General features: G+C 48.6%; 1 protein-coding gene across 1 annotated transcript; it reads left to right on the forward strand.

Moving 5' to 3' along the window:
* Positions 1 to 15,197: 15,197 nt before the first annotated feature.
* Positions 15,198 to 43,057, forward strand: MCUR1 (mitochondrial calcium uniporter regulator 1). The gene is made up of 9 exons (XM_055127612.1): positions 15,198 to 15,535; positions 21,952 to 22,071; positions 28,816 to 28,919; positions 29,858 to 29,959; positions 32,055 to 32,096; positions 32,872 to 32,943; positions 39,269 to 39,322; positions 40,321 to 40,435; positions 42,442 to 43,057. The coding sequence occupies exons 1-9, from the start codon at positions 15,208 to 15,210 to the stop codon at positions 42,495 to 42,497; spliced, it is 993 nt and encodes a 330-aa protein (XP_054983587.1). The 5' UTR covers positions 15,198 to 15,207; the 3' UTR covers positions 42,498 to 43,057.
* The last annotated feature ends 28,191 nt before the right edge of the window (positions 43,058 to 71,248 follow it).

A 71,248-nucleotide genomic window follows, 5' to 3' on the forward strand; every position in this document is an offset into this window, starting at 1 on the left:
ATAACCCAAAAAATGTGATCAGGGATACCTCAATGCAGGTTGATAGTCACTACTACGAAAGACAACCTGAGCCTCGGATGAGCTTCTGTAGTGGCCAGTGGTCAGTGTTGGAGCTGAACTGCAGGGCCACACCCCAGTGGGGTGTGGAGCTAGAGAGGTGATTGTGGCATGGAAAACAATCCCCGCACTTCAGTGTCAGAAGTGTTGAGAGTTTAATAATTCAGAAAGGAGAGAGTCTTTTCTTGGAGAGTTCATAGAGCACTTTATTAAATAATAGGGATGAATTACAGGCCAGCACTGTCCAATAGAAAAGAGCTAAAATGTGAACCTTTTACATTTCACTTTGCTAGTGGGTATGTTTTAACAGTAAAAAGAAATGCATGGAATTAATTTCAAAAATATACTTGGGGGGGTGGAAAAATAATACAGTGGGTACTCCCTTTCCTTAAGCAGTACGGACTCAGGTTCAATCCCCAACATCCCATACGGTCCCTTGAGCACCACCAGGAGTAACTCCTGAGTGCAGAGCCAGGAGAAATCCCTGAGAATCTCCTGGTGTGGCCAAAACACAAACAAAAAACAACAACAAAATATCCATGTACACTTTTACTTAAGATATGCAAAATTATCATTCTGATAATTAGTAGTGTTTAAAAATGCACAAAGAGGCCAGAGAGACAGCTCTGGGCTCTGAGAAGCTTATTTGACTTCTGGCACCTACAGCTCTGAATGGTCTCTGGAGAGCCACAGGAAGGGCGACCCCTGAAGTAAACAGTCCCCAACTACCACTGGGTATGGTCTCAAAAGCCAATCGATCTATTCATCAATAAATAAGTAAAATTTTTAATGCATGATGTGCTTTATTTTTTTTCTTGTGCACTGTCTTCAAAGTCCTCATGTGTTTTATGTTTCCAATTCATTTTAGTTAGTTTAGTCAATGCACATATAAAGTGCTCAATACACTGCTTTGAGTTTTTAAAAAAATTAACAATTGTTCATGGCAGTTCATGTATCTTGGTGCCTCCCTTTTTACAACTTTGCAACTTCTCTCTATTATAATATATATGTATATATATATATGTTTTATATATAGCACAGCGAGTAGGGCGTTTGCCTTGCACGCGGCCAACCCGGGTTCAATTCCCAGCATCCCATATGGTCCCCTGAGCACCGCCAGGAGTAATTCCTGAGTATAGAGCCAGGAGTAACTCCTGTGCATCACCAGGTGTGACCCAAAAAGAAAAAAAAAAATTAAACCACTAAAAAGTTTCTGTAACATGATATATGTGGACATGATGTTTTCCCTTTTTGTAAATAACCACTCAAATATCTTAATATATGTACCTTTGATTAATAGTAATATACTATATTATACATAATGCCATATATCATACAGTATATACAATACATAAAATTTTATACAATATATACATAACATACAAGGCTATATATAATGTATATAATGTATATATTATATAAAATACAATAATACAATAATAGATTATGTGTCATATTATATATAAGTTATTCATAACAAATCGAGATGTGGTGGACAATACCCACTTCATCACTGTTTGTGATAGTTTTGGGGCCACATTTAGAGCAGGGCTCACTCCTGGCTCTACTCTCAGGGATCACTCCTGGCAAGGCTCAGGGACTATACACAATGCCAGGGAGTGAACCTGGGTAGACCGTGTGCAAGGCAAGCACCCAACCATTGTACTAAATCTCCAGCACCTCCTTTTCACTTTCGAATGAGCTGTATACCCAGAGTCACTTTTTTTTTCTGTTGTCTTTTTGCTGTGCCAGAGAATGAACCCAGAGCCTCATATATATACATACACACTCATATATATATACACACACATATATATACACACATATATGTATATATATATATATGCAAGGTATGAGCTCTACCACTGAACTGACTCTGTGAGAAGTTTACCTTTTTCTGAACCTTCAAACGACAGTCATTTTCAGCATGCTCCAGTGGCATTATTGATCTTTCGGTCCGTAAGGTGTAATAAAGTATCATCTTAATCTTTCACTTTTCTATGACCCCAATTGTTTTTTATTACTTTTGGTGCTGGGTGTTGAACCCAGAGCTTCTCCCATGCCGGGCAGATGCTGTTACACTGAGCCATAACACTAACCCCCGTTATCATCGTCTCTCCCATCACCATAAATTCATGTAACTATTTCCCTCCAATTACTTTTTCTCTCCCTCTCCTTTTGGAGCCCAGTATTTCTATTCTGATGCCTTAGCAGCTAACCTCTCCCTACCAGTGTCAGAACGTTAGGCCACAGAAAGTAACTGACACAAAAATCCACATATCCCTGCTATAAGTTAGAGGCAGAGACAAAGAGATTGGACCTCCAAATAAGAGGTTTGTGGATAGATTATCCCCATCCACGCATGGTGAGCCACCTCCCTTCAATATTATCAAGATTGGGGGAAAGCTGTATGGGCTATTAAAATTAATTTTACTGTGAGGGAAAAAAAATTAAGAAACAAAGATATAGAACCCAGGATCAAAGAAAACAAGCCAGAGAGGGAAAACATCTTTATCATGATTTCTCTATAAAATAATTAAATAAAAATATTGATTCTATAAAATAAAAATTCTAAAACAGGAGTCAGTGTGACAGTATACCAGGTAGGGTGCTTGACTTGGATGCAACTGACCCAGGTTCCATCCAGACGCCCCACATAGTACCCTGAGCCCCACCAGGAATGATCCCCAAGTGCAGAGCCAGGAGTAAGCCCTGTGCTCAGCCAAGTGAGACCCTCCCCACCAAAAAAGGCCTAAAAAGAAGATGAAAGCCTGAGAAATAGTACCGGGGTAAGGCTTTTGATCCCCAAGCACCACGAGGGGTGATCCAGGAGCACAGAGCTAGGGGTAGTCCGTGAGCACAGCCAGATTTGACCCAAACCCTTCCCGCCACTGCCAAAAAAAAAAAAAATGGATGATGATGTATTTCAGTGGTAGAGTTCTTGCCATACATATATGAAGTTCTGAGTTCAATCTCCGGCACCACAAAATAAATAATAAAATGCAAGATGATTTTCTCATGTGATATGTTCTCTGAAATACCAGTGCCACTAGCAGTTGTATGGAATTAACATTAAGGCAACTTAAAGGAAAATATGAAACATAAAGTTACACTATGGAAAGACAGATCGACCATTTGAACTAAACACATCAAAGGCAGAAAGACTATCACAAGGATCTTTTGTCTATCACAACTATCTTTTGTCTGAAACGTGTCTTTGCAAGCAATCTCTTGTGCCACAAGCAATTCCGAACTACCACACAGTTGGTGTAACCAACTCAAGAGAGTAATCAACAGCTAAGACCAAAACTAAAAGGATATATAAGCCCCACGGCCAGCAATCATGCCTTTCACTCTCCACTCCCAGGTCAGGAGAGATCACTGAGCACAAAGCCTGGAGTAAGATCCAAGCACCACCCAGTGCAGCCCCAAAACAAACAAAAGAATGTCATTAAGACTACATAAACATATGTAAGCAGGAGAGACTGCTGCCCAAGTCTCCTGTCACTAGATTCCAAAAAGACCAAGAAGATAAACTAAGAATGCAGAGGTGGGGGTTAAGAGGGAGGGGTATTGGAGGCTGGGGAGTGGGAGGTGGGTACACAAGTGATGGGTGTATTGTTGGAATTATAATATGCATGAGGAACTATTACTCATAGTACTGTAAACTACGGAGTCTCAGTGAACAACTTTTTAAATAAACAAATAAATTTTATTTATTTACTTATTTTTTGCAGAGGCATCCCTAGGACATACTCTGACACCCAGGGAAGCTCAGAACCTTAAACTCTGCTCTAGTAATACCTCCTGGGCCCCAGAAAAACATTTTTTTTATTGTGTTGGGAAGTGCCAAATACCATGAAAAGTCTTGTGCTTCTGCCAACATCCGAGAGAGATGGTCTCTGCTTGGGAGCATGAGAAGGATTTGAGCTAAAATGCTTGGGAAATAAAGAGACTAATTAATTCTCTTATTAAATACTTCATCTCAGAGAGCATACATCTACGGATTCTTGTCTAACCCAGTAGTGTCTCCCAGTAGACCAAACATTCAAGTTATCTCTTCTCTTTGCATAGAATTCATTTGTTTGGGAAATTTAAAAAGTAGAGCATTGTTCACAACTGCTGCACATGGTTCAAAGCAGTGTTTTTGCAGTACTGAACCAGGCAAGTGCAGACATATGCTTATGTATGTGTATATATATATATATATATATGTACATATATATGTGTATATATATATGTACATGTATATATATGTACATATAAGATACAACACGTGAAACTGATTCTAGGTCTTCACATTGGCAGAAATGTGAACATTAAATCCTAAAACTTGGATTGGAATGACATGTGAAAGCACTTGCCTTGCATACAATACAGCTGACCCAAGTTTGATCCCTGGTACCTTATATGATCCCCTGAGCACCGCCTAGAGTGATCCCTGAGCTCAGAGCCAGGAATAGCCCTAGGCACTGCTGGGTGTGACCCAAACAAACAAACAAACAAAAAACAAAACTGTAAATAGTAGCACTGTAGCACTGTCTCCATTGTGAGACTTGTTGTTACTGTGTTGGGCATATGGAATACGCCACAGGTAGCTTGCCAGGCTCTGCTGGGCGGGCGGATACTCTCGGTAGCTTGCCGGGCTCTCCGAGAGGGACAGAGGAATCGAACCCGGGTCGGCCACGTGCAAGGCAAACGCCCTACCCTCTGTGCTATGCTCCAGCCCATAATAAATAAATAAATAAATGTCCCAGATTGCAAGCATGGGCTGGAGTGATGGCACAGCAGGTAGGGCGTTTTTGCCTTGCTCGTGGCCAGCCCAGGTTCGATTCCTCTGTCTCTCTCAGAGAGCCCAGCAAGCTACCGAGAGTATCCGCCCGCCTGGCAAAGCCTGGCAAGCTACCCATGGCGTATTCGATATGCCAAAAACAGTAACAACAAGTCTCACATTGGAGACATTATTGGTGCCCGCTCGAGCAAATCGATGAGCAATGGGATGACAGTGCTATTGCAAGCATGAGGCCAGGAGCTTGATCCCTAGTGCTGTCCACAGGCTCCAACTAAAATTCTGGCAGTTCTGCTGCCAGTGATCCCTTGAGCCACAAGCAATGTCCAACTACAACACAGTCAGGTGTATCCAACTAATGGGTGCAATCCCCAGCTAAAAGGATAAAACTAAAAGGATATGTAAGTTTCACAGTCAGCAATGATCCCTCCCACCCTCCACTCCCAGGTCAGGAGTGGTCTCTGAGCACAAAGCCAGGAATAAGACCGGAGTGTTGCCCCCAAATAAATGAAAGAATGACCTTCCGGCTCTATTAGCATATATGATACATTTAAATGATAATTTGAAGAGGAAGAATGCACCCACATGTGTTGAGGCTCTGTTTCTGGCTCTGTGCTCAGGACTGACCCTGAGTGCTGAGGGAACCCTAGAAGGGACCAAGGATTGAACCAGGTCAGCTGTGTGCAAGGCCAACCCCCTCCTATGTCTCTGACCACTAAAATGGCAACTTTAGCTTTGATTTATACTTCTATTTTGTTAATCATAATTATTTTGTCCTTGAGTAGAGGAATTTCAATATTCTAGGACAATATAAAATACTAAAATGATTCAAGTTAAAGCTTCTCAAATTTACTTTGATTTTGATGTGAATTGTTCAACTTTTGTTTAGTCTGAGCACAATTTGTTTTTAATCCTTTAGGCTAGTCTCTCAGGAAAATATTATGTAAAAATTCTTCATCATATCAACATGATTAGCATAATTTTGCTAGAAAAGAGAGAAAATTTAATTTCATAGAGCAAATAAAAATATAAGAGCAAGGAAAGTCTTTAGTTTAGTGCTCATCTAAATATCGCTGGCCCGTGAACAGAACACTTAGATGTGCCTAATGATAATTACATTCATTGACTTTAATGCTTTGCCAGATTTGAGTCATTTAAAAATCATATAAGGCCATAAAAAAATCAAGGCACTTACCCTTCCTCTCTATTTTGTCTGTAAGTATATGAAAAAATATTTTTCAAGTAAGGACAGAAAAGTTGTTTTTCTTAGGTTCATTGACTGGAGTGCCATAAAGGAGACTGAAGAAAACAGATTTATAAGAGAAAAACAAACAGAAGTTTATTCATATGTACGTGACACATACTCAGGGGAGAACTCAAGTGAGCAATGCAAAGGCGTAGCTAGAACGCAGGTTCTTGGAGTTTTTATTGAAGAACTATCATTTAGTATAGAAGCAACAAGATGAAAGGAAAGTTTGAATTTCTAGGGGTAGCCAGCCATGGAAAGCACATACACCAAATTACCAAAAGGCAGTAAAGGAGGGACTGATGTCAGGGGAGATGGGTCTGAACTGGGTTTGTTGGTTCTGCTGATGCTATCTCTGGGTCCTGGAGGTTCTCCTCTGGTTCTAGCCTCTTGGGTGTGAAGTTGGCCCCAAGAAATGAGGAAAATGATGGATTGGAGAGATAGTACAGCGAGTGCTGGACACAGAGTGGGGCAGGAGCGACTGCATCATGTCTGGTTCCTGCTTCACGTTTTGTTTTACTTAAACCTTTTTGTTTTTCTAAAAACGCGCTTCTCCCCACCCTGGCCATCTGCAAGGAAGGACAACTGGGCTGAAAACTCGGCCTTGGCAAATAGTTTCATAACCGCTACCCACTGTCTATAGAAGCCACCCAGACACAAGCAGGGTGGGTCGCTGCCAGAACATTCTGGAAACATGTCTAGATCACCTATCTGTAACTGCTTGTTTGTACTATTTGAAAGTATGTTTTCTTCTGAATTATGAAACTTGCCTTTTCAGTTATGTTTTTGTTAAAATTCATAAGTGCAGGCTTATGATATAAGCACCGACTATAAAATGTGTAGCTTTTCCCTTGTTCGGGGTCTTGCTTGGGACTCCGTTCTTAGAAGCTTGACCCCAGCTAGCTGGCTTAATAAACTCTGCTTGTGTATTACATTACTGGCTGAACTCTTTGTGTGGGTTTGGAGAGAGGGAAATTATCGACACGAGATCTTCTGACGTCCCGTGGAATCCAGTCGGTAACAGCTCTAATCCAGCGGTCGTCTCTGAATCGTATTACATGACCGGCCCATCTGATTTTTGATGCCTTGGCAAACAAGACAGCATCCCTGATTTTTGACCGTCGACGGAGGTCAGAACTCCAGATTCCTTCTCTCACTTGAGTGAGACATGATATTCCCAGCATAGCTCTTTCGATTCCTCTTTGGGATACCCGAATAGCATTCTCATCCTGTTTGCATAGGGCCCAGGTCTCCGAGGCATACGTTAGTGCAGGAAGAATGGTGGAATCGAAAAGATGTGCTCGGAGTCAGAGATCCTTTGTCCTCTTAACCACTTCTTCAATGCTCTTGAAGGCTTTACAGATTCATGTCCTGCTTATAAGCTAATGGGGAGAGAGTGGGCAACTTCATTGCTATCTTCTTAATTGTCTTCAGCTCAAAATATTCCTTCCACCAAAGCAGCCTATTCTGTCATCGCTGTTCCTGCTGGGCCTGGTGACCAGAGAGTCACGGTGAGCATTACAGATGAGAGGCATGCTTGGCAAGGAATAAGACACCTGCAAGACAGCATCGGGTCTTTCCCTCCAAAGAGTAAGACACACACAACGCTGCTCTTTGTTCGGGTTTTCACAACCTTTCTTGGACGATGCATCACAACTGGGAATGTGACCCAGGCCTGGGAACGCCTACCTTATCATGCGGATACCTCCGGCAGCTTCCTGACAGTTATTGTTGCTGAGTTGATATAAGTTTTCATCCGTTGGTGTTACTGATGAGAACAGAAATATGCTGAGACATTGGCGTGGGGGTGGAGGTGGGGGTGGGGGTGGGGGTGAGGGGGCCACAGGGGCTTGTGTCCCCATTACAGTTGCCCGACAGTCTTGGGCTTGTATCTCTGGCTTCCTGCACCTGGGTCTGTAGCTGGGCACAAAGAACCCCCTAGACAGTTTTTTTTTCCTGTTTCCTTTTTAAATTTTATTCTTTTTTTATTTTTATTGAATCACGGTGATATAGACCCTTACAGAGATGTTCATGATTAGGTTTCACTTTTATATAGTGTTCCAACACCCATCCCTCCTCCAGTGTACATTTCCCAGTGCCAATGTCCCCAGTTTTCCTCCTGCCACCTCCTTCACTTCCCCTCCCCAGCCAGCCTCTATGCAGGCACTTCTCTCTCTCTCTCTCTCTCTCTCTCTCTCTCTCTCTCTCTCTCTCTCTCTCTCTCTCTCTCTCTCTTTCTCTCTCTCTCTCTATCTCTTTCTCTCTCTCTCTCTGCATCATTATTTGCAACACAGATACTGAAAGGTTCTCATATGTATCCCTTTTCCTACTTTTAACACTCAGTTCTTGTCCAGTGTGATCATTTCCAATTATTATTGTCATTGTCATACTGGCTACACAGTGTTATTTTGTAAATGCACCACCACTTAGCAAAAAAAAAAAAATGGAGGTGAAGCACTCCAATAGTCATCACAAGGAATGAGGATAGACTGCGTTTTATTTAATTGTCTCTAAGTTGACTTGAAACTCATAAATATTTGGATATACGGGGCTGTAGAGATAGTTCAGGGGTTAAGGTGCTTGCTTTGCAAGCAACACACCCTGGTTCAAGTCCCTGGCATCTTGTATGGTCCCCTGGGTACCACCGGGGATCACACCTAAGCACAGAGCCAGGAGTAGTCCCTGAGCACAGCCAGGTGTAGCCTCAACTTTCCCACATAGATATTTGGATATATGGGTATTGGGTCTCTGTTTGTCCTCATGTTCTGTGATCCCTACAAATGTCAGAAGTAATATGATTGCTTAGAAGAACAAGGGACAGAGCTAGTATAGAAAAAAAAATCTAAGTCTTCCCAAGGAAGAAAAGTTTGAGAAAGTGAATACAAAAGAATAAAAAATTTAAAAGGGCTGAAATCATTCAAAAGACTAGACAAAGGATCCAGTACATGCAGAGTAGTTGCTGCGGTCAAATTCAGAAGAAAAAAAAATAGTATCCAAAAATATAGGAAAGGATGATTAAAACAATGACAACAAAAGAGAATCTGTATACTGAAGACAAGTTCTTGAAAGCTAAGGAGAATCATACAGAATGAACACATAAGGAGGAGATACTGTTTAATGTCTTAGATGGTAAAATCCACTTTTGGTGTCTTAAGTGGCAAAATCCATTTTTGGGGTGCAGAGAAAAAATAAATCTGCTGAGGTTTAAGGCAGTAGTGAGATTGTCAGCTATGAAGACCTCTGCAGAACCTGTCCACTTCTACTCCAGCCCCAAAGGTCTCAGCATGAGAAGCCCAGAGGCACAAGGAGAAACTGGAGAGGGGGTGGGGGGAGGGGTGAAGGACCCAGCCTCAAAGAGACCATCTCTATGACAGATGCTAAGTCTTTGTTCTGGTATTTCCTCTCACCTTGCATCTGCCGCAGAGACAACCATCCCAAGCTCAAAAGTTCAAGTATGCATTTACCATTTGGATGGGAATGATACAAAATTACTATGTGCCAGCTGAAGCAAATACTTTGTTACTTTAGTATGTTGCTTTAATGTCGCTGTTTTTCCCCCTATGGAGAATAGCTCAACAGTTGAAATGTTATATAAATTGGGACCTCATTGGTTGGGGGGAGGGAGCTAGGGGGCACAATTAACTGGAATATGCTCCATTAGGTTTTTTTTTCCTTTATTTATGGTGCTGGGGATCAAACCAAGGATTCTGTGTTCTGTGAGGGCGCCACGGCCCAGTGCTAACTGGGATTGCCTTCATGCTGGGCTGCTTTACTCCAGCCTGATTCTCATCTCGACTCTGAATAACCTCCTCTTCTGCTAAACTTGCAGTGACTCATTTCACAGCAGAAATCATTTCAGTTTCTGTCTGACATCACCTTGATGAGGTCCAGTGGTAATTAGGCCGTCTCCCTCCCGACATGCTTTCAGTGAGTGTCAGGTATGGTTGGAGGCATCTTTCATTTCCACACTCAAGGCTGTTCTCAAATGCCGTGATGACTGGAGACCTGCCACAGTCCTTCAGATGAGAAGCCCAGCAGAGAGGAGAAGGATCCCACCACTTGTTAGATACCAGCCCAACAGTGGGCCCACCATTATCTGCCTTGCTAAAAAGATGGAGGCAAACATTGGCCCAATGTTTTTATTCTCTCTGCTCCAGCATAACAGGACATGGCCATGAAACCAAGTCTCCAGGCCGAGACCCCTCACTGTCATGGCACTGTGTCTTCCTCAGGACATGCCTACTGTGGGTTCACATACTCGCAAGGGTGGGTGTTGGTGTGTTTTGCATATTCCATCTCCACCAAGCCTCAGCCTTCCTTTGAGGGTGATTGCACAAAACAGGCTCAGAGTTAGGGCTAAGTCACCAGCACGGTCCATTCTTTACTTTGGGGCCAGCACTCGTCCCATCCCAACTGACTGCATGCCCAGAAGGAATTCCATGGAGAGTTCCACGGTGGGAGATGCCCGGGGGAACACCCTTCTTTGCCCTTCAGACCTACCTAGCCCTATGGCTGAGTTTCCCATTTCTGAAGACTTCTTCCTAGGTCAATCCCAGTCTACAATTTGTTTTGGAACCAAAGAATGCAGAGAAGTTGTAGGTAGCCCACAAAGTCAAAAATATTTACTATCTGATTTTAAATTGGTTTTTTTGTTGTTGTTGTTGTTGGCTCTTTCTTCTCTCTCACTTTATCTCTTATCGCAAAAAGAAACAGAAAACAATTGTCACCGCCTGGTTTAGATCACTTTCATCAAATGCAAAGTTGATGCTAGAAAAGCCACACCCAGTGGATTCCAGAACTTACTCTTGGCTCTATGCTCAGGCCTCACTTGTGAAGGGGCTTGGGGGAGTATATGCAGTGCCAGAGATCAAACATGTAGATCAGCCTCATGCAAATCAAATGCCCCACCTGCTATACTATCTCTCCAGATTCTCTCCCTTCATTCTTAACATTCCAAGTGTCCTTTTAGTATGTCTCCTACCTATTTCCCTTTTACCTAGTTGAATCTCCTTGAGCAGTTATTTTTTTCAGTGTCAGGGATCAAACCCAGGGTCTCACACATGCAAGGCAAGCACTCTACTAGCGAACTACATCCCCAGTCCTTTGCAATTCTTTTAAATCAAGTCTAGCAGGTATGTCTGCCTAGACATAGAGCCAAGAGTAGTCCCTGAGCACCAGAGGGTGTGCCCAACGCGCTCCTCCCACCCAAGTCTAAGTTTTTCTTGTACTGAGACTGTCATTGTTCAACTTTATTCCCAAATAAATTTTAGCTGGGTATAGAATTATTGGTTGACAGTACAGTCTAGAAAGATCCCAGAGGGGATTCAGATAGCAAATTCGACATCCATTAGTTCAGCAGCTCCTTGAAATTTCATCCATCTGTCACTTTTGCCACAGTCCTCAATATCTGTTCTATGATTTCTCTCTAGGTCTCATAGCCTCACTGAGTTGGGGCAACAGGAGGAATATTCTCAAGCTATCTTACCCAGAGCCAGAACCCTTTCCTCATCCTTTGCAACTCTTTCACTGAAGAGAGGAGCTAATCTGATGGGTACTGGTAAATGGGCCATTATGTTAGAGGTGACAGTCATGTCCCAGGTCCTTGTTCACCCTTTGCTTTTTGGGTCACACCTGGCGACGCTCAAGAGTTACTTCTGGCTTTGCACTCAGGAATTACTCCTGGCGGTGATCAGGGGACCATATGGGATGCTGGGAATCGAACCCGGGTTGGCCGAGTTCAAGGCAAAGGCCCTACCTGCTGGGCTATCGCTCCAACTGCCCCCCCCAACCTCTTGTTCACCCTTTGACCTGCCTGCATTGGGATAATAAATCTTGCCCTTTTCTATTTGCCCGGCAATGCACCTGAGAGCAGGCCCACAGCCTCTTCCAGAGTCAGCTCTGGGGGTATGAGGGAACCCCAAGATCTCACAGATGCTGGGTTTCAGAGGCACGCTCTATGAATCAACTCAGTTCACAGATGGATCCTGCATCTTGAAGTAGAAGGAGAGCAGGGGGTCCCTGCTGTGGCCAGTCCAATCTTTGTCAGAAAGACCAGAACTCAAGGGATTTGAGAATTCAAGCATCAGCCTCCCACTAATGCCCTCGTAAGAAGATATTTTTATTTTGGTCATTAGACTCCAGTATCTAGGCTTTCTGTCCATTAGATGCCTGTATTAGTCAGGATAAGAGATAAGAATCTGGCACATATACGCAATGGAACACCACTTAGCTATGAGAAAAGATGACATCTTGCCTTCTGCCACAACAAAAATGCAACAGGAAGTAAGTTAGAATGTAGAAGAGAAATACTGGATAATCTTATTCTTATGTGGGATATCACTGTATCACTGTCATCCCACTGTTCATCGATTTGCTCCAGTGGGCACCAATAATGTCTCCATTCGTCCTAGCCCTGAGATTTTAGCAGTCTCTCTTTAATTGTCCTTCCCAACAGTGCCACATTGGAGGCTCTTTTAGGGTCAGGGGAATGAGACTTATCATTTTTACTGTTTTTGGCATATTGAATATGCCATGGGGAGCTTACCAGGCTCTGCCGTGCAGGCAGGATAGTCTCAGTAGCTTGCCAGGTTCTCCAAGATGAGCAACTAGATAATAAGAGGTCGGGAGCTTCCAAGAACTTTGTTTAATAGTCTCTGGATCTTGGTCATTGATGGGATTACACGGGCACTGGGGGCAGTTTGTGGGTGTGACTGCCTAGCTACTGGAAACAGGGGGGTCTGGGTAGAGGAGGCCCTGTCCTGATCCGAGCAGGCTTGGAGATCTCAGTCCTGGGTCCTGCACACCTGAGTTCCTCTGCCGGTTCCTTCATGCGTGAGGCTCGTCCAAACATGTGGAGAGGGGCCTTGAGCATGGCTGTGGCTGGGCTCTGGAGGTCTTCAGCTGCCGTGGCTCTGCTCAGGATGGGGAGGGAAACTCAACCCACCCCTCTCCGAGGTGCAGCCAGGTGCAGGTAGTAGGAGACTCTGTCTATGTGGGATATAAAAAAACAAAACAAGGGGATAGACAAAGCCCAACAAACATTCACCCTTAGACTCTGACAACAGGACAGAGGTTAGCTAAGCAAAAGGGTGACAGTGTTGAAAGGCTGGAAGACCCCAAAGGACTGTGATGGAGGGAAGTACTGGACTTAGGTGAAAGATGTAGTGTGGTAACATGCATTTTAATGAGATGTAAACTTGACCTTGTAAAGCCTAGTCTTGTACATTAATGTTACCTCTGTTGTGAGAATAGAAAGATCAAAGGAAAGAGGATTTAGAAAGCAACTAACAAAACAACACTTGTCACTGCTTTATCCAAGGAAAAGTCTTATTCAACCAAAATTGGAACTGACATTTATTATGTACCAACTATGTGCTACTAAGAACTTAGTACAACTATGTGCTACTAAGAACTTAGTACAACTATGTGCTAAGAACTTCACCAAGGTCATTAATAGCATTGCCTTTTTTTTTTTAATTAGGGTTCTGGATAGTTAGCGTGTAAGGTGCTTGCCTTGCATGTGGCAGACCAGGGTTCAGCCCCTGGTACCACATATGGTCTCCCAAGCACCTCCAGGAGTGGTCCCTGAGTGCAACTGTGTATGGCCTCAAAAAACTTCACCCAAAGGGATTGGGGGTTGTTTCCAGTCATGTTGGGGAGACCATGTGGTTTCAGGGATCTAAAGACGGTCAACTGCATGCAAGCAAGAGCCTTGGGCCCTGTATTATATTTTTCAGTCGCAATATTTTAAGATACATGTAAAAATACATATATGTATATTTGGGGGCCACATCCAGAGGTGCTCAGGGCTTATTCCTGACATATGCTCAGGGATCACTCCTGATCGCCTCCAGGGACCATATGCGGTGCCGGAGATCGAACCCGGGTGGGCAGCGTGCAATTGCTCGGGACCCCTCTTTATAATTTGATGGTCAGTTACATCTCTCTGGTTAAGAGCTCAGTAAGTCTTAACAGCTCCAAACACAGACTTCGTTAATCGTTTATGTGTACACATCTTGATGTATAGGAATACTCTCAGAGCAAAAACCAATACAGGGGCTGGAGCAATAGCACAGCGGGTAGGGCGTTTGCCTTGCACACGCCCAACCTGGGTTCGATTCCCAGCATCCCATATGGTCCCCTGAGCACTGCCTGAGCACTGAGTGCAGAGCCAGGAGTATCCCCTGAGCATCCCCGGGTGTGACGCAAAAAATAAATAAATAAGTAAATAAATAAATAAATAAATAAAAGCATTATCATGTTTTGTTGTATCTCTTATCCTGTCATCTTGTGTACTTTATTTATTCACTCAACAAACATCTGAGACCAAAGAAACACGGGCTGAGCACAGGAGGCCGAGGTTCTATCTTGGGCATAGCATAATCCCCAAGAACCGCAGGGACCCCTCCCCCCACAACCCCAGCACAGAGTCAGGATATCCCTAGACACCATCCCCCAGCCCCCCCGCAACTGAGAAGCATGTACCCACCCACCCCTCATCCGGCTCTGTGTGCCCCACCCTCACTCCAGCAACGGAGCTGGGAGTGGCCCCAAACAGACAAACAAAGCGTCTGTGGGGTTCACACGCGGCCTGGCAACTGACAGGAGCGTCAGGCCTTCACAACGTGCACCCCTCACACACACACACAACCCCACTAGGTCCCAGACTGAGACTCTAGCGCGCTAGGCCGGGGAACAAAAGTCCAACCCGTCGTTTCGCCTTTAAAAGTACCGGCCCGGCTGAGCACCCAGCCCCGGAGCCCGGTTAATCATTTCTCAGAACCCGCCCCAACGCCACACCTTCGCGCTCCGCGGGCAGCCCGGGGGGTGCTGCGGGGACCCTGGGCGGGTCCCGACGGGCGCGGGGAGGGGCGGGTGGGGGGATGACACCCGCGCGATGCATATGCAAACGGGGACTTGCCGGGTCCCCCAGCAGCCTCCGGACCCTGCCGCCGAGCCCGCGCCCAGACGGGGCGGGAACGCAGGGCCCAGCCCCGCGCTGCTGGCGACGCGCCCCGCCCCGCCCGCCCGCCCCCGCCGCGCCACTCGGGCCGCGCGTCACCGGCGCCGCGCGGAGCCGCATGAACGCGCGCCCGGGCCCGGCAGCGCCGCGGGGATGCAGCGCGGCTCGGAGGCGGGCGGAGGGTGGGGGGCCCCGGGCGGCCATCGCCGGCTGGTGCGCGGGCCCCCCGACGGCTGCCGCGGCGTGTGCGCCTTCCCCGGCGGCCTGGGGCTGCTGCGCCCCGGGGCCCGGGCGTCCCGCGGCGCCGCGTCACGTGCCTCCCCGCTGCTCCTCCTCCTGCTGGTGCCGTCCCCGCGCCTGGCCACCGCCGCCCCGCGCCGCCAGCTCGGGGACTGGGAGTGTCTGCGCCCCGCGCCCGCGGCGGCCGGCCGGTGCCACGCGTGCCACGGCCCGACGGCCGCGCTCGCGCGCTCCAGAAGAGGTGAGGCCGGGCGGGCGCGGGGCGCGGGGCGCACGGGACTGGCACCTCCCGAAGGGGAGGGCCCTGCCTCCCCGGGATGATCGATGATCAGGGTCAGCCGCGGTCACCCGGCCCCTCCCGGGACGTGGGTACGAAGGTCTGGCTGGCCCCGCCCTCCCTTTGGCCGGCGGAGACCGGGCCGGGTGCTTCTTGGGGGTGTCCAAGGCCACCGGGTTGGGGCGCAAATTTTCACCGGTGCCCTCGGTACAGGGGCGACTGCTGGGGACACCGTTTGGGGACCCTCCGGGTGCCAGGGTGGTGCGTGCAAGTCTGAGCCGACAGAGGGGCGTTGAGGCGGGGACACACGATCGTGCTTCCTCGTCCGGGAACCGAAACCGCGGCGTGCATTGGCACGCGGGGCGCTGGCGCCTGCCCTGTGTCCGGCCCGCTCCCAGTGCCCAGGACCTCGGCCCACAGAGCTTTCCCTTCCTGGAACTCAAGTCCAGGGCCGAGCACTCTCGGGCAAGATCGAAGTAGCAAAAGAGAGAGAGCACCAAGGCACGGAGTTTGCCTTTGTATGCAGCCAGATCCCCGGGTGTAAACCCTGAGCACTGAGCCAGGAAGGAGCCCTGAGCACAGCTGGGTGTGGCCCACCAACCTCTTCCCCCCTCCCAGATAGATTTAACTACATAGCTGGCAAATGACAAGACTGATTGAGGTGTAGTTTGAGGACGTTAATTATGCACAGCCTGTTTGAAATAAATATGATTTGCACGATTGATCAGAGATAGAAAAGAAATGGAAGGGTTAAGAGGATAGAAAGTTGGCGGGTGGGGGGGCTATGAGTTTGGAGTGTCATTAAAACAGGTTTCACCCAAGAAGTGTCATTTGATTCCATTTGATTTAGAAGGGAGGGCAATCGAGGACATTTGAGGTAACGTAGGGAAACAGACTCCTACAAACTTTCTGGGTAATAGATTGTCAGGTGTTTCTGTTTGTTTTGGTTTTGGTGTTTGGGGTTCTCAGGGATTCCTCCTGCTCTGCGCGGAGATCACTCCTGGCAGGGCTCCAGGAACCATTTGTGGTGCCTGGGACCCGATCCAGATCAGCTTTGTGCAAGGCAACCACCTCACCCTCTGTATTCTCTCTCCAGCCCCATAAATTGTGAGTTTTCCGAGTAATCTTTATTAACATGGCAAGATGACTGCTTTCTTTATTAATAGGGGCCACACCTCGGTGCTAGGGCAAGGGTACTGGGTCTATCTCTGTCTTTGTCTCTTTGTTTCTTTCTCTCTCTTGATCTCTCTCTGTCACACACACACACACACACACACACACAGACAAACAAATGCATATTTGGTCATCAGTGGGAGGGAGATAGTGCAAGCAATTGAGCACATGGCCAAATCAATGTTGGCACACCTGCAATATTAGAATGCCATTGGCTGGAGGGGCGACTGGTTGCACGAATCCCATTGGCTAGAAGGGCGCCTGGGTGCGGAACAGCCCAATGTCAATGTGAAAGCTCTGTGTGCAGGGGGGTGGGAGGTGAGTGGTGCCTGCTGCCTGGCCTGCAGTAAAGAGGGGTAACAAGTGGCTTGGATCTTTCAGTGTGCTTTGCCTTTTGCTCCGCCTCCTCCTCCTCCTTCCCCTCCTCTTCCTACTCTTCCTCCTCCTTCCCCTCCTCCTTCTCCTCCTCCTTCCCCTCCTCGTTCTCTTCCTCCTCATCTTCCTCCTCCTCTTCCTCTTCCTCCTCCTCCTCCTTTTCCTTCTTCTTCTTCTTCTTCTTCTTCTTCTTCTTCTTCTTCTTCTTCTTCTTCTTCTTCTTCTTCTTCTTCTTCTTCTTCTTCTTCTCCTCCTCCTCCTCCTCCTCCTCCTCCCCCTCTTCCTCCCCCTTCTTCCCCTTCCTCCTCCTCCCTCTTTCCCTCTCATAACACAAGAAGCTGCGGCCAAAGAAAGAACGCTCTTCCTAGCCAGTTTTCTGACAAGACCTGTTGGATGCTTCTGTGGTATAGTTCTTGACCTCCTAGAAAGTGAAGATGCAGCGTAACTGCAGGAAGCAGCAGCAACAGTGAAGGGAGAATGTTTAACCAGCAGCAAACATGTTTCTTATTCTGTTTTTGGCCTGGTGGTTATGAGCCCAAAGTCCTGAAAAGGCCTGCTTAGGCTTCAGGATAGAAAGTTTGTGTTTGGCTTCCTTTTTAGTTCAAGGCTAACTTTGGGCCCGCTGTGGGTGTGTTTTTAATAGCTTTTTTTGATATGCAGAAGGTTCCCAAAAGGAGAAGTTTGGATCCCACTTGCTTACATGTTTCCTGACTGATAGGGGACTTTATAGTTCTCTCTTTTTTTTTCTTTTTGGGTTACAGAGATGCGATACTGGGAGGGTGGGGTACTTATTCCTGGCTCTGCACTTAGGAATTATCCAAGTGGTGCTTGGGGACCCTATGGGATACTGGGAATCGAACCCGGGTCGGCCGCGTGCAAGGCAAATGCCCTCCCTGCTGTGCTATCACTCCAGCCCCACTTTATAGTTCTTGGGTCTCATTTTGATGCCACATAAAGGAAAAAGAGCCAGAGGGTGGTGGTGCTCAGGCTGGGCCTTTGACAGAGAGGCTGGCTGGCTGCAATCTTCTGCAAAACGGGAGTGAGATGCCAAGTGGGAGGTGACCAGCCCTTTCCTCCACTTCTCAGAAGGCAGCCTTTGAAATCAACTTGACACTGGCGTATAGTCCAGTCTTTTCTTTACTGGAAAAGAAAACAAATTGCCAGATAAGAGTTGGCATAGTGTTTTCTGTGTGTGCAAGGGGAGGTAGTGGTGGTTATTTTAAATTGTGCAAATGGTTGTTTGAATATTAGAAACAAAGAACTTGGGAGCTGATAATAATTCCACCCTCTTCACAAACCAGTGCTTGACAAAGATGTCCACCAGAACCCTGGCCCACAGTCTGCTTCATTTTGTCTTTTGTTGTTTCTTTGGGGGGGGGGTGTTCTTTTGGTTTGGGGGACCACACTCCACAGTGCTCAGGCTTGCTTCTGGCTCTGCACTCAGGAATTACCCCTGTCGATGCTACAGGACCACATGGAATGCCCCGGATCAAACCCGGGTTGGCCGCATGGAAGGCAAGTGCTCTACCCACTGTACTATCTCTTTGGTCCCTAGTCCAGGACAGTTTTAAGAGGGGCCAGGGAGCCTGTGAGGGCCTAGGGAGAAATGATTTCATTCATTCATGCTCTCATTCATTCCCCGCTGGCTGGTTCTCCAGCTCCGCTTTCTGTGTCAGGCAAACAATTGTATCTTTTCTCCTGAAGCCAATTTTGCCCGAGGACTGAATGAAGATAAAGGCGGGGAAAGGTTGTATCCAATTTGAGTCAGTGATGCAGAAAGGGAAAGCTAGCTAAAGAGGAGAAGCTGATCTCAGACTTTCTCACTGTCTCATGATCTCAGCGGTGGTAGAACTGAGTTTTTTTAAAACATGGATTTCTGTCCTGCAGCGAGATGGGCCCTCTGCTGGGTGCTAAGGATAGAAAAATTACTAAGACTGGCAGTTCTTGCAGAGCTTGGACTAGCAGATGCTATAAAGGAAATCAAGCAGTAAGTCCCTGCTATCTCTCCCCTTAGCTCACTGATAAGGGAGCAATAAAAGCTGTCCCTTGACCCCCAGTGGAAATTGCAGAGAATCTTGCAGTGTAAGGTAATGCCATAATACCGGGCCTGACCTAAGCAGAGTGGGTGCTTAGCAGATTTCAATGTCAACTTTAAATGAAAAGGGATTAAAAAGGGGTACTCAGAATTGACAGGTTAAGCAAAGGAAGTAAATAAAGCTTAAGGATGGATCAAGTGTCATGGGTATGAAAGTATCAAAACCAGAATAGTTTTGTTTTTTTTTCTTTTGTCTATTCAAAACCAGAATAGTTTTGCTGGCTGGATCAATATGGGTGAAATTTGGACTCACATTGTATCCCTGGCCCTGGCCCTTGGACTCTTGGCAAATGGCCGTTTGACTCCAAGGGCTGCGGTTATGCCATTAAACAAACACGGAGGTGCATAAAGGAATGCCTGCATTTTCTTTTCCTTTTTCTTTCTTTTGGCTTTTTGGATCACACCCAGCAGTGCTCAGGGGTTACTCCTGGCTCTGCTCTCAGAAATCACTCCTGGCCGTGCTCAGGAACGATATGGGATGTCAGAGATCGAACCCAGGTCAGCCACATGCAAGGCAAATGCCCTCCCCGCTCTGGCCCCAGTGGCTGCATTTTCTATTTTGACAGCCTGCAGTGTGTGCATTGCTAGGGTCACTTGGATTCTCACGCTGACCAGAGCCCAGCTGCCTGCTTTTTCCAGGGCAAGGAGCTGGAAAGCACAGCCCGAGGCTATCAGACCCACCAGGGCCCATCCTTGTGTGATTCTGCTTACTTGAACTTCCCAGAGACCCCTGGGGAACTGTGACCAGTAGGAGCTGACTGTTCTGGTCTCTTCAGAGACTGAGCAAACCTTTGAACTCCGGGTGGATGGAGTAGTTCTCTCTTCTACAACACCTACCTCATAGAAAGTCTGGACAAATCTATAGTAAGACTTTTACCCATGCTTACTAGATAAGTTTTTAAATTTTTAGTAGGACCAGATGAAGAATCTTTGGCTACTTGCATATAGATTCGACTTTTTAGCTTTTATAAGTGCAATAAGGCAGGAATCGGGAATAATTTTCTGTCTTTTTAAAAAAAAAAAAAACACTTGTATCTTAGATTTTTCTTGGGAACAGAACAAGCGCTTGCTGCTCACAAGCCTTGTCCAATCCTGGGTTCTGTCCCCAGTGCCCCCATTTGGGCCGGGCTGCCACACAGTCAGACAGACAAAAAGTGTCAGGACACTTCTTGCATCTGGAGTGGAGACCTTGGCAATAGATATTATTACATTTAAATGGAAATTACCACTGCCTGCTGGTGTGACCCAAAAAGCAAATTAAATGAAAGGGGTTTTTGTGTGCTCTTTCTTGGTGGGGAAAGCGTGTGGGGAGCAGGGGGCTTTGAGCCACATTTTAGGATGCTCAGGGGTGCTCTAGAGAAGTTGCTCAGGAGGCCGAGGTGCTCCCAACAGTGCAATGCAGGACTTCTGGGTGCAAAGTGTTTACAGAATTTTAATTTCATTTTGCCCCGTCTAGTTTTGCCCCTTCACAATCCAAATGTGATTTGTGGTAGTAAGAAGTTATGTTTAAACATTCTTTATAATAAAATTACAGAGGCCTCTCTCTCTAAAATCTAAAATCTCAGAGCTAGGACAAATGGAAATGTTACTGAGACCACTCAAGAAAATAAGTGGGACGATGATGATGATGACGATGATGACGATGATGAATAAAATTACAAAATGGCATCACCAGTCAGTACATGGAAAGATACTCAGAACCTTTTAGCCATAAGAGAAATCCAATTCTAGACCCAGTTAGACATCGCATTATGCCCACTGGGATGGTTATAATAATAATAATTCAGAAAATAGCAGATATGTTGTCAAGACTGGGGAGAAATTGGAGCCCTCATTCACTGTGATTGGGAAATGTAAAATAATGCAACCACTGTATAAAACACTGGCAGAGTCTCCTTCAAGATAACAGAATTCTGACATGATGCAGTTGTTACATGCTCATTATATGTCCAGGACACTCAAAACCATGCCCCCACAAAACATGCACAGATGTTGACTGCATCATTATTCATAATAACCAAGATGTGGAAACAGTCCATGAGTCGTTCTGCTTATAAATAGCATCAACATTGTATGTTTATGCCATGGGAGTATCGGAAAGGAAAAAAAAAATCAGATTCTGACAGTACAAAGGAGATGAGGGATAGGAACGGCACCTGTTCCAGGGCCACATGCTTTATGACCTTGTGTGGGATCTCCAGGGGAGGCAGTTCCAGAAATAGAAAATAGACCAGGGGTTACCAGAAGTGGGGGAGCAGGAATGTTAAGGGATGGTAGCTAAAGGAGACAGAATTTTTTTTTAGGGGGATACAAATGCTCTACAAATCATGGTTTGGGGGCCAGAGCAATAGTACAGCCGGTAGGGCATTTGCCTTGCATGTGACCAACCCGGGTTCAATCCCTGGCATCCCACATGGTTCCCCAAGCACCGCCAGGAGAAATTCTTGAGTGCAGAGCCAGGAGAACCCCTGAGCATTGCCTGGGTGTGTCCCCAAAAGCAAAGGAATAAAGTAAAATAAAATTCCTGGGTTGGGGGGAAGATGTCACAACTCTGAATGTACTCAGAGCAAGACCCTGGCTCCCTTGAAATTGGTGTGTTGCGGGTGAATCAGCCCTCGGCACAGCTGTCATGGAAGCAGGCGTGGCCGCCAGCGTGCCTGGGGTTTCGCATGGTGCTGAGTTACTTCCACGTAGAGCCAGACCCTGTCCTGAACCTCTTCTGTCCTTCCCATTCCAGGTCTAAGCCTCTCCACCGGGTGTCTGCAGCTGGAGCGCAAAAACAGAGACTTCACCTCTTCCGGGAACAGAAAATTCTACTTTGACACCCACGCTTTAGTGTGTGTGCTGGAAGATAATGGTAATCACGCCCTGGCCCCCCAGTGCCTTACACAAGGACTGAGGTGACTCTTTTTATGGGGGGGGTGAGGGTCACACCTAGCAATGCACAGGGGTTACTCCTGGCTCTGCACTCAGGAATTACTCCTGTGGCTGCTCGGGGGACCATATGGGATGCTGGGAATCGATTCTGGGTCGGCCGCATGCAAGGCAAACACCCTCCCCACTCTGCTATCGCTCCAGCCCCAGACGGTGACGACTCTTAGCCTTCCTGTCATTTCCTTTCTCTGACTTTGAAGGTTCCAGGTAATCTTTCGGGCCAGCTCATTTTACTGTCTTGTTTTTGTGTTTGTTTGAGGACTTTTTGACTTTTTTTCCACACAGTTGAGGCATCTCTCACATGTTTTTCTCTTTTTTCCCCCCAACTAAAGTGTATTTTTATGACATCCCTCCAGAAAGTATAGTGTTATATAATTTTTTTAAAAGTAGATACTACTAAACCAGACTAGGAATGATTTCTATGCCAACTGCCTGATATGGAAAAATGATAGTTCTTTCCTGTGCATCTTGTATGTTTCGGGTTTTCTTTTCTTTTTCTTCTTTTTTTGTGTGTGTGCTTTTTGGGTCACACCTGGCGATGCACAGGGTTTACTCCTGGCTCATGCACTCAGGAATCAGTCCTGGGGAATATATGAGATGCTGGGAATCGAACCCGGGTCGGCCTCATGCAAGACAAATGCCCTACCCACTCTGCTATCCTCCAGCTCCCCCTCCCCTTTTTTAAAGAATTATTTATTTATTTATTTATTTATTTAGATTTTGGGGCCACTCCCAACAGCGTTCAGGGCTTATTCCTGGCTCTGTGCTCAGGGCTCACTGCTGGCAGGCTCAGGCGACCATATGAGGTGGTTGGGGGTCAAACCTGAGTTGGCCACATGCAAGGCAAACACCTTACCCCCTGGACAGTCTCCAGCCCCTGTTGTTATTTGGCCACACCCAGCAGTGCTCAGGGCTAATCCCTGGCTCTGCACTCAAGGATCACTCCACGTGGATTCAGGAGACCATATGGAAGGTCGAGGATTGAACGCACACCTTGTGTGTTTTTAAAATAATGAAATTAAAGGGGAACCTGCTAAAGAGACACCACCATAATGTGGGAGCCTTCTGCCTTTTCCCTCTCCTCTTATCCTTTTAAATCCATTCTCGTCTGAATCTGACCACCAAAAATATTTTTAAGAGTAAAATAAAATTATGAAATTAAAATAGCTGACCAGGGGGTACCTCGAGAACTAAGACATGGGCCTCACGTGCACCCAACCCCAGTGGATACCCACGTGGTCCCAGGCATATGTGGGTGCAGCCTTGGGGACTCAAGCACAGTAGCGTGTGGTCCCAGGTGGCCCTGAAGTGCCCCTAGGTGGCTCTGGTGTCACTGCAGAACCTTCACTGCAGAACCAGGTCCTGCTTGGCTGAGAATGGCTGGGAGAAGCCCCCCCCCCAGGACTGCCAGCTAGGAATAGCTGAGCAGCAACTATTTATAGTTTGGACTTTACTCTTTTTTCTTTTTTAAAAATACTTTTTGTGATTTTGGGGGGCGGGGGGGTTGGGCCACATCTGGCAATGTTCAGGGGTTACTCCTGGCTCTGCACTAAGGAATTACTCCTGGCAGTGTTCAGGGGACCATATGGGATGCCAGGGATCGAACCCAGGTTGGCTGCATGCAAGGCAAATGCCCTACTCACTGTACCGCCACTCCGACCCATTAAAAAAAAAAAAAGCAAAAACACCTTTTCATTGAATCACAGCGAGATACACAGTTACAAGTGTTCATGATTGGCTTTCATATAATTTCCAACACCCGTCCTTCACCAGTGCAGTTTCCACCACTGATGCCCCTGCTCTTCCTCCCTCCTCTCCCTCTGGGCCTGCGTCTGTGGCAGGCACTTTTCTTCTCTCTCATTTTCCTTGGTGTTCAGACTCATACTTTGCTTTGTGGACATTGAACTGATGAACATAAAAGACTGTTCTGACACATGGTGAACTAATAAAAGAAAAAAAAATTTAAAAAAAAAGACTGTTCTGACACATGATGCTTACTGAATCATGTGACATTTAGTAAAAATGCACTTCATAGATAGAGATGACATCCGGATATTTAATTGTTTGGGAGAAGGAGTTGGTTTTTTCCTGTGGGAGCATAAATGCTGTGTTCTGGGCTTTCTCCTGCTCTGTACTCAGGGGTCACTCTTGGCAGTGCTCAGTGACCACATGTGGTACTTGGGATCAAATGCTTGCAAGGCAAGCGCCTTAACCCCGTTATGATCTGTTCGGTTTTCATACTTAATCTTATCTGGACAAAGACTCCAGTGATAGTTCTCTAAACTGAGACACACATATGCTCAAAATCAGGATCTCAAATTAGTGTGCATTCTGTCTTTGAACAAAGATGCACTATAGCACTGTTGTCCCATTGTTCATCGATCTGCCCAAGCAGGCACCAGTAATGTCTCTGTTGTGAGACTTGTTACTGGTTTTGGTATGTAGAATACGCCACGGGGGCTGGAGCAATAGCACATCGGGTAGGGCGTTTGCCTTGCACACAGCCAACCCGGGTTCGATTCCCACATCCCCTATGGTCTCCTGAGCACCACCAGGGGTAATTCCTGAGCGCAGAGCCAGGAATAACCTCTGTGTGTTGCTAGGTGTGACCCAAAAAGCAAAAAAAAAGAATGTGCCACGGAGAGCTTGCCAGGCTCTGCCATGCAGGCAGGATACTCTTGGTAGCTTGCCAAGCTCTTCGGAGGAATCGAACCCAGGTCGCCCTCATGCAAAGCAAACGCCCTACCCACTGTGCTATCGCTCCACCCAGGTATGTTGAAAAAATATACCTGTGCTTTTTCTTCAAGTACTTTCTCTGGTTGGACCTGCCCCTTTCTGAAGAGCTCTCTTCTGTCCTTGCCAGAACAAAGAGCGAAGGTCTATAGACTTGGAAGGTGTAGGGGTGAAGTCAGGCTGGCTGGGGGTCAGTCCCCCTGCAGAATCCTGGGGGGCTCAGCGTCTCTCTCCTCCCCTCCAGCACGGGCTGCAGCCAAAGACCCTTTGAGACTTAAGTGCAGTAATTTTCTTGAGTTCACCTTGTAAAATAAAAGGGTGGAATGCTGTTATCATTCTGTATTATCCTGCTGATGGCTTTTTCTTCTCAGACTTGAAGCAGTAGGCTTTTACACTACACTACTCCCAGCTCAGACTTTCAAAGAGAAAACTGGAATTTAGATGAGAGAATCTAAAATTACCTCAGTAAGCAGGAGCCTTCCTGATTGCCTCTCTCTCTCTTCCTTTTTTTTTTTTTGTGGATTTCGTGTTCTTGCATTCAAAGAAACTATTTGTACAAAGACATTAAGACCATGGGGTGTGTCAGCAGATAGACTAAGGTTAGATGGTATCAAGGAAACAGTTTTAATTTTATTGAGTGTGAGCGATTCGGAAACTAGAGGATTCAAAATGGTTCCACATTCTTCCTCCCGTTGAGAGATTTATTTTCATTCCCTGTCTTTTGCAGTATTTTTTTTTTAAAAAGGACCACATAGATTTTTCTATTACTGTCATCCTGTTCGTTGCTCATCAATTTTCTCGAGCGGGCACCAGTAACATCTCCATTGTGAGACTTGTTGTTACTATTTTTGGCATATCATATATGCCATGGGGAGCTTGCCGGGCTCTCTGAGAGGGGTGGAGGAATCGAACCCGGTCTGCCGCATGCAAGGCAAATGCCCTACCCGCTGTGCTATCTAGAATTGTTCTGGGGTGTCCGAGTGACTTTTCTGGATTTTGGCCCTTGATTTTGTTTTTGTGCCACTGCAGTGTGAATCCCACTGATGTGGAGGGTCTGACGGTGCCCACCAGCCTGACATGGTGATGAGTGATGGCATTTGAGGTGAGGAGTTAGGATCAGGCCAGGGAGCACCTTTAGGAACCATTTTATCTCTTGTTCCTTCCAGACCAATGATTCTTTTAAAAAAAATTTTTTTAATTTTTTAGAAATATGTATAGCGATAGCACAGCGGGTAGAGTGTTTGCCTTGCATGCAGCCGACCCGGGTTCAATTCCTCAGCCCCTCTCGGAGAGTCAGGTAAGCTACTGAGAGTATCCCACGTGCACAGCAGAGCCTGGCAAGCTACCCGTGGCGTATTTGATATGCCAAAAACAGTAACAAGTCTCACAATAGAGACATTACTGGTACCCGCTCGAGCGAATTGATTAGCAACAGGATGACAGTGATACAGAGATCACGAATCACGAAATCCCGTTAATCACCGATTTCTCGGGCGGGCTCAGTTACATCTCATTTCATCCTTTCCCTGAGATCTTAGAAGTCCATCTCGACTCGGCCCTCCTAACGATGTAGCACTGAGGGCTCTTCAGGGTCAGGGGAATGAGATCCAGCTTGTTACTGGATTTAGCATATGAATACACCATGGGAAGCTTGCAAGGCTGTCCCATGTGGGCAGGAAACTCTCAGAAGATTGCCAGTTTCTCCCAGAGGGAGAAGTAGGCTAAAGATATCTGAAAGCTTGCTTTTAAGTCTCTCTCTCTGGATGTTGGCCATTGATGGGATTACACACACCTGGGTTCCTCTGCTGGTACCTTGCGTGAGGTCTGTCTGAACGTCTGGAGAGGGGCCTCCAGCATGGCTGTAGCTAGGTTCCGGTGGTCTTCGGCCGCCAGGAGCTCTGCTTGGGGTGGGGAGGGAAGCTGGAGACCATCCCCTCCGAGAGGCCCCGGGGAAGACAGCCAGGTGTGCAAGCAAGAGAGGAGAGTCTCTCTCAGAGATACAGATATATATATAAAGTCATTCACAGTAAGTTGTTACACTCAGTATTCCAACACTAATCCCACCACCATTATACCTTCCCACTTCCACTATTTCGAACTTTCCCAGACTTCAGAGCAAGGATTCTTGATCAGCAACACTCTCCTTGTGTCTGAAATCTCACTAACTCTGGTTGTTTCCCTTCCCTTTTCTACAAAAAACTCATTTGTATTTGGTATCTTGGGTTTTGAAGCTTAACTTCTGCTTTTTTTATATCTACTTCATCCCTAAGCTATACTTTGGAGTTAGTTTTAGCCTCAGTGTAAATTCTCTGTCTCTCTTTTCCTTTTCTTCATAATCCCCAAACCTAAATCATGTTCAGCTCCACACTCTATTTTCAAATGCATTACAAAATTGCAAATAAATAAATAAGACTAGAAACAAACAAATATATATATATATATATATATATATATATTGCTTTTTGGGTCACACCCAGTGATGCACAGGGGTTACTCCTGGCTTTGCACTCAGGAATTACTCCTGGCAGTGCTTGGGGGACCATATGGGATGCCGGGGATCGAATCCGGGTCGGCACATGCAAGGCAAACTGCTATTGCTCTGGCTTCCAAACAAATATATATTTCTGAATCTCAGCAAGCTACAGGCAACCAACATTAACATTTTGGTGCGTAAACCTTGGGATTTTTTTTTTCTAGACGTGGATAACCCACACATAATTGAAGGATTTGGGGGCTCAGGGGATAGCTCAAGAAACCGGGGTGTCCAGTGTGCACACAGAGGCCTGCATCTGTTCTCCAAAGATGCCAGGTCTCCTTGTACCTCCAGGTGTCGTCCAAAACCAATGAAACAAACAAACAACCGAATTAAAGTATCTTTGAATAAAGTGACTTCACTGGAAGTTTCTGTCTGCATTAAAATTTTCTTTAAAATTTTAATTGTAGGGGCTGGAGTGATAGCACAGCGGGCAGGGCATTTGCCTTGCACACGGTCGACCCGGGTTCAATTCCCAGCATCCTATATGGTCCCCCGAGCATTGATTGCCAGGAGTAATTCCTGAGTGCAAAGCCAGGAGTAACCCCTGTGCATCGCCGGTGTGACCCAAAAGAGAAAAAAAAAATTTAATTGTTGTCCCATGTTAAATCACACTCAAATTCTATCAGTTCCAACTTCTTTCAAGCAAATGGATCATTAATTACAAGCGTCAACATTCTTTTTCAGTTCTTATGGATAAAAGTATTTAATAGAAGTATTGAATAATACTTCTTTTGTTTCTAGAGGCTTACTTTCCAGCATTTTTTTAGAATTTCCAACATAATATGTTGCTACCTAAAGTTATTAAGAACATTAATTGAGTATCAGTATTTTTTCCCTTTGGGTCCTTTCCACTGATGACTAAAGGAAATAGTAGGGGGAAAATGAAAGAATCGATTTATCTTCTAGCATTAAATTAACCACTGAATTCCCGTTTACATAGTTAATGATTTGGCTGGTTTGTGAGAGGTATAAGGAATTGAGATTTCCCACTGAAATAAATTAGTTTTTAACTACATTTTAAAATTAAGGAAGTTACATCCATTGTAGAATATTGAAACCACAGAAAATGACAAAAATCACCTAGACTCTGTTAAAATCACAAGAGCAATACTGCTGGTAAGTTTTGATCTGTTTTTTTTTTCCCCCATTGCACTTGGCCTTCGATGCATTGCAGGCACCCCCATCCTTAAGCATCCTGAAGGACGTGACCTCTGGGAATGACCAGAGTGACAGGCACCAGTAGCCATGCCTTAGGCCCCTCAGTACTTTTTCCACCGGCTTCTGAATTCAGACATTCTTCTGAATGTTTGCATTTGCAGGTTTTCCCCTTCCAATCAAGAAGGTTTTTCTTCAACCTCAGGCAAGTCTCCCGAGTCTGATGATCTCTTGTGTTTTCAGGGTTTACTACTCAACAAGCAGAAGTCATTGTATCAGCCTTGGTCAAGATCCTGGACACCAACCTGGATATCGTCTACAAGGACATGGTCACTAAGATGCAGCAGGTAACTGTGCTGGGTGCTTTCCGACTCGGAGGTGGAACGTGACCTGAGAGATACACTTTTAGAGTATATATTGTTGAAGAGCATGCTGTCACTTGAACCATAGTGGAGAGTAGACGGTGGTGTTGGCATAAAAATAAAGGTGTTTAGGGCCGGAGGCATAGTACAGCAGGTAGGACATTTGCCTTGCACACAGGTGACTCGGGTTCGATTCCTTGAATCCTATATGGTCCCCTGAGCACCACCAGGAGTAATTCCCAAGTGCAGAGCCAGGAGGAACCCCTGAGCATCGCTGGGTATGATCCAAAAGGCAGAAAGAAGGAAGGAGGGAGGGAAGGGGGGAGGAAGAGAGGGAGGGAGAGAGGGAGGCAGGGAAGGAAGGAAGGGAAAAAAGGAAGGAAGGAAGGAAGGAAGGAAGGAAGGAAGGAAGGAAGGAAGGAAGGAAGGAAGGAAGGGAGGGAGGGAGGGAGGGAGGGAGGAGGGAAGGAAGGAAGGGAGGGAGGGGGGAGGGAAGGAAGGAAGGAAGAAAGGAAGGAAGGAAGGAAGGAAGGAAGGAAGGAAGGAAGGAAGGAAGGAAGGAAGGAGGGAGGGAGGGAGGGAGGGAGGGAGGGAGGGAGGGAGGGAGGGAGGGAGGGAGGGAGGGAGGGAGGGAGGGAGGGAGAGATAAAAGGGGTATTTATTCATTACGGGAACGTGCCAGAGCCGGGGTCGTGGGCTCAGATATACACACTGAGCTGGTGCAGGTCATTAGGAAGCTGAGCCAGTGTTTCCCTTCTTCCCTTTTTCTCGCTTTGGAATCCCAGGCGAGTGCGCTACGCGCTCCTGTCCACCTTCCCGGTCTCAGTCAGGTCGCCAGAGGCGGAGGGGCAGTGGAGAAGGTAGATGGTGGGAGGGGCTTTCGAGACCCGAGGAGGTTGGACGCTTTGTGTTTCCGTCCCTAGGAGATCACTCTTCAGCAAATCATGTCTCAGATCTCCAACGTGAAGAAGGATATGATTATTCTGGAGAAGAGTGAATTTTCAGCCCTCCGAGCAGAAAATGAGGTAAAGCTCTACAGAGCCGCTCACACTTAGGAAATGTGTCTTGTTAAGACCTTGGGCTCCACATGTTGAGAAGGGCGCAGGAATCCCTCTCAGGGGCTGGAGCGATAGCACTCAGGGCGTTTGCCTTGCACGAGGCCAACCCGGGTTCGATTCCCAGCATCCTGTATGGTCCCCTGAGCACCGCCAGGGGTAATTCCTGAGTGTAGAGCCAGGAGTGACCCCTGTGCATCACCGGATGTGATCCAAAAAGCAAAAAAAAAAAAAAAATCCCTCTCAGTCTGTTACTCTGTTCCCAGCACCACACAAGCCAGAATAGTTGTCAAGTTGTTACTCAGTCAGCACCACCCACCCATCAGGAGCCAAGGATTTCCAGCTTCCCCCTCACCCCACCCCTACCCCAGCTCCTCACCACCACTCCCCCCGACCCCCAGAGAAACTTAATACTGGATTGATTCGACTCTAACAAGCTTTTGTTCTCGAACTTCTGATGAAATTGGAGTTTGTTTTGCAACCATAAATCATTCTTTTAAAAAAAGAATTTCTTAATGAATCATCATGAGATACAGTTACAGATTCACAAATTTCCGTGATTACGTTTCAGTCATACAATGATCGAGTACCCATCCCTCCACCAGTGCCCATTCTCCACCACCAATGGTCGCAGTATCCCTCCCACCACCCCCACCCCCGCCTCTGTGTGTGGCAGGCAAATTCCCTTTTACTCTCTCTTTCCTTCTGGGTATTAAATCGTTCTTTTTTAATTGACTCTTGTATTAAATAAAGGGGTTACATTATTTTGCCGTTACATTATTATATTTGTCTATCATTTTCTTGGGCTGGAGCAATAGCACAGCGGTAGGGCGTTCACCTTTCACACAGCCGACCCCTGTTCGATTCCTCCGCCCCTCTCGGAGAGCCCAGCAAGCTACCAAGAGTATCTCGCCTGCACGGCAGAGCCTGGCAAGCTACCCATGGCGTACTGAATATGCCAAAAACAGTAACAATAAGTCTCACAATGAGAGACGTTACTGGTGCCCGCTCAAACAAATCGAGATGACAGTGACAGTGATCATTTTCTTGTTTTTAATGCATAAATGCTGCTTTATAAAGTATCCATTAGTTTTTTTTTCTTTTTTTCTTTTTTCTTTTTCTTTCTGTTTTTTTTTTTTTTTTTTTTGGTATGGGGGAGAGAAGGAGGGATTTGGCGCCATACCCAGAAGCGCTAAGAGGCTACTCTTGGTTCTGGGTTCAGGAGTCACGCCTGGCAGTGCTCGGAGGGACTGTGATTCTGTGAAGCCTGGGTCCCAGGTTTGCAAGGCTTGTCTTATCATAGCTCCTGGACATGCTCTCCAGCCTGAGTTCTTAAGGGTGTCCTATGGGATTAACATCTAAGTGCTCCGGTGTCTTTCTTCTCTTGCAGTTCAAGTTAATGTCCATCAGGAAGTCCATCAATTCCCTGACGATCTTAGCCCAGTAATGAACTTAGAGCAGAGTTGCTAGAAAAGGGTTAAAGCTCAAACTTTCAACGTTGTCCTTGACGTCAAGGTGCTTTGAGGGCAGAATTAGTTCAAAGTCAAATTGAAGGAGGTACTAAGGGAAACTTGGTCCCCAAAGGAAGTTGTGTATCCTAATAGCAGTCCTGTTTGGGCCGAAGAAATAGTACAGTACAACAGGTAAGGAGCTTGGCTTACATGCAGCCAACCTGGATTATTAGATCACTTGGCCTGGAACTACAATGGGGTTCCTGGACCCCACCAAGAGTGATCCCTGAGCACAGAGCCCGGAGTAAGGCAGGAGCACCAAAATCAAAACCAAGCTCCAAAACTGTGTTACTTATTTTATATAACCTTTAAGATGTGTAGGTAGAGTAGGAAGGTACATATTTGACGATAGGACTATTTTGGCGTGACAAATTCAGTTTTTCTGCTACTGAGATGAGTCAGCCCATGTTGTGTTCTGAGTGTAGCCCAAGGGGTGTGGAAGGAAGCAAGAACTTACGCATAAGTGCATGTTTTAAAAGTTATTTATTGCCAAGTTTTTTGTTTGTCTTCCATCATCCTAACTATATCCTCTTGCTTCTTTCTGTGTCTTTTAGAAAATGAAACTGGAGCTACATCAGTTAAGACAACAAGTAATGGTGAGACCTTCCTCTGCCCACATGTGTGCTGCTTGTATGTAATCATCTAAGCTTTATATGCTCCTAAACATATTGACTATGTTACATATACATATCTAATTAATGTCTCAAATGTACATCTGATTTAGCTAATAACTCAGCCAAGGAATAATTTACTGATGCCAATCGCCAAACTCTGTAAGAAAATTGTGTTCTTAGAAGAATTAAGTCATCTTTCAATTAAAATTTCCTAAAGCAGCCTTGTGGAACCCTTAGATTCTCATTGAAGCAGCTCTCTTAAGATTATGACATGCGATTTTAAAATACTTGCCGGTCCTATTGTTTAATTATTATTTTTTTAAATGGAAAAGACATTGGTATTAAAGAAGAAAAAGGTCTTTTGTAAGAATCAAGATGAGGCTTTATTTAATCCAAAATTGATTAACGTTTTGGACCCCATTTTGCTTTCCAACATTGTCCATTGGAACATTCTTAATAAATTCCACAAGCAGATGATACTGAACATCTTGAGGTGGGGCGCAACAGTCACCCCGTTTAGAATGAATTCACCTACAGCAGGTACATCCCTCGCTGGTAGTCCGGAGGCTGGATCAGTTCCACGTGTCCTCTGGCACATCAAGCCCTGGCTCCATTTCTCTGCCAGCTCCTGCCCCTGCCCTTGACCTTGTCTGCCCCCTGAGGTAGAAAGAGGGAAAGCAAACCCCAGACTGGGTTCTCCGTGCACTTGGTTTCTTATCTCGCAATTTCTTTCCTTTGTTGTTTGCCCTCCTGCTAGGATGAAGTGATCAAAGTCCGAACAGATACCAAACTAGACTTCAATCTAGAAAAGAGCAGAGTGAAAGAATTGGTATGTTCCTTTTTACATAAAAGAGAATGTGATTTCATTTTGGGGGAGAGGGGGATGCTTGATATGGTCCACGTTTACATACGGTTCACTCGTCTTGCTAGCATTTGCCTGTTCGCCGGTATTCGTGTGTCTTCTTTTAAATTCTATTCTGGATGAGGGCTTGAATTCTGATACCTTCAAGAGTAACATTAAAATTTAAAATCCTGGGGCTGGAGAGATAGCACAGCGGGTAGGGCATTTGCCTTGCACGCGGCCGACCCGGGTTCAAATCCCAGCATCCCATATGGTCCCCTGAGCACGGCCAGGGGTGATTCCTGAGTGCATAGCCAGGAGTAACCCCTGTGCATCGCCAGGTGTGACCCAAAAAGCAAAAAAAAAAAAAAAAAAAAAAAAAAAAAAAAAAATTTAAAATCCTGATCCTATCATGTTGGAATATTTTTTACTTAAAGACACTAAATTATGTGTCACTGAGCCATCAATAAAGAAACCCAGTTCTGATCCATATTGTTGATTTAAACTACCCAAAGTCCTGATTTTACCAACACAAAGTTGGTTATCTCGAATAATATTAAGTTAGTCATATTGGATTCTACGTTGAAGTTCAAATTTTTAAAAATCCCTTCTTGCTTTGAAATGCAAATTTGAAATGATTCTTTAAGTCTGTTCAATGGAAATTTTCCATTAGAAATAGCACGGTACATATATTACTGAAAAAAGAGGTCACAGCATGTAGGTTGTAGATAATTAAGCTGAAGGATAAATAGATCTGTGCTTATGCTTAAACAACTTGTCCTATTATGCATTAGACCCAAGAGAACCAGAAATACGACTCTGCTGCTCTGGCTTTGTCAGAGGAAATGCATAGAGATGCAGTTACTTCCCAGAGTTTGTGTTATTTCTAATGTACTTTCATGTTATTTCTAATGTATCTTGTTGCACTCCAATTGGCAGCTAAAAGAAGGGTTAAGCATGCGGTATAATGATATGATCTTTGTTTATATTGCAAAATGATTGCCACAGTTAAGTTTCCTTACACCTGGCTGGATGCAGTTCAATTCCCGGCACTGCAGATTGGCCCCCCAGCACAGCCAGGAGTGGTCCCCAAGCACAGAGCTGGCAGAATGCCCCGAGCAACCGCTAAGTGTGACTCCCCAACCCCAAACAAAAGGCAAGCCAACAAAAACACCCGCTGACTTCCCATTTAGCTACAGGTATCTTCCTAAATAAGTGAATCCAGAATTTGCTAAATACACAACCCCTCAGGATCAAGGTAATGAAGAGTTTTTTTCTACATGAAAGCCAGTGGCAAATGATAATTAAATATTTCAGTGACACTTGGAAATGTCATCTTGATGGCTGAAAAATATTTTAAGACTAGAAAAGAGGTAATGCAGGCATCTTGATTATACACCAAAGCTCGTTGTAACTCTGGAATTCGGAGCCAGATAGAGTTAAATATTTGCCTGCCCTTCATTTATCCCTGCAGCATATTTTGGTTAAAGGCACATGGTGAGGGCATGGGATATGCCTCAGTGGCCAAGAACATGAGGCCTGAGTTTGATCCCTGGCACTGCAAAAAATATAAAGCAGCTGATTGTGAAGAATGAGGAGGCGATGACTCTGTTTGGCACCCCCCTTCCTTGCATGTCCATCCCGGTCTGCGTCGCGAAAGAGGTCTCCTCTCCCCTAGCTCTCATCACGCTCAGCATAAAAAAAGCCGCTGAGCTAATATCATCAAAATCAAATAAGCCCCAAACAAGAAGGCAAATGGGTCGAACTTCACGGGCGGGCAGCTCAGCCCATAGGACGTGTGGGATGTAGAGTGGAGCGTCACCTGACGGCAGACAGTGATGGGAACGCAGCCTTTTGTCACAACTGGCAGGAATCCCGAGAGCACTATGCTGAGCTAAATAAGCCAGAGAAAGGCACGCACCGTGTGATCACACCGGTGTGTGGAATCCATAAAAAGCAACCCCCGGGCTCCTGAGCTTGGGGCCTCACTGCTGTAACGGCGATGAGGGAAGATGCTGGACCAACAGCCCTATTGGCTGAGACCGTAGCCCCGCCCCCCGCCCCCAACTTCCTGTGCAAAATAAAATTAGCTAATGTTGAGCACAGACGGGTGGTTTCCAGAGAACTGAAAACTGGTCCTGGGAGGATGGTAAAATGGATGAGGAGATTATATCAAGGTACGAACTGGGCCAGAGCAATAGTCCAGTGAGTAGGGCACTTGCCTTGCACGTAGTGGACCCGGGTTCAATCCCCAGCATCTCCTATGGTCCCTCAAGCACCACCAGGAGTAATATCCGAGTGCAGAGCCAGGAGTAACCCCTGAGCATAGCTGGGTGTGGCCCAAAAGGCTGAAAATTAAAACAAACAAACAAAAATAACTTCTAGTTATGAGAATGTAATTCATAGGGGTGGAATGAACAACATGGTGGCTAGAATTATTACCGTAGGATCCTGGGGAAAGTGGCGAAGAGAGTAGATCTTAGTCCTTGTCACAGGGGGCCACAGAGATAACGTCAATGCAGAGCACATACCTAGCACAGGTGAGGCCCCAAGTTTGCCAGCACCAACCCCCAGCACCCCTGGAAATGTCAACCACCAAGATTACATTTCCCAGGCTGGAGCGATAGCACAGCGGGTAGGGCGTTTGCCTTGCACGTGGCCGAGCCGGGTTCGATTCCCAGCATCCCATATGGTCCCCTGAGCACCACTAGGGGTAATTCCTGAGTGCAGAGCCAGGAGTAACCCCTGTGCATCTCCAGGTGTGACCCAAAAAGCTAAAAACAAAACAAAACAAAACAAAAAAACCCTCAAGATGACATTTCCTAGTGTCACTGAAATATTTAATTATCTTTAGCCTGTAACTCTCATGTAGGAAAAACTCTTCATTACCTTGATCCTTATGCAAAAATTCTGGATCCACTTGGTTTAGGAAGAAGCTTGTAGCTCACCTGGGAATCCGTGGTTGCTTTGCTTTGCATTTTTGCTTTGGTTTGGGGGCCACACCTGGCAGTGCTCAGGGCTTTCTGCCGGCTCTGTGCTCAGGGATCATTCCTGGCGGTGCTAGGGGCCCATCTGCAGTGCTGGGGATTGAACCAGGGCCAGCCAGATGCAAGGCAAGCACCTTACCTGTTGCATGATCTCTCTGGCCCCAGAGCCAGTGATTTTGAAATGAGTCACTCACCTCGATGAGAAGTTACCGGTAATCCTAACTGGGATGACTCTGACATTCAAACTAGAGTATCATTCTGCAGCTTGGGTCTATTGTAGCATGTATTGGTGAAGATGAGTTCTTTGACCCTCTCAGTCTCCTTGGTTATAATTCAATTAAAAAACTAGCTCAGCGGGTAAGCCGCTTGCCTTGCACACAGCCAACTGGGGTTTGATCCCCAACATCCCATATGGTTCCCCAAAATCCACCTGGAGTAATTCCTGAGTGCAGATCCAGGAGTAAGCCCCGAGGCATCGCTGGGTGTGACCCAAAGAGCCAAGAAAAATTAAATAAAAATTTTAAAAAATACAATAACTGGTGATACAGCCAATTTCAGAAGCAGGGAAGCCTGCTAAACTACACTGGAGAGATGGAATCTCATATTTTTTTTCTTTTTGGGTCACACCTGGCAATGCACAGGCAAGGCAAGCAAGGCAAGCCTCCTACCCGCTGTGCTATCTCTCTAGCCCCTTTGAAACCCCCTTTTTTTTTTTTTTCTTTTTGGGTCACACCTGGCGATGCACAGGGGTTACTCCTGGCTCTGCACTCAGGAATTACCCCTGGCGGTGCTCAGGGGACCATATGGGATGCTGGGATTCGAACCCGGGTTGGCCGCGTGCAAGGCAAACGCCCTACCCGCTGTGCTATCACTCCAGCCCCAGAAACCCCCTTTTTTTTTAATTATTTAAAAAAATCTGTCCAGAAGTCTGGAGGTTTCCTTTGTTTGGGGCGCACAGAAAACCTGGTGCCACCCGCCCTCTGGTGGCCACCCGATGCATAGCACCCTCCTCGTCAGAAACCTTTCCCAGGGCTATGGGGCTTATTTCATTATTTTAGCAGTGCTGTTTGATATTGCCCATCCTTGCCAGTCCCAGGAGAACATTCCCTACCTAGAAAGTCTCAGATATTTCCAAAAGCAGTTTTTCTCTATATTACAGTGTTAATTTAGTGGAGAAATTATTTCTCTGTTTATATATTTATTATCCTGCGTTTCTTGGTTTATGCCTGGTAGTGCTTAGGGGGGGCCTGGGGGTCCCTCGACTCCCAGGATCAAACCCAGAGACCCGTGCCCCTTCCTCTGAGCTCGCTTCCCACTCCTCCCCCAGTTAGAGCTCATCTTTAGTCTCAGCCCCACATGGTGACCAGTTGTTGTTTTTTTTTTTTTTTTTTTTTATTAAAAACACCGTGATTTACAAACTGTTCCTGATGCAGCTGTTTCACGCATTTAGGGTTCCACCACCACAGTGTGAACTTCTCTCCTCTCTGACCCCCAGTTTCCTTCCTAACCCCAACCCTTTGGCACTTAACACATTTTCTTTATGTGGCTTATTCCAGCAAATAGAATGATCAGAGAGTAAAGCAGGAAGAGCCAATTAGTGATTAGTATGTGATTTCGGCCTATGTGAAAAAGAAAATTAAGGGGCCAGAGCAATAGTACAGTGGCTAGGGTGTTAGTCTTGCACGTGGCTGACCTGGGTTCGATCCCTGGTATCCCATATGGTCCCCCAGAACTGCCAGGAGTGATTCCTGAGTACAGAGCCAGGAGTATCCCCTGAGCATTGTCAGGTGTGACCCAAAAATGCAAAAAAAAAAAAAAAAGAAAGAAAAAAGGAAATTAAAACCATTTAATACAATATTTTTTAAATGCCTCTTCTCATTTACACATACACATTTTCAACTCTGGAATATAAAGGATATGACATTACATTTTATTTTATACCGGGATTTCCGTATGGTAATAATCGTGTCTTACCCGAAGTCGTGACCAGTTGTATTTGTAACTCTGATGGGACAGCCACTGAAGTTAATCCAGTCTCACATTTGTGTGTCCTTTTGCAGCGTGGCTGGCCTCCCCCTCACTGGTCCCCAGGCCCCAGTGGAGTCCCTGTCTCCTGGCTTTTTCCTCTCTCCTGTCCCTTCGTTACTGCTGTCACTGTGGGGGTGTCTGGGGGGGGACGCTGTATGGTGGGGTTATGCCAGGGCTCACACACGGGGTGCCGCCAGCATCTGACTCTGCATGTGGACAGTGCTGGGGGCCATCCAGCCTCAATCCTGCCACAGAGCCACATCCCAGGACTCTCGGTGCTCAGGGGCTACTCCCAGATGGTGCTCAGAAGATGCTCTCATATCAGTGCTCAGGGGATACTCCCAGATAAGTGCTCAGCAGTGGCTTCCAACAGTGCTCCAGGGATCAAACCTTTGACCTCCTGCTACAAAAAAATAAATGTACACGTGACTTAGCTGTCAGAAAACATGAAGTCATGAAATTTGCATATAAGTGGATCAACATGGAAAGTATCAGGCTGAGTGAAACGAGTCAGAAAGAAAGAGACAGACATAGAAAGATTGCACTCATATGTGGAATATAAAGTAGCTGAGAGGTACAAGCTTACAATGTTGCGATTCCTGGCAGACATTTCTCTGGACTTAATTACTAGATACTAAAATACAGAAATCCAAAACTATGCTGCTGCTAGTGCGGCCTCCTGACTTCATATCTCTTCATTCTCAGCAATGGAAAACAAATTACCAAATGCTTTCTTTTCAGCAGATCGACTTTAGGGGGGAGAAACTCCAAATCAATAATAGTGAATTTTTTTGTTTAAATATTGAATGTAATCAAAGTAAAGTGAAAGTAAAGTGAAATTTACCAGTTACACATGCGGGGTGGGGGGCTGGGGAGGTGGGGGGAAGGGGGGAGGTATATCGGAAAAAAAATTTAAAAAAATAAAAAATAATAAAAAAACGAAATAAAAATAAATAAATATACACGTGACTGTTTGAAATATCTCTCTGGCCCCACAGTTGCTAATTTATAACTATTACTTTATATTGATTGATTTTATTACAAGTGTATTAAGTGGGAGGACGTAATACCTAGCGCTGTCATGATGAAATGTAAAGGGACAGGCACAGCAGAGAGAGAAGATGACAGAAGGGGAATCCAGATTTTGGGACCAGGAGAAACTAGAATATTTAAAAGAGGGACGCAGCAGGCGGCTTACTCGGTGATTTCTAACGTTAACTACCAGGAGTTGAAGTTTGGAAGTACGTATAGAGAAGAAGGAATAGCGGAGGCTGACCTATGGTGTCTGTTTGTTGCAGTATTCGTTGAATGAGAGGAAGCTACTGGAAATGAGGACGGAAATGGTGGCCCTGGTAAGAAACGGGACTGACGCGCCTCAGTCCTCTGACTCAGGATCTCCCCTGCGCTTTGCAGTGTGTCCCCATGCAGGGGACACCGGGACTTGGTGTCACAGGAATTTTTTTTTTCCCTAGTTAAGGCAAAGTACACTCACACATTTGTGCAGCCATTATCCCCATCTGGCCTCAGAAGGTTTTTTTTTTTCTTTTTGGGCCACACCCGGCAATGCTCAGGGGTTACTCCTGGCTCTGCCCTCAGGAATTACTCCTGGCGGTGCTCAGGGGACCATATGGGATGCTGGGAATCGAACCCGGGTCGGCCGCGTGCAAGGCAAACGCCCTCCCCGCTGTGCTATTGCTCCAGCCCAGAAGCATTTTTTATCATCTTGCAAAACTGAAACTTCACCCCCCCACCCCCCGCCATGCCCACCAACACCCCCAGCTACTGTGCTTCTGCATCCTGTGACCTGTGACCTCATGGGATTCCCCCCGCCCCCCCCACAGTATTTGTCCTTTGGTTTGTTCTTTTGTGTGTGTGTGTGTGTGTGTGGAAGGGTTTGGGTTTGGGGCCACCCCTGCTGGGGGTACTCAAGGGACCAGGTGTAGTGCTGAGGGTTGAACCAGGGTGAGCCACGCACAAGGCAAGTGCCTTCACCCCCTGGCGTTTCTCCATCCTCTGGTCATTTTTCCAAAAGGGTCTCGTGCGATCCTTCCACTAAGAGGGATTTGGAAGGATCAGATATTTTATTGCCACTGAGACAGCGTGGCTTCACAGGGGGGACTGGAGCGCGGGAGCACATTCAATGTCCTGAACAGGCCAGAACAGGGCGGATGGTATTTACCTTCGGGCGGAAGGAAGCAGGCGGAGAGGTCTGAGGGTCTGTGTGCTCCCAGCATGAGACTGAAGCCGCGGCCTCCTCTAGTTAGCCCCGGGTTGGAAAGGGACACTTGGGCTGACCGCAGAGGGGACAGAGGGGACAGCACTGATGCTGGGAATCTGTTGATCTCACCAGCATGCACAGCAAGACCGGGCCGTCACCCAGACCGACAGGAAGATCGACACGGAAGTTGCTGGCCTTAAAACCATGCTGGAATCACACAAGCTGGATAACATTAAATATCTCGCCGGTGAGTTGTTTTGTATCACGGGGATTAAAGGAAGCTTAATAAATAAATAAATAAATAAATAAATGGAAGGCTGTATCGATAGCAGAGCAGGTAGGACATTGCCTTGCACGCGGCCAACCCGGGTTCGGTTCCCAGCATCTCATATGGTCCCCCGAGCACTGCCAGGAGTAATTCCTGAGTGCAGAGCCAGGAGTAACCCCTGAGCATCACCGGGTGACCCCAAAAGCAAATAAATAAATAAATAAATAAATAAATAAATAAATGGAATATAATTTATAAAATAAGTCAAAGGCCGGTATTTCAGTTCACCGTTGCTGTACTTTTTTTACAATTGAACAGCCTCTGAAATGAAACAGAAGTTTTAAATTTCCAAGATATCGGTCTACTATATTATAATTGGCTTTTTTTTCTTTAGTGGGTCAAATGATGTGCTTTACAATTGGTGGGATTTGATAAGATGCTGCCATTTGATAGAATGGAACTGCCGTTGAGTGGCTTTTGTTCTTTGTTTATTCTTGGACCTGAGCTGGCGGTGCTCAGGGCTTATTCCCGGCTCTGCACTCAAGACTCACTCCTGGCGGGCTCCGGGGACCTTATGGGGTGCCAGGTATCGAACCCGGGTCAGTGGGATCAAACTCAGATCAGCTGCGTGCAAGGCAAGCACCCACACCACTGGACTACCACTCCGGGCCCTGGATTTTTTTGGCATGAAATTCAGGACAATGTTTTACAGAGACAATGAAAGGTTTTGATCATCCTGCCGAGATTGGTATAAGGAGTTATTTTGCTTTTGCAGATTTTGAGCTGAAGGAGGGATTGATTCTTAATATTTAAAACTATGTAGCCATAGTTTTACTTCAAATTTGAAAGATTGAATTAATGAGTAATTTAAAGTTACTGTAGTACTTAAACGTGACATTTTACTCACAAGGTTAAAGGGTATTTCCCTGTATATATGTATATATATGTAGGTTTATGTGACTGAACCTAAACTTTGACTGAAACAAGTTCTCTTGAATTTTTTTATACATTTATATATATAAATATAATATATATTTTATTCATATATGTTGTATATAATATATTATATATTATATAATATTTATATTATATATAAATTATATATAATATAAACATAAAATTATGTATATGTAGACATAATTTTAAATGTAGGAGTACTGCTATTGTTTCAGCCATTGGTTAAGCTGATTGAATTGGGTATGAATTCCACATTACTTTTTAAAGAAATTTTTTAATTGGATATTCATGAGATAGACCGTTACAAAGCTGTTCATCATTGGGTTTCAGTCATACAATGTGGGTACATTTATATTGCGAAGATAATGGTTTCGAGGCATAGGGTGGATTTCTGTTTAATAGGCTAGTGTTTTGTGGAATATGGCAACTCTTCCATAGAACATCCCTGAAGACTTTTTTTGGAGGGGGGATAGATGCATGTGTGTGTTTTTTGTTTGTTTGGGTTCTGGTTTGTTTTTTTGTTTGGGGGCCACACCCAGTGGTACTCAGAGGTTACTTCTGGCTCTGTGCTCGCTTAGGAATTACTCCTGGCAACGCTTGGGGGATCGAACCCAGGTGGGCTCCATGTAAGGCAAGTATACTAGGCAAATATACCCACCCACTATACTATTTCTCTGGTCCCAAGAGTGTTTTCTTGGTAAACTTTTTTTCAAGTATTAGTAGCCCTAGGACTGGAGCGATAGCACAGCGGGTAGGGCGTTTGCCTTGCACGTGGCCAACCCAGGTTCGATTCCTCCGTCCCTCTCGGAGGGCCCGGCAAGCTACCGAGAGTATCCCGCCCACACGGCAGAGCCTGGCAAGCTCCCGGTGGTGTATTCGATATGCCAAAAACAGTAACAACAAGTCTGACCATGGAGACGTTACTGGTGCCCGCTCGAGCACATCGATGAACAACGGGATGACAGTGACGATGACAGTGACAGTGATTAGTAGCCCTAATGCTGCTCTCCATTGCATTTTTCTTCCAGGGTCTGTATTTACGTGCCTGACAGTCGCGCTGGGATTCTACCGCCTCTGGATATAGTGACGCGGCCATTGGAAGAAATCCCTGCTTGGGCCTTAAGCAATGCCAGATGGTTGCCTTCCCCCTCTCTCCGCCATTCAGATTCGAACCCTGATTTTGATTGAATGCAGATTATTTATTTTATGTAAATATGGACATAAACTAAGGGCGAGCAGCCAGAAGCCCCCCGCCATGTCTGCTCTGGTCTCTGCTGTGGCCCGGACCCAGCCCCGCAGTGACGGTTTCAGGTCTAGTCATGAACCCTTCGCTGTATCAGGGACTGGCGTCTCCCGCTCTCAGGCGGCCGTGGCTGTTCTGCAGATGGTGGTCACTGAGCCGGGCGGGAACCCCTCCGCTCCCCATCCCGGCTCCTCACCGCCTCCCTTCTCACTCCTGAGGCGTCCTCTGGGGAGCGCTCCTCTGAGAGAGACGCTGAACTCCCCACCCAGAGCTTTCTATTCGCACCTCCGTGGACTCAAGTCATTGTTCTGATTCATTTCTACCTGCCTTCCAGCCAGGCCTGCGCATTCCCCAACGGAGTGTGTGTGTGCTGGCTCCCTCCCTCCCTCCCTCCCTCCCTCCCTCCCTCCCTCCCTCCCTCCCTCCCTCCCCGCTCCCGCTCTCCCTCTCTCCCTCTTCTCTCTCTCTCCCTCCCTCCCTCCCTCCCTCCCTCCCCCCTCCCACTCTCCCTCTCTCCCTCTTCTCTCTCCCTCCCTCCCTCCCTCCCTCCCTCCCCCCTCCCGCTCTCCCTCTCTCCCTCCCTCCCTCCCTCCCTCCCCCCTCCCGCTCTCCCTCTCTCCCTCTTCTCTCTCCCTCCCTCTCTCCCTCTCCCCCTCTCTTCCTCTCCTCTCTCTCCCCCTCCCTCTCTCCCTCTCCCTTTCTCCCTCTCTTCCTCTCCTCTCTCTCCCCCTCCCTCTCTCCCTCTCCCCCTTTCTTCCTCTCCTCTCTCCCTCTCCTCTCTCTCCCTCCCTCTCTCCCTCTCTTCCTTTCCTCTCTCTCCCTCTCCCTCTCTCCCTCTCCCTTTCTCCCTCTCTTCTCCTCTCTCTCCCTCCCTCTCTCCTTCTCCCTCTCCCCCTCATCCTCTCATTCTCCCTCTCCCTGTCTCCCTGTCTTTCTCCCTCCCTCCCTCCCTCCCTCACCCCCCATATGTTTTGAGCACTGAAGTACAGCTCCAGCTATGACCTCACCACCCAGACAACCCGCTCATCATCCTGCACATAAATTGCTTCAAGTCCGCAGAGGAGGGCTCCACCCCTGCGCATCTTCATCCGCCTCTTACACCAAAGGGCCAGTGTGCCTCCCCCTGTTTCCGGGCTTCTAGGTGTGTCTCCGTAGCGCGGACACCTTTGAAAAATGAGACTTGGATCTTTGGTCGGGCTGTGGCCCCCTGCAAGCTCAAACAGTGTTTGTCTTGCAAACTGAAGAACTGGCGAGCAGGGAGTCCTTCGGGAGGCTGGTGATGTCCAAGCGGGCGACTCTATCCTGCTACTTCGCTTCCTGGTGAAAGCAAGAAGGTGGCTCCAGATGTCGCCTGGGCTCCTGGGGGAGGCTGTCCTCTTGCTCTTCTGACCTTAGTGCCTGGGGGACGCCCTGCGGAGGCCTGTGCGTATGTTCCTGTACACAGCCAGGCTGGTGGAATCGGTGAGCCACCATCACTGACAGAGAAGTTACTTCTACCCCCTCCAGTGTTGTTTTTAAATTGAGGAAGTGTTTCCTCCTTGTCTCTTAAGAAAGCATTTGGGTAGCATAAAACTTCTGAGTTCCAAAGAAGTATGGAAATCGAGTACTCTTGTGTTCACGGGACAATTTTGAGGTGGAATGTAATCTTTTCGGCTGCACCTAAAGTTGACTTAACCTGCTCGGCAGAGAGAGAGCCCCGGAAACATTGGGTGTCATGCAGCTCCCTTAAATGTTAAACGCTGCAGGCTGGAGCACAGCGGGTAGGGCGTTTGCCTTGCACTCGGCCAACCCGGGTTCGATTCCCAGCATCCCATATGGTCCCCTGGGCACCGCCAGGGGTGATTCCTGAGTGCATGAGCCAGGAGTAACCCCTGTGCATTGCCGGATGTGACTCAAAAAGCAAAAAAAAAAAAAAAAAGTTAAGCACTGCAGTAAAAGTAAAATCAGCCCCGATTTACAGCCAGCTGAATGTGGATTTGACTTGGTAGCGAGGGCTTGGGCTGGAGGCGGGTGGGGGAGCGGGACAGCCCCTCCAAAATGGAGAATCCCCAAGAGGGAGCTTTCACGCAATGACGTTTCAAAGCAACACACCCGTGCGAGTAGGTTAGAAACCCAATTCCAGTTGTCCTTGCATCCCAATCTGCGCTTTTTCAAGGAACTCTCAAGGGGTGGCGTTTGGAGTGCCAGGAGGGTGGCCGGGGGTCGGTGAGCACCTGCCCTGTCCTCTGCGTGGTCCCAGCCTGGAGCTTGGCTGTGGGTGCCTCGCAGTCCAGACCACCTGCCCTTGACTGGACAGTGATAAACGCGCCTCCCAAGGGCGGGGCTCTGGGCCCAGGACTCGTCTCTCTGTCCACCCCACCATGCTCGACCTGTAAGGAAAATTCCCTCCGGGCGTCTCAGCCCACCAGGCGCGTGTGACTGCCACAGGGGGCTTCCCATGCCAGGCCTGCAGGACCGGGGGCACGTCAGGGCAGAGGTCTTGGATAACGACATTTTCTGGCACGGGTGAGACTCGCCCGCAGAACCCCCTCTCTGGGACCTCAGAGCAAGTCTTGGTCTTTCTTTCTTTTTTTTTCTTTTTTTGCTTTTTTTGGGTCACACCCGGCGATGTTCAGGGGTTACTCCTGGCTTTACACTCAGGAATTAGCCCTGGCGGTGCTCAGGAGACCATATGGGATGCCAGGGATCGAACCCAGGTCGGCCGCGTGCAAGGCAAACGCCCTACCCGCTGTGCTATCGCTCCGGCCCCAAGTCTTGGTCTTTCTTTCCCCTGCACCGGTCACCCCATTCCTCTGGCCTCTCTGCCTGGCCACCCCTCCCAGGGCCCCACCACCCTTTTTGCCTTATTCAGGGAGCCTAAACTCAAGTTCCAGGGTGCCCGCTCCAGTCATCGGCTATGCCTGTTGCCTGTGTGTGTCAGGTTCTTAAGGAGATGCCGATTTAGATTTTTTTTTTCTGGGCCGCCTTTGCCCTCGGCTTGCTGCTGAGTCCTGAATCCTTGAGTTCTGAGTAGGTGCTCTCTTCCCGGAAGTCGGTCGCCCGGGACCTCAGTGAAAAGCCACACGTTGGCTTGACACGAATCAGCTGTCTTGATGGGATGGGTCTCTGAATATTAACTGCTCTGAGGCATCTTCCAGCTGGGCCCGTCCCCCTGGACAGCTGGGCTGTCCCCTGGTGGGCCCAGCTCCGGGTATACGTCTTCCTCCTCCTGGTCCAGCACACCCCTCCCCCAATCTCCCCTGGGCTGATCCTGGCCTGTATCCTCCAAGTCACGGGCTCTGCCCTGAGAATCCCGATCTCTTTGCCGGATGCATAATGATGGGACCTTCGTCGCTAGGAAACTGGGTTTGGGTATCATTTATCACGTTCCTCGTGGCCTTTTGACAGCCAAGCAAAAACATGTTAACCAGAAGTAATTTATTCCTCATGTCCATGACGTGTTTGAGAATGTTCAGTCTCCCGCTGGGGTTTTATTTAGAAAACATCTTTCTACAAGATGTAAAACTATGATCCTCTGATTATAACCCAAATCACTTGTGGACCCTTTGTATTACTAAAGGAAATGTTTAATTGTATTTTTATATAATAAAGTGGGCATACTATTTTTATCATCTACAATAAAAGCATTTCATTTCCTTCTGCGTGATATACTGCTGTAATTGTTCAGATTGGACCTGGAACCCGAGACCAACTTCTGCCTGCCCTTTTCTTCAATGGTCACTCCTTCCTGTTGTCTGTGAGACTGTTGATGCAGCACAAGAAAAATCTACTACCTAAGAATTTGGATTTCCATGGATACACTTGAACGTAACTGATTTGCGAAATAAATTTTCACTGAAATGCCTCCAGCATGTTCGTGTAAGATCTTTTCATTCCTTGTTTGAAGGGAACTCGCACAAGATTTTAGGACTGGCAGGTTTTGCATCGCGAGTCAGGAAAGTTTAAGCAGAAAAGGTTTGTTTTTATTTTTATTTTTATTTATTTCTTTATTTTTGCTTTTTGGGTCACACCCAGCATTACACAGGGGTTACTCCTGGCTCTGCACTCAGGAATTACTCCTGGCGGTGCTCAGGGGACCATATGGGGTGCTGGGATTCAAACCCGGGTCAGCTGCGTGCAAGGCAAATGCCCTACCCGCTGTGCTATCACTCCAGCCCCAGGGCTTGTTTGATTTTTATATATTTCTTCATTTTTGGTTTATGTGATCAAATTTCAAGAAAGGCCAAACACGAGTGTCATCAGAACTCTTCCTGGATCCACCTTTTCCCTGGAGCGGGCCAACCTCCCGGTGTGGAGAGCAGACTGGGCCTCGGGATAGCCAGCCTTCAGCCTCCCTGATGACCTGTGGGCGGGATGGAGCACTCCCCCTCCTCTGTGCCAGCTGTGCAGACTGTAATGGGCACCTTTGGTCGTCCACAGTGCTCCAAGTGTAGCCTCAAAGAATGTCATGAGAAAGTGGGTAAATGAAATCAAAAGCTCAGAATTTTTTTTCCAACCAGAATTGCATCCAGGGGCTGGAGCGATCGTCCAGCAGGGAGGGCATTTGCCTCACTCACAGCCAACTTGGGTTCGATCCCCGGCATCCCATTTAGTTCCCCGAGCACTGCCAGGAGTAACTCTTGAGCGCAGAGCCAGGGGGAACCTCTGTGCATCGCCAGGTGTGACCACCCCCCTCCCCCCCAAAAAAGAAAGCAAGAACTGTATCCAGTTAAAAGGCCGAATGAACTAGATTTGAGGGTTAGGTGTCTAAAAGGACAGCAGATACCGTAGGCAAAGACCCTCTCTCACCACTGTGTGTAAGGGTGGTGCAGACCAGCGCTGAGCCTTGGAACAGGAGGTGAGGCACTTACCCGGGAAGGATCCCGGGCATACCAAGCCAGTGGCCAACCCTGCTTCCATCCTCGACACCCCAAATGATCCCCTGAGCACCGCTGGGTGGGGCCTCAGAACAACTGCCGTGTGATGAGCCTCTCACCTCCCTCACCTTCCCCGCCGTGGTAATGGATGAAATAAAACCTTCCATGGGGACCGAGGAATAATACGGTGGTTAGGGCGTGTGCCTGGAATGTGCAGGACCTGGTTGGATTCTTGGCACCATGTCGATTCCTGAGCATCTCTGGGACCAGCCCTGGAAGACCCCAAGCCCTCAGCACCCTCAGGGTGACCCACGAAATGCCCAGCACGGCGGGGCCAGAGCAGCAGCCTCTGGACAGATTGGTCGAGAATCACCTGAAGGGCCCGCAGGCCTCCTGGTCACTCAGTAGACCCAAAAGGAGAGAGGCTCATTCCTTTGCCCTGGGTCTTGGCTTTCCTGAAAAATGGTTGCAAGAGGGCTGGAACGGTAGCACAGCGGGTAAGGCGTTTGCCTTGCACGCGGCCAACCCGGGTTCGACTCCCAGGACCCCATATGGTCCCCTGAGCACCGCCAGGAGTAATTCCTGAGTGCAGAGCCAGGAGTAACCCCTGTGCATCTCAGAGTGATTCCCTCCCCCTCCCCCCTCCAAAATAAAATGGTTGCAAGAGAGCCCGGGAGAGAGTCCCAGGGGTACGGTGTCTGTGTGTCTGCCTTGCACACAGACAGCTAGGAAGGATCCCGGGCATACCAAGGCAGCAGTAAGCCCTGAGCACAAACAGGTGCAGCACAAAAGATAAATTTTGTTGTTGTTGTGTTGAGACTTATTTGAGAATCTGCTCTTTCAACGCACTCTTGAACCTCTGCCGCAAGCTTCTCCCCTCGTTCTACTCCCTGGGGTGTCTGCCTTGACAGCAGTTTCCCTCTGGGCATCTCAGCATCAGCAACGCCCCCGCCCCCACCCCCACCCCCGCCCCCAGGCTGCAGAAGGCATGTAGTGACCGCTGACCGCCACGAGGCGGCGCCCTGCTTAAATGACAAGAAGCTGTAGGTCTTCTGTTGCAATGCAGTCTTCAGGCGAAGCTTTCAGGAATCAAGTCAAAACACGCGAACACTTTGCAAGAGCCTTCCTTTTCCTTTTGGTTTAAGCCGATGCTTTTCTTATTTTTTTTTTTTTTTTAGGTCTTCTTCTAGTACGCCCCCGTCAGTGGCTGATGATTCTGCAGCTCCCTGTTGGCTTAGCACTGAAACCCAGGAAGCAGGTTAGGTGTGATTTTCTGCCAACTGTGTTTTGGAAACTTTACACTTCCTCCTCAGTCACTTCAGCCTCCACAACACTTAGGCTTCCAGGAGGAAAGAAATAGCCGCTTAATGCATCTTGTCCCTTACAAATTAAAAAAAAAAAAGAAGAAGAAAGAAAGGAAGGAAGAAAGAAGGGTATTTGTCTAACACAGAAAGATTGTTTTTTTCCTGCTTCTTTTTAACTTTTATGTTTACGGTTTGCTGGGACCTCACGGCATCCCAAGAAGTGATGAAGGGCCTGGGCTGTGTCTTAGCGCTAGTGCATTTGCCTTGCTTTTGTGACCCCTGAGTCCGATGCCTGGCACTGCAAGACAAAGCAAAAATCTGAAAGGTGATGTCACCAGCATTGCCTCTCCAGCCTCGGGATCGGCTGTGTTGGCGTGATAAATTTAACATGAAGCGAACTGTGTGGCTCTCTTTCGTGTACAGGCTGAGTTTTATTTCCAGGAACCATGTAGCCATATAAACATTGCTAAACGCCAACCTAACAAACAACCACTGTCACCCTCCTCTGCCCATCCGCTCCCAGAGGGGCTGAAAAGAAGGAACATTCCCCTTTGGCCCTCGACACGGCGGTGCTGTGATCTAATCCCGGCTGGTGAGACAGGGGTGGAGGGAAGTTGGCAGCTCTTGCTGCCGTGTGGGAAAAAGATGATCAAGATATCTGGTGAACCCAGAAGAGCACTTCAGTTTTGTTTTGTTTTTTCAAAAGCACATCAATTGGACTTTCTGAGTGGCAGGCTGTGTAAAATGAAGTCCTGATTCCTCGCCGTGGTTTGGCTGCTCGTGGTGGTTATGGACCTAACACTTCTATTTCCGCTCCTACCTTACTTTATATGTTAGCTTTCATCCTCATCTTTGGGGATTCCTGACGGAGGTGTGGCTGCCCTAGTTCTGGGCCTCATATTCTTTTTTATTATTATTATTCTTTTTTTTGGCGGGGGGTCACACCCGGAAGTGCTCAGGGGTCACTCTTGGCTCTGCACTCAGGAATTACCCCTGGCAGTGCTCAGGGGACCATATGGGATGCTGGGAATCGAACCCGGGTCGGCTGCGTGCAAGGCAAATGCCCTACCCACTGTGCTATCACTCCAGCCCCATGGGCCTCATATTCTTGCATGGCAATATTCAAAGCAAAAAAAGCAAGAGAGGTAAAAAGGGGCCCCTCTCGTGTGTGTGTGTGTGTGTGTGTGTGTGTGTGTGTGTGTGTGTGTGTGTGGCAGGAAGGAGAGAGGTGGCAGATAAAACGAAATCAAGTCCAGGGTCCCGCATACACAAGGTCTGAGTTCTACCACTGAGTTGCTTCCGTCCATATTTATTTGCTGTGCTCTGTGGCATAATAGCTCACCTGCTTCTCCAACCACATCCTCAACCCCTTTGGTGGTGGTGGTTGTTGTTTGCTGGGTTTTTATAGGGTTACTATTTTGTTCCTGAGCCGCTCCCAGTCATGCTCTGGCTCTGCACTCAGGAATCACCCCTGGTGGTCCTTGGGGGACCGTAGGGGATGCCGTAGCTGGCGCCCAGGTCGGCTGTGGGCAAGGCGAGCGCCCTACCCGCTGCGCTCTTTATTGTTCTGGCCCATGTTGTTTGTTTTATAAAAGCTCCTTTCTAGGTTCTGTCATTGTCCTACATTAACTTTCATGCTTGAGGGGAATAAAAGTTGTTAACGAATTTACACATGAGCGTGTCTCAAAACTCCCAAATATGCAAGATTAGAGAGGCCACAGCCTTTTTATATTATTTCAGTCAGAGAACAGCCTGCTGGCGGTGGCCTCTTTCCCTTCAAAGGAGAGGCCAGGGCCGGGGGTCCTGCAAGGTCCGGCACTCATGCTCTGTGTGGACAGGCCCTGGGCTGCCGTCTCCAGCTCTGTTTGGCCCCAAACACCAGTGGGGCTGAATGTCGGCCCCCAACCACCCCAAAACAACAACAACAGTTTAAATAAAAAGAGGGGAACACATATGGTCCCCTGAGCACCGCCAGGGGTAATTCCTGAGTGCAGAGCCAGGAGTGACCCCTGTGCATCGCCGGGTGTGACCCAAAAAGCAAAAAAAAAAAAAAAAAAAGAGGGGAACAGGGACCAGAGTGATAGTACAACAGGTAGGGTGTTTGCCCTGCACGCAGATGACCTGGGTTCGCTCCCCGGCATCCCACATGGTCCCCTGAGCACTACCGGGAGTAATTCCTGAGTGCATGAGCCAGGAGTAACCCCTGTGCATTGCCAGGTGTGACCCAAAAAACAAAAATTAAAAAAAAAAAAAAAGAGGAGGGACATAGCATATCTAAGACCAAACTCTGAATAATGTTGTAAATCATGGAGCTTTAGTACATCTTTTACAAATTTTTATAATAACATAAGCTTTCATACATTGTTTTACAATTTTTTATAATAACATAATCTAGGGCTGGAGTGATAGCACAGTGGGTGGGCGTTCGCCTTTCACGAGGGCCGACCCGAGTTCGATTCCTCCGCCCCTCTCAGAGAGCCCGGCAAGCTACCGAGAGTATCGAGCCAGTGCGGCAGAGCCTGGCAAGCTACCTGTGCATATTGGATATGCCAAAAACAGTAACAATAAGTCTCTCAATGAGAGATGTTACTGGTGCCCGCTCGAACAAATCGATGAGCAACGGGATGACAGTGATACAGTGATAATATAATCTAACATATAATAACAAACTGTGTGCATTGGTAGATATTACCTACTCTTTTTTTTTTCTCTTTTTTGGGTCACACCTAGTGATGCACAGGGGTTACTACTGGGTCTGCATTCAGGAATTATTCCTGGCAGTACTCAGGGGACCCTTATGGGATGGTGGGGATTGAACCCAGGTTGGCCACATACAAGGCAAACGTCCTACCTGCTGTGCCATCGCTCCAGCCCCCAGCTAGTCTTATGCTCGATGTTTTACAATATCAAGTCACTGTGCTGTACATTTGAAATTAACATAATGTTCTGTGTCAATGAACCCTCCATAAAAATATTGTAAATGAAAAATGAGGGGTCAGGGAATTGGTACGAGAAGTAGGGCACTTGCCTTGCTCACAGCTGACCTGGGTTCAATCCCCAGGACCCCATACAGTCCTCCAAGCCTCACCCAAGAGTAATCCCTAAGTGCAGGGTCAGGAGTAAGCCCTGAGCTCCACTTGGGTGGCACCTGAAAACAACAACAACAACTACAATAATAATAGAGATTTTTTTCTGAAGAAGCAGCGAAATACTAGGGAAGGAGAGAAATGGAAGGGAGGCAAGAAGTTGCCTGGAGATAATAAGGGACAAGGAAGAAACAGAACAGTGGGTGCTTGCCTTGCACATGGCCGACCTGAGTTCCATCCATGGCATCTCATATGGTCTCCCGAGGACCACCAGCGGTGACTCCTGAGTGCAGAGCCAGGAGTAACCCCTGAGCATGACCGGGAGTGGCCCAGAAACAAAATAAAAGCCCTAAGACAACCAACCAAGCAACAACCACCAAAAGGATTGAGGATGTGGTTGGAGAATCAGTCACGCTATTACGCCACAGAACACAGTAAATAAATATGGAGGGATGTGACTCAGTGGTAGAACCCAGACCTTGCATCTGTGGGACTCTGGACTTGATTCCCTTGGACTCAGTGGGGGTATAGAGTGTCTGCTGTCTACCTCTCTAGGCGTCACAAGCCAGCAAGCTCGACAAGCGTGGGGCCCAAACGGCACTAATTAAGCTTCAAGATGCGTCTATCAAGGAGAGAGGGGTGTGTGTGTGTGTGTGTGTGTGTGTGTGTGTGTGTGTGTGTGTGTGTGTGTGTGTGTGTGTGTGTGGCGGGGGGTGGGGGAGGAGGAGTGGTGGTGGTGGCAGATAGGAGGGAACCTGGGGACATCAGTGGAGGGATGTGTCACTGGTGTGACTGGGATGCTGGTGGGATGGGGTTGGGACACCGTGACAGAGACCTCAGTGATAGTGACTTTGTAAATCACGGAGCCAAAAAGGAGCAGGGTGGCCTTCCAGCGGGGACCCTTCTCCGCAGCCCCCCAGGGTTCATTTGCCTCAGTCCCTTTGCACGGGCGGAAACATGAGTCCCTTGCCTGTGCCCTGCCTCCTGGGTCCCTCCGAGTAGCCGCTGGGCAGAACATGGTGCTGGGCGAAGGGAGTCAGGGGGAGAGGGACCAACACAGAAGGGCTGCACTCACTTATGGGGTATAAGAGACAGTCGTGTGAGACGATGATCCAAGGCCAGGGAGAACAGGGCCCGGGAGGACTGGTCCATGGCTGCCACAAGGGTGTGTGAGGTGAATGACAAGAGTAGTTAGACATGATCACCCTGGGTAAGAACTGAGTGTGGAAGGTAGGGAAAGGGATATGCATGATGACCTTTTGGTATCTGCACAAACCATAATGCCCAGAGAGAGAGAGACAGAGACAGAGACAGAGACAGACAGAGAGAGAGACAGAGAGACAGAGAGACAGAGAGAGACAGAGAGACAGGGACAGAGAGACAAAGAGAGACTGAGAGAGAGAGACAGAGAGACAGAGACAGAGAGAGACAGAGACAGAGAGAGACTGAGAGAGAGAGACAGAGAGAGAGAAGGAAAGTGTCTGCCATAGCGGCAGATGGGGGCAGTGGGGAGGGGTGACGGGAGGGAAGCTGGGGACACTGGGCATGGGAAATGTTCCGTGGAGAAAGCACAGGTGTTGGAACACTGTATGACTAAAACCCAATCACGAACAATTTTGTAACTGTGTGCCGCACTGTGATTCAATAAAGCAATAAAATAAAATAATACATAAATATAATTCAGCTAAAAAAAAAAACGCAGTAGCAGACGGCCTGAGAGCTAGGACGGGGGTGAAGGCGCTCGCCTCACATGCAGCCAACTTGGGGTCTGGTCCCCAGCACCGGGTGTGGTTCCCAAGCGCCGCCTGGAGTAGATGCCTGAGCACAGCGCCCAGAGCAGCCACTGAGTCCCGCTAGTCCCAACCCTGTGCCTCCCCGCCCCCACCCCCAACGTTGAGAGCCTTTGTAGTCCGGAACTGGCAGACTGGCAGGAGCGAGGGGGGAAACAGCATTTGGTGGGACGGGGAAGGTGGCACTCGGGCTTCTTCGTGGTTGGGCGGACTTAGTGCTGGTGCTCTGGACTGAACAGTTCCTTGTGGGTCGCTGCCATTGCTGACACATCAGTTTCTCCACGTGACCAAGAACGGACATACCTGCAGAATCTGCAGGTGGGGTGTGATTGCCGTGACATCACGAGGTTGGGTGATGCGAGCAGCAGAAAGCTGCTGCAATTCCGCTCGGCCGAGTTCTGTGCAGTGGACACAGGTGAAGCCTTTGCTGGGTTCTGAGCTCCGGCCCAGGGAGTGTCTACAAAGTGGCAGCCAGTCTCCCAAGGCTAAGAAAAGGCCCAGGGGGAAAACGGTGAAGGTCGAGCAAAGTCTGGCTGTTGACTTCCTCCTGTCGGTTAAGGAAGCCACAGTTATCTTGCTTTAGCAACACCCTCTCTCGGGGTGGTGGCTGCACACCCGTCTTCACAGGCAGAGGGTTTCACAACCTCTCGGCTGATGACTCAGGAACCCTGGGATGAGCTCCAGCCTCGCTGCTTGTTACACCCTGGGGAAAAAACCATCTGCCCTTGCCAAACCTCAGTCCCTCCATTGCTGAAATAACACCAGCCATGAGAATGCGGAGAGGAATCACTGCAGAGCATGTGTTTGTTTACTGCACTCAAGGCATGGTTCGAACAGTCCCTGCCTTGAGTCCTGTTCGTCTTCATCCCTTCGCTGGGAAGTAAGTGCTCTGATGATCTCTATTTCACAGATGAGCAGAGACAGACAAAGAGTCTCTATGCCGTGGCCAGGAGCACTCGGCTAATAAGTGGGGACTCCATTTTCAGGCTCGTGCATTCTGCCTGGCAGGAAGAGGCTCTTCCCCACGGACAGACCTAGTGAGGATCCAACCAGACCGATGACGTGGAAATGTTTCCTAAACTGTAGAACCCGGAGAGCTGGTGCAAGAGGTAAGGGGACTCCTTGCATGTAGCCAGCCCTGGTTAGATCCTGGGGACCATGCGTTTCCCTGGGCACAGAGAGGGGAGTAACCGCCAATACCACATGGCGTGGCACCCAAACCCTAAAATAAAAAAAACAAAAACACAACGTAAGTTGTAGAGCCAGACAGGCATAGCCAACACAAGGCAGGCCGATACCTGAAATCCTTCCTCATAGTAACTAGTAATATTATCCCCTCCCCCTGAGCAAATACATATCCCTTAGTATGTGCCCCAGCAACCCCCCCACAAACCAAGACAGATGACTTGATTGAGTGATATGGCAGCAAAGAAACACAGTCCTTTGGATCTAGCGTCTAGACTGGGGCAGGTATTAAAGGGACGTCGCCTGTGGGGAGAAGAAGTCAGCTCTTGTGTCTCATCTTAAACACACCAGCCCTCCATCCGGGCCACGGAGGGCTGTGAATGCTCCTGTACTCACTTAGTGGGCCTTATATACCAAGCGTGACACCTCCCTGGAGTCCACACAATTGTCCTGTTCCGTATCCCTCAATGACTAACTGGGGCATTTCATTCTGAATCAGCCACGTCAATCCTCTAGAGCCCTCCCTGGGAAAATAGCGCAGATTTCGGAGAGTTCTCAAGTCTTCTGGAATGTGGGGCCATCCTTCTTCTGACCGGGCCCTGGAGAAGTTCACATCTCATCCAGTTCGGTTGTATTTGGACAAAACCCTTGAGGAGTGCTCTCTGCTGCCCCCTAGGAACCGTGCCTCCCCGTGCTGTCAAGCTAAGCAGGATTTTTAGTCACAAGGGGTGCGAGACACAACATATACACATATACGTTGCACCACACACACACACACACACACACACACACACACACACACACACACTTACTTCAGCAGAAGAGGCAAATCTACCAAGATAGAAGACTAGTGTTTGCCTTGAGAGCTGGTCAAGGTTGAGAATAGAGAGTGACTATTAATACCGGATTTTTGGGGGAGGAAGGGGTGGTGAGAATGTTCTAGAAATCTGTCCCAGCGATGGTGCCACGGCTCCTTGAATATACTGGGAGCATTGAAGAGCACCCTGGCTTTGTGTGTTGATTTGTTTCCTCCTCCCCCTCCCTCACTCTGCTGCGATGACAAGGGCCACACACCTGGGAGCCGTGCTTGCCCTGAGGGACTGCTACCCATTCAGGTCCCACACCGGTGCTTGTTGGGGTTCAGCACTCTGGCCCCCCAGGACTCACCTCGTGGGTTGTGGCACTTCATTCTTTTTTTTTTTTTTTTTGCTTTTTGGGTCACACCCGGCGATGCACAGGAGTTACTCCTGGCTCATGTACTCAGGAATCACTCCTGGCGGTGCTGGGGGACCATATGGGACGCTGGGAATCAAACCCAGGTCGACCGCGTGCAAGGCAAACGCCCTACCCGCTGTGCTATCCCTCCAGTCCCAAGTTGTGGCACTTCATGATCTGGTTGTAGTACTCTCCGGGGTGACGTTGGCCGGCCCTCGCAGGAGCTGGCTGGAGAGTGCTCTCTTGGCTGCCCACACGGCGTTCTTCCCAGCGCCTGCACACCTTGGCTGAGGTATGGCTGGAAGTTGCCTTCAGCAAGGATGGCACATGGCAGAGCTGCCCGGTTGGCACCTGGCACGTGGGGCAACACGAGGAAACCCAACTGACGACCTTATGTTTGCCAGGCAAATGCTTTAGCCACTCAACTTTCTAGTTTGTTTTCTTCTCTGGGTAACGTTGGTGGATAAGATCCTATGTGTGGGTTAGGAGCGCAGGTTCGTGCCTCTTTGAAGACGTGTTTTCATGCCCTACTTGCCACCCACGTGCAATCTCCCTTCGCCACTGTTTTCTGGGCCCCTCCCCGCCGGCACCTCCCTGCTCCTCACTCTGATGACCTCAGTTCTTTGGTCAGAACCCAAGGTTTGTTTTTGTTTCTCTTTGTCTGCGCCCTTTGCTGTGGTTTTCTATGACTCCCACTTAGTGAAATCATCTGTCATCAGATGTTTAACATTTAAATTTTTAAATTATATTTTAATTTTAAATTTAACACATGTTGTGTCATTGGAGCCCCTCCAGGGGCCATCCGTCTTGTAGCAAATGGCAAGACCTCATCTCTTCTTGCTGCTAAGCAGTGTTCTGTTGTGTGTCTGCTGCACGTCTGACGCCACTCACCTGCTCGGGGACACTTGGGCTATTACCAGATCTGGGCTGTTGTAAACAGTGCTGCAACGAACAAAGGTGCACACGGAACTTTTCAAATTAGTGTGTCTGTGTTCTTGGACTAGAGCCCTTAGAGGTGGAGTTGCTGAATCATATGGTATTCTAATTTAGTATTTGGTTAATGAAGAAATCCCTCCCCTACTGCTTTTAATTTTCCTTTCATTGCTTTTGTTTTTGTTTTGGGGTCACAGTCTGTAGTACTCAGGACTTACTCCTGACTCTGTGCTCAGGGATCACTCCTGACTGTGCCAGGGGAAGCAGCTATAGGGCCAGGGGAGTGAAGCAGGGTCAGTTGCATGCAAGAGTCTAAGCCTCTGTTCTATCTGCTGCTTATTTCTGATCTTTTTGATACAGTCCATTCTCACAGGAGAGGAGGGAGGGGAGGGAAAGGGAGGGGGTGGAGGAGAGGGGGGAGGGGAGGGGAGAAGAGGTAAGAGGAGGGGAGGGGAGGGGAGGGGAGGGGAGGGGAGGGGAGGGGAGAGGAGAGGAGAGGAGGGGAGAGGAGGGAGAGGAGGGGAGGGGAGGGGAGGGGAGGGGGAGAGGGAGAGGAGAGGAGAGGGGAGGGGAGGGGAGGGGAGGGGAGGGGAGGGGAGGGAGGGGAGGGGAAAATGTAACATGGGTTTGGAGAGATAGTACAGCAGGTACTTGCCTTGCACGCGTGCTAGTCGATGTAGTCTGCTGTGCATGTCCCTGCTAATCAATGAGAATAAGGACTTTCGTCTGTGGCTGACCATCCTATGCCTCCTTTAGAAGAACTTCTGTTCATTCCTCTCTCCATTTTTTGATGGGGTTGTTTGTCATTGAACTTTGTGAGTACCTTTACATATTGGATATTACTTTTTTGTGGAATGTATGATCTGCAACTAATTTCTCCCAGTCGGCAAGCTATCTTTTCAATGTAATGAGTTTGTCTTGCTGTGCAGACGCTTTTCGGCGTGACATATTTCCATTTGCTTAGTTTGCTCCCATTTCCCTTGCTTTTGGAGCAAGTGCCAGAAGCGATCACTGAAGCCAGTACTGGGTGCCTTCCTCTATGGCCTTTGTCTAACATTAAGGCTTTATTCCCTTTTTGAGTTAGCTTTTGTGTCTGGGGTGAGACAGACATCCCTGCGTTCTTTGCATGTGGAGTTCAGCTTCCCCGGCACTGTTATTAAAGAGACTTTCCTTTCTCCCAAATGGCAAACTTTAAGTGGGTAAATTGATCTATATTGCAATAAAGCTGCTTTTATAAAAATCACAACTTCAGAAGGCAAAACATGGCTTTAAAGAAATCAAGAGTCCAATATTCTCTCCAAATAACACTTTACTTGCTGTCCACTCCTAAATCACATTTCATGAGGACTCCACAATAACTCAATGAACCACCAAATCAAAGCCCTCTATTGAAAATGTTTTTGAAGGGCAAGGCATGTACGTGGAGACCAGTGAAACCATCCATTGACAAGTTCATCTTTTCAAAGGCTCCTGAAACACAGGACTTGCTCATCTATTATCCCTGAGAGAGCAGGGAGGGGAGGAGAGGGGAGAAGAGAGGAGAGGAGAGGAGAGGAGAGGAGAGGAGAGGAGAGGAGAGGAGAGGAGAGGAGAGGAGAGGAGGGGAGGGGAGGGGAGGGGAGGGGAGGGGAGGGGAGGGGAGGGGAGGGGAGGAGGAAAAGTGACATGAGTTTGGAGAGCTAGTTAGCAGGTATTTGCCTTGCATGCAGTCTCTATCATGCCTTGTCAATATGTATGTCCTGAAGGAAGCTTCTGGATCCACTCCTCGCACCCCCCTTACCAATTTTTCTCCGTGTTCCTTCCAAGTAAGATATAAATGGATGTAGGGCTGGAGCAATAGCACAGGGGTAGGGCGTTTGCCTTGCACGCGGCAGACCCGGGTTAGATTCCCACATCCCATATGGTCCCCCGAGCACCACCAGGAGTAATTCCTGAGTGCAGAGCCAGGAGTAACCCCTGCATCATGGGTGTGACCCAAAAAGGAAAAAAAAAAGACATGAATGGACTCGATTGCCAAAACCTTGACTTGTATCCCTTTGACCTCACACACAAAACTCACACAGCAGCTTCTTTATCAGGCAAATGAGGGGGAATCCCCTCACCTAGGTTCCAGGTTTCCCATGAGGATGAAATCTGCTTACATCAGGAGCAACCACCACCTGCAAGCGAGGGTGCAAGCTGTTCCTCCTCTCTTGAGCGTACTGCTACCTTCTCATGGACATGTTTTCTGGTTCTTTCCAGATCTCATTGCAAGGACTGTTCCCTAGCAACTGTCCTTCCCCCAGGGCCCAAAACTGCTCCTCATAGGTGAGTCTGCAGGAAACTCTGTCAGGGCTGGTGCCCCGAGCAACCAGTGTCCAGTCAGGAAAACGTTCTTCCCAATAAGTTTTTTTTTTTAATTTTATCTAAACACTATGGTTTGCAAAGTTGCTCATATTACAGTTATTATGGGTATTCAATGTTCCAACACCAACTCCATACTTGTGTGACTTTCTCTCCAGCAATGTCCCCATTTTCCCATCCATGCCCCCCCAAGTCTGCCCCCTTAGTAGACACAAAATAATATCCATTTATATTGTTTGTTACAACTAAATGGCTAATGCAATGATCAAAAACACTTGATCAAAAACACTTCGGTCGGGGCTGGAGCAATAGCACAGCGGGTAGGGCATTTGCACGCGGCCGACCCGGGTTCGATTCCCAGCATCCCATATGGCCCCCTGAGCACCGCCAGGGGTAATTCCTGAGTGCAGAGCCAGGAGTAACCCGTGTGCATCGCCGGGTGTGACCCAAAAAGAAGAAAAACCACTTCGGTAAAAGACAGTTTGTAAAAAATTGTTCTACCTCACCTTAGAGGTTCCGCATGCAAAGCATGTCTGAGGATGTAGTGAGCTATTTTGTTGCTAGCTGACTGTCTTGTTATTGTTTTCATGCTGAGTTTAGTTAGCTATTATGTTACTTTCCCATCTGTTTTTCTGTGCACCTCCTGGGATGTCAGTATCACAGAGCTCAGAGGTGTTGCACAGCCGTATACTGCGGCCACATGGTCCAGAAACTTCAGGATGTGTCCAACTGGACCCATGAGTCGCTATGACGGCAGCTGGGGAAGGTGTAAACAACGCTCAGGGCTTCAGTACAGTATGGCGGGGGGAGAGCGTCCACCTCTGCTTTGAGAAGACCCCAGAGTCCTCAGCCTAAAACTACTGCACCTGGGATTCTCACAGTCTGGTGTCTCTGAGGCAACGGAGTTAGGTCATTGGCATGGCGGGTGCAGCTGCCGGGGCTTCAGCAGGGTGGGGACTCAGCACACACCCCTCCCCAGGGAGCCCCAGAGTTTCCAGCCAGGAGACTGGTGTACCCATAAATTCTAGTGGCTCGGTCCACATCTCCTACAAAACTTAGTTGTTTGGATCTGTAGAGAACGGCTGGTGAGTGAGTCGATATGGCAGCCGCTGGCTCTTCCCGAGAAGTTTTATCCAAGCCGCCGCCAGGACAGTGGCTCAAGCTGCAGATCCCACGGCCTGCAGTGAGGACCCCTGAGTTCCACCCCGCACCACCAGGTTTGGCTCCCGAGACTGACAGCCATCAAGGTCTGCCTCTGTCTTCCCCTCCAGGGGTGCAGGGCGAGGAGCTGTCATTTTCCTCTTTGCCCTGTTTCACGGTTTTACTCAGAATGGTTTCCTGGGGGATTCCCGGTAGGAGGTGGGGGTGCCCCTCAAGCAGTGCTCAGGGGGTCCGGAGCCATTCCCAGTCATTCTTGGCTGACAGGACTAGGCAGTTCAATGCAATAGTGCTTGCACCCTGAGGTGCCGGGGAGGTTCCGTGATTGTAGGGAAACATTGGTTTGTCCTTTCTGCCTTGCCACAGGGAGCCTAGGTTTAGTGGGTTGCACCCATCACAGTGCTCCTGAGGCACTCCCATGCCTCTGTGTTTATCCGCAACCTCTTTCTTTGTGCTCTGCTCCCCCAACCAGTCAATCATCTCTATCTCCTCATCAGACTCTGTTAGCTTGTAAATATCGCTCTTCTCTTCTTATGTCCTTTGCAGACTTAACTCAGAGCTACGTCCTTTTTGTACAGACGCAGGAAGACAGTGAAGGTTACGCTGTTGTAACTTGGGAGTTAATCGACTCCAGATAGCATTCACTCGGCGGAATCTTGTTTTCTCGACTTAAGCCTCAGCTGCCCTTAGTTCCTAGCACCCCAAAAGCAGGGTCCCGACGAGGGACCAGAGGGAGCCAGGGAGTCCCCTCTGGGGTCACACCCAGCGGTGCTCAGGGAACCATGTAGTGCTGGAGATTGTACACACGGGTGCATACACGGTATGCGTCCCACCCCCACCCCCACTGTGCTACGACCCAGCAGTGTCCTTTCATTGTCCCCCCCACCCCTTACCATGGGCCTCCCCTGGGCCAGGACTTTGGATCACAGATTAAAATCAGCCTCACACAGTGAGCCGTCCAGAGGGGGGCAAGAATGCGGTGGGAGTGGAGGAACGCAGGAATGCGGTAGAGGCTACGGTGGGGTGGTACAGAAGCAAGCCCCCCTCCCTCCAGGAGCATGGGGGGGACACAGGGTTCAGGGATCTCCCCACGGCGATCAGGTCCCTGACACTGATGCGTGGCGTCTGTCTGTCTGTCTGTCTGTCTGTCTGTCTGTCTGTCTGTCTCTCTGCAAGGTCTGCGGCTGCTTCCTTCTTGCTAGGCGGCTTTGACAACTGGAATCTTCCAGCTTGTTCCTTTTGTGATTCTAAACCGTCTTCTTCGGAGTAGCTGCCTGTGGGTGGATGCAGTTTATAGAGCCCCCCGGACCAATGAGCCGGCTCCTCCGGGGAACGCTTGCTTTCCACGCAGCCCGCCAGGGCCGTGCTCCCCACACCACCGCGGGTGTCAGTCTGTGATGGGGGAGGGGAGGGGGAGGAGAGAGGAGGTCGGAGAGCAGGGAAGGGAGAGCCCAGCCTGGAGAGAGAACTCAGGCCGAGCTGTGCGTCTTCTCTGCCTCTTCCCTGCGCTCTCTGGGTCTCTCCCTCTCCCCCCGGGGACGGCCCCTGTCTCCAGACACTCTCAAAACCCCCACAGCCCCGCAGTGAACACGGACCCGCTGCTCTGGGCGGGGTGCGGGGGAGGGGCAGACCAGATCACGCCCACCTGCCAGGCTCTGTGCGGAGGGGGCTGCTTTGCCCCGCGCGGGCCTGGGGTTCACGTCTAGTTAGTGCTCCCTGGAGGTGGGACCGGCTGCAGCTTCTTTCTCCCGGGGAACCCACACCAGCTGCCTGGGGGTGCCTTGAGCTGCAAGAAGCGGAAATATCGAGGCCCACGGGAAGAAACGGGCTGGGGCCAGGGAAGCCGCTCCACGGGCTGAGCTCGCGCCGTGCACGCAGGAGGCCTGGGTTTGTTCCCCAGCCCTGCAGGACTCTCCACGGACGGCCAGGAGGGACCCCCCGAAGCACTGAGCGTGAAACGAGTGGGCGTGGCCCCCGAGAGCCAGCCGGCGCCTCCTCTCTCGCGAGCTGCCCCCTAGGTCTGGCCGTGCGCGTCCTGCTGGATTTGTGGCTGCCCCCAGGATGGGGGTCCCAGGGGGCCAAGGCAGATGCTCCCCGCGCTCCAGTTCCGGGCCTCCCCAGCATGACCGCTGTCCCCTTCTACTGACTCCCTGTGTGTCCCGGGCTAGCCTCACTCCAGGAGCAGGACGCTCCCGGAGGTCTGCCCCCCCACCCCCGCAGAGGCCAGTGCTGGGACGCCTCTGGGAGCAGATCCTGCAGGGGCCAAAGGCTGGGGAAGAAAATTCCCTTGTCTCTGCTGTTCTCTTCAGGGGACTCGGCTGGGACGTTTTGTACTTCTTTCAAGTTAATCGACTCATTTCCCCTTCTCTCTGTCCCTGTTGTGGTTGAGGCCACCAGCCCACAGGAACTTGGTTGGGATACTCACGATGGGGGGTGGGGGGTTGTGCATCTCTGCTCGTGAGGCTTGCTCCCTCGGCCACAGTGCTCACGGAGTCCACACTTTGTCCTGCTTGAACACGTATTCACTGGAGGTGGCATTTGTTTGGCTGTGTTCACTCTCATTTTCTTTTCCTTCTCTCTCTCTCTCTCTCTCTCTCTCTCTCTCTCTCTCTCTCTCTCTCTCTCAGTAGGGAGGAGGGGAGCAATTTTAGAGCTGGGAGCTACTTCCAGCTTGGGTTCGAGGGTCACTTCTGGGAGTGTTCAGGGGATTATGAGGTACTGGGAGGTCAAAGTGGGGCTCCTGCATGCAAAGCATGGAGTCCAGCTCTTTGAACCTTGCACAAATTATTTCCTGTATATGTGTGAGTGGTGGGGGGAGGGAGGGAGAGTTGAGGCTTGAATCCAGGGCCTCACGTATGCAAAATAGGGCTTTTGCCTTGCATGTGCCCGGACCTGGGTTCGGGTTCCATTCCTCCGGCCCTCTCAGAGAGCACAGCAAGCTACCAAGAGTATCTCGCCCACATGGCAGAGCCTGGCAAGCTCCCCGTGACGTATTCAATATACCAAAACCAGTAACAACAAGTCTCACAATGGAGACGTTACTGGTACCCACTCAAGCAAATCAATGAGCAACAGGATGACAGTGACAGTGACAGTGACTACTGAGCTACATCCCTGCTCCCTTGAGAGAGTCTGATCTGATACTGTTTTACTTTTCCTTTTTATTGCTGCTTAGGGAATATGGATGCAATAGTATTAATGGTCATGGTTTTGCTACACAAAGTTATTGCACCTTTTCCAGCACCATGCCCCTCCTCGACTCACCCCTCCCCACCCCCCCAATCCGCCTCCTGGCTTTCCCTGTTTGGGGATCTCAGTTTTGTAATCCCGGGGCCAAGGGGAGTTCATCATTTGCTGCTGTCTAGTCCCTTAGGCTGAGCACATTTTAGCTCATCCAAAGCAGCCAGGATGCCCATGGGCACACTCGCCAGGGGTGGTGCTCTTGGCCACAGTGCTCATGTGCTTTAGCTGTGGACTCACACACACCTGACTGTGCACTGGAAATCACAAGTTGTGTTAGGAGAACAGAGGGCCGGGGATGCAGAGACAGGGAGAGGCAGGCCGCTGTGTGCTACACACTGCAGGGCCACAGGGGCTGTGCTCAGGAACTATGGCAGGCACTCCTGTCACGGAGCCACCCCACAGCTGGAATTTAAAGCTTTTCTAACCAGCGGGTGAGGCAGTGTTTTCTTGAACTGTGTTTTTCCCCTCTGTTGCTCCAAACCCCACACACGTGTTACCACTGAACTCACAGGTAGGTCCGCACCCCCGTGTGTCCACTAGAAAGGGTGGGGACCTCTTTGCTCTGGCTTCTACACAGCTCCTGAATTAGGGGACTGAGTTTTTTTGTTTTTTGGGTTTTGTTCTTTTTTACAATTTTTATACATTTTATTTTCATGAAGTAGTTCACAGTAGTTCATTACAGATGATATTCAAACACCCACCAACACCAGCAAGCATCTTCCCACCACAGTAAGAGGAAAGTGTGTGAAGGTTTTTGTTTTCATTCTGGAGCCTTTTAAGCCCGTATATACAAGAATACAAGCAAATATGTTAAACCCAAACAAATGTGTGCTACTTTAGGTACATCAGTGGACTAGAGAATAAGAGGTCATGGTTTTGCTCCAGGAAATACTGCATCACTTTCTTCCGGGAGCTTTATTTTATAGTCTCTGGATTTGGGCTGTTGATTAGATTTCATGGCGTGGGAGAGGGGAATTGGCGGGCTGGTTTTTGGGTGTGACTGCCAAGCTACTGGAAAACTGAGGAACTGGGTCGAGGAGGCCCAGTCCCATTCCGAGCAGGCTTGGAGATCTCAGCCCCGAGTCCCGCATACCTGGGTTCCTCTGTTGATTCCTTCATGGGTGAGGCTCGTCCGAGCGTGTGGAGAGTGGCCTTGAGCATGGCTGCAGCTGGGTTCTGGAGGTTTTCGGCTGCTGGGGCTCTGCTTGGGGCGGGGAGCGAAACTCAACCTGCCACCCTCCAAGGTGCCCTGGTGAAGACAGCCTGGTGCGGGGTCGGGAGATTCTGCAGGGTGTTGAGTTTTGTTTGTTTGTTTGTTTGCTTGCTTTTTGGGGTCACACCTGACAATGCACAGGGGTTACTCCTGGCTCTGCACTCAGGAATTACTCCTGGCGGTGCTCAGGGTGCTGTGGGATGCTGGGAATCAAACTCAGGTCGGCTGTGTGCAAGGCAAATGCCCTACCCGCTGCGCTATCGCTCCAGCCCCTGTTGAGTTTTGATGAGAGTTGTTTTCTCTGATTCAGGCTCCTCTAGGTGGGCTGATCTGAGCAGTAATCGTGGCAGCTCTTTCGTTTTCTGCCAGTGCCCAGACAGTATCCCCGCACCCCCTCCTCACTCTCACAAGGGCCCCGTATGTCCGGGAGTCAGAGAACAACTCCTTAAGCTGTTTTGTCATAGACACCCCTATGGGGAAGACAAAGATAGCACCCCAATCTGAACAAGCAGGGGGGCCATGAGGGATGAAAAAAAGGAGGCAGGGAGGACAGAGAGACAGGACAGCACTGGCCTTGCACTCGGCTAATACAGGTTGGATCCCCAGCACCCTCTATGGCCCCCTGATCCCTGCCAAGAGTCATTCCTGAGCACAGGACGGGAGTCAGCCCTGAGCACCCCCGGCTATGGCTCCAGAACAAGCAAAAAAGAAAATGAGACAGCCATAAGCGAAGAAGTGTGGCGTTAGGGGTCTAATGGGCTCCAGGGCTGAGAACCTGGCTGGCCTTCAAGGATGATATTTATTGCTCTGATTCCATAAACATTATTGGAAGGCAGAGACTCATAAATAAATCTCGAAAGAGGTCACCAGGTTGCATAGATTCTTCTGGAATCCGCACAAGGCTGAGTTCTCCGAGGCACCCCGGAGGTAGCGCAGGTGAGCCCAGCACCCGCCCAAACAGAGCTCCGGCAGCTGAAAGCCTCCACACGCCACAACCGCTGCCATGTTCCTGGCCTGACTCCACTGCTCTGGACGAGCCTCATCCAGAAATGAATCTCTTGAAAACTCAGGTATGTGGGTTTTGTGACTGAAATCATCAGACTTTCACAGAGTAAGGGATGGGCAACGTCCCCCATCTCCCTGTACTTCCGGAAGCCCTGGAAAGCATGCATAGGCCCACGTCACCCAGTCAAAATTTAACTCCAGCTGTATCACCCCCTTTATAAATTTTTTTACTTCCTGGAGTGCAAGTGTGGCCACACAACATCTCAAATGATCAAAATGTATTTTAAGAATGCATTGATCACAGAGGCAGGGAGTGGGCTGGGGTGGGGGTGGCAGGTGGGACACTGGGAACAGTGGGAAATGTGCACTGGTGGAGGGATGGGTCCTCGAGCATTGTGTGACTGAGACATAATCATGCACGTTTGTAACTGTATCTCCCGGTGATCTAATAAAACGTCTTTAAAACAAAATTCTCGGGGGCTGGAGAGATAGCACAGCGGGTAGGGCGTTTGCCTTGCACGTGGCCGATCCGGGTTCGAATCCCAGCATCCCATATGGTCCCCTGAGAACGGCCAGGGGTAATTCCTGAGTGCAGAGCCAGGAGTAACCCCTGTGCATCGCCAGGTGTGACCCAAAAAGCAAAAAAAAAAAAAAAAAAAAAAAAAAAAAAAAAAAAAAAAAAACAAAATTCTCACCGACATCCTGCCATCTGTCCTTGCTTTTTCACTCATGCTGTTCCCCCCGTTTCCCTTAGAACCTGAGAGTGAATTTGGAGTTGAATTCACCTGTAAGATGCTTTTATGTGGGGGCAGGGGGAGCCCTGGATACAGGCATCGTCCCCTGCAAGTTGCCACGCGGTGCAGAGCTCCCGTCTGCTGCTCCCCTGCTTAGCTCCAGTATGTCTAGACTCAACCTTGCAGTGGAAGGTCTGTCGTGGCGTGTGGCGTGCGGCCTGCGTGGGCTGGGTGTTCTGGTCAGGCTCTCTGTGTAGAAAGCTGCCTGCAGCCTTGTCTGGACCACCACGGTAGGTGGGAGTCTCTTCAGCACGCCCCCCCCAGATGCTTTGTTTCCCCCCTGTTTTGTGCTTACAAGAGTAACACACACATACACCCTCTCTTTCTCTCCCTCCCTCCTTCCATCCCTTCCTCCATCCCCCCTCTTCTCTCTCTTTCTCTCTCTCTCTCTCTCTCTCTCTCTCTCTCTCTCTCTCTCTCTCTCTCTGTCTGCATGTGAGTGTGTGTGGCGTTTGTGTTCCCAAGTTGCGTTACCATGGAGAGTGATTTGGAAAAGAGTCTGAGAACCACTTCCGCTGAACCTATAAGGCTGCACAGCCAGTTGGTCACCAGGAGTGTTTGGGGACAAGGCCCTGGGTGTGTGGGGTTAGAGGCCGTGAGACTTGTGCACAGGGAAACTCTTTTCTTGGACTAGGAGCAAAAATCTTTCTTTGAAAGGAAAACTTGTTTTCTTTCTCTTGGAAAACGCCCCCCTATGCCAAGAGGCATGGACGTGCCTCTTCAGAGGACACTGGGGGATCTTGGAATGATCCCGGTCCACCCTGGCACCCAGGCCCCTCTCCTGGACATGCGCTTCACCAGTGTGGGGCAGTCGGTACAGAAGGCGCCACACGTGAGGGGTTCCGTAGTGCCCGATAAGACGGGAAATGCATTCTTCCTGAGGCTGTCGGGAAAGAGGCAGCAGGGAGGGAATGTGACGTCAGTCCATGGCTTGCTGGGAGCTGGCTGTGCCCATGCGACGCCCAGGCAGGAGACCACAGCAGATCACCCTGGTTAGACAGCGCGGCGCACGGTGGCTGCCACTCATGGAGAGTAATATTAAACCTGGGCTGGAGAAACAGCACGTAGGGCACTTGCCTTGCATGCACCAATCCAGTTTAAATGATCCATGTCACCACATTGGTCCCTCTGAGTGCAGAGGCAGGAGTTAGCCCTGAGCAGAAGGAAGGGAGGGAGAGGGAGGAGGGAGGGAGAGAAGGAAGGAAGGAAGGAAGGAAGGAAGGAAGGAAGGAAGGAAGGAAGGAAGGAAGGAAGGAAGGAAGGAAAGAGGGAGGGAGGGAGGGAGGGAGGGAGGGAGGGAGGGAGGGAGGGAGGGAGGAGGGGAGGGAGGGGGAAGGAAGGAAGGAAGGGAGGGAGGGAGGGAGGGAGGGAGGGAGGGGAGGGAGGGAGGGGGGGAGGGAGGGGGGAAGGAAGGAAGGAAGGAAGGAAGGAAGGAAGGAAGGAAGGAGGAAGGAAGGAAGGAAGGAAGGGAGGGAGGGAGGGGAGGGAGGGGGAGGAGGGAGGGAGGAGGGGAGGGAGGGGGAAGGAAGGAAGGAAGGAGGGAGGGAGGGAGGGAGGAGGGAGGGAGGGAGGGGGGAGGGAGGGGGGGAAGGAAGGAAGGAAGGAAGGAAGGAAGGAAGGAAGGAAGGAAGGAAGGAAGGAAGGAAGGAAGGAAGGAAGGAAGGAAGGAAGGGAGGGAGGGAGGGAGGGAGGAGGGGAGGGAGGGGGGATAGGAGGGGGGGAAGGAAGGAAGGAAGGAAGGAAGGAAGGAAGGAAGGAAGGAAGGAAGGAAGGAAGGAAGGAAGGAAGGAAGGAAGGAAGGAAGGAAGGAGGAAGGACCCTTCCAAATGCCTATGCACATGCCTTTACTCACCCAGAGACGATGGTGCTTACTTGAGAAATGGGGTGAACTTGCTGGTGTTTTTTTATTTTCTTAGCTGAGCTGATAACCCACTTCCACCCCAAATTATGCTGATTACAAAGAAGCACCCCAATCCTTTTCCTGAGCCATCTTTCCTGGGAGGCCATCAAGACCACAGCACCTGCCGTTGGCAGTGACCAGCCTGGGCTAGCCGGGTGGTGACCAGTCCTGCTCCTAGGAAAGCACGAGCCACGCCAAGAGGGGAGAAAATGAAATCGAAAGAAAAACACTGCGACTCACAAAAATAGCTTGGGAACGGCGCGCCAGGCCAACATGAGGCGTTGGCGCCGCGTTCTCAGCCTGGCTCCACACGCCACACCCCACGGAACCATTGTGACCTTCCCCTGGACAGCAGAGCCCTGGGAACGAGGAAGGTGGCTGTGAGTTGGGCAAGGTCTGTCGACGTGTCTCCATTAAGCCTGGCGAAGGCAAGGCTGCCAACGGAGCCCTGTCTGCGTTGTGGTCGTTTTCTCCTTTCTTTCTTTCTTTCTTTCTTTCTTTCTTTCTTTCTTTCTTTCTTTCTTTCTTTCTTTCTTTCTTTCTTTCTTTCTTTCTTTCTTTCTTTCTTTCTTTCTTTCTCTTTCTCTCTCTCTTTCTCTCTTCCTTTCTTTCTTCTTTCTTTCTTTCTTTCTTTCTTTCTTTCTTTCTTTCTTTCTTTCTTTCTTTCTTTCTTTCTTTCTTTCTTTCTTTCTTTCTTTCGTTTTTCTCTTTCTTCTCTTTCTGTCTTTCTTTCTTTCTTTCTTCTTTCTTTCTTTCTTTCTTCTTTCTTTCTTTCTTTCTTTCTTTCTTTCTTTCTTTCTTTCTTTCTTTCTTTCTAAATTTTTATTGAATCACCATGTGGAAAGTTACAAAGCTTCAGGCTTAAGTCTCAGTCATACAATGATCAAACACCCATCCCTACACCAGTGCACATGTTCCACCATCAAGAACCCCAGTGTGCCCCCCCCTCACCCTTCACCCTGCCTGTGTGGCAGATGATTTTCACTTTACTCTCTCTTTACTTTGATTACATTCAATTTTCAACAGAAAACCCACTATTATTATTGGGAATTCTCCCCCAACAATCAGACCTGCCGAAAAGGCATCATTTGATCATTTGTTTTTCATTGCTGAGAATGAAGAGCATATGAGGTTTTGGATTTTTGATATTTTAGTAATTAAGTCCAGAGAAATTTCTGCCAGAAGTCGCATCATTGCAAGCTCATACCTCTCTTTAGTAGGCCTTATAAGATGGCAGTCGCCACACCACCAGGAAAAGAAAGGCCGAGAGAGAAAACCCTTTCTCCTCCCGGGGCAGTATGGGGCTGTAGCTTAACTCACAGTCTGGAGGCATTTTTGCAAGAAGCCGTTGGGTGCCAAAAGTAGTTAGTTGACCTCTGGGATCATGGGCACTCAAGAACAGAAGAGCCACTCATGTGCCTCTTTTGTGTGTGTGTGATGCTCAGGGGTTACTCCTGGCTCTGCACGCAGGAATTGCTCTTGAATGTGCTTGGGGGACCCTATGGGATGCTGGGAATTGAACCCAGGTTGGCCGTGTGTAAGGCAAACGCCCTACCCCCTGTGCTATTGCTCTGGCCCCCACTTTGTCTATTCAAACTCCCCTCCTGAGGGTAAGGCAGGCTGAACTGAGCCTGGGAAGTCTCCTCGGTGGCTGTCGTCTTACCCTCCAATGTGTGAAAGGACTGGGATGTGTGAAAGAACATGGAGCGTTCTTTTTCCCACTGGAAATACTTCTCGTACAGAGAGAGTGACAGTCTCGTTTCCTCCTAAAGGCCTGGGGCTGTTCCAGTGAACACAACCGGGCAGGTATCACTGAGCATTGGGAACATCACCCGGCTCAGCAGCCAGTTAGGAGCAACTTTCCAACATCTTCTGGTCTTGCCCACAGCCACATGTGAGGTAACAGACTGAGGGATGTGACGCCCAGTGAACTTCACGATGCTTCAGCTCAGCGTGAGGTCCCTGCTTCACACCTGGTTTCAAGGGAGGTTGAGCAAGCCATGCGCGGGAATATTGATGAGACTGGGGATTTGCAGTAACACAAGGTCCTTCTTAAGAGTTCAGGTTGGGATTCTTGCTAAACTGATAGCAGACTTGAAAGAAACTGGCCTATGGGATAGACATTCCATCTTTAGAAAGAATTAGGGGGCCCCGAGGAATAGCACAGTGGTTTAGAGCACATGCATTGCATGAGTATGGTCGTGAGTTCGAAGCCCTGGGTTGCAACATACCCTGAGCACAATCCTGGCAGGTCTGTTGTTTCAGTTTGGCCATTCTGCTCTCTGTGATTGTGAGTGCCACGAGTAATTTCTGGTCGCATTACAGCCAGGTGCATGAAAGCATCACTAATAGGGAAGCACCTTAACAACAACAACAACAAAAAGATGTATGAGCACCACAGTCTGGAAAAAGGGCCTTGGGGAGCACTCTGAGAGCACCACAGTGCTGCCCGGTGACCAGCACAACCAAAACACCGTGTCTGCACTAAAAAGTGCGACCCCAATGAACATGCTTTAGGCCCCACAGCTAAAGGGATGTAAACCTCAGTGAGTAACTGCAGGCTTGAA

This window comes from Sorex araneus, chromosome 2 (assembly GCF_027595985.1).
Source record: "Sorex araneus isolate mSorAra2 chromosome 2, mSorAra2.pri, whole genome shotgun sequence".
NCBI lineage: Eukaryota > Metazoa > Chordata > Mammalia > Eulipotyphla > Soricidae > Sorex > Sorex araneus.

What these genes read in the sequence shown, in the direction of transcription:
- MCUR1 (XM_055127612.1), top strand. Translation starts at nt 15,208, where the DNA reads ATGCAGCGCGGCTCGGAGGCGGGCGGAGGGTGGGGGGCCCCGGGCGGC. An exon ending in GCTCGCGCGCTCCAGAAGAG is followed by an intron (nt 15,536 to 21,951) that starts GTGAGGCCGGGC and finishes TTCCCATTCCAG; the next exon opens with GTCTAAGCCTCTCCACCGGG. An exon ending in GGACGGAAATGGTGGCCCTG is followed by an intron (nt 39,323 to 40,320) that starts GTAAGAAACGGG and finishes TGATCTCACCAG; the next exon opens with CATGCACAGCAAGACCGGGC.